The 69,381-nt window shown below is 49.6% G+C and overlaps 3 protein-coding genes and 1 long non-coding RNA gene across 5 annotated transcripts; 3 read left to right on the forward strand and 1 right to left on the reverse strand.

Moving 5' to 3' along the window:
- The first annotated feature begins 794 nt into the window (after positions 1-794).
- On the forward strand, positions 795-14,919 carry THEG (theg spermatid protein). 2 transcript variants are annotated; one of them, XM_028159324.2, is made up of 8 exons: positions 795-1,150; positions 2,207-2,323; positions 2,570-2,641; positions 3,023-3,084; positions 4,005-4,074; positions 9,008-9,125; positions 10,555-10,714; positions 14,518-14,919. In XM_028159324.2, exons 1-8 carry the CDS (start codon positions 843-845, stop codon positions 14,754-14,756), a joined length of 1,146 nt encoding a protein of 381 aa, XP_028015125.1. In that variant the 5' UTR covers positions 795-842; the 3' UTR covers positions 14,757-14,919. The 2 variants fall into 2 exon arrangements, with proteins under 2 accessions (XP_028015125.1, XP_028015126.1); XM_028159325.2 differs by lacking the exon at positions 2,570-2,641.
- Positions 14,920-16,159: 1,240 nt separating this feature from the next.
- MIER2 (MIER family member 2) lies at positions 16,160-43,049 on the forward strand. The gene is made up of 14 exons (XM_008150726.3): positions 16,160-16,189; positions 23,882-23,972; positions 25,248-25,390; positions 29,849-29,974; positions 30,597-30,720; positions 31,233-31,324; positions 31,770-31,839; positions 36,314-36,465; positions 37,063-37,144; positions 37,228-37,322; positions 39,410-39,534; positions 39,655-39,782; positions 41,223-41,652; positions 42,048-43,049. The coding sequence occupies exons 1-14, from the start codon at positions 16,181-16,183 to the stop codon at positions 42,067-42,069; spliced, it is 1,689 nt and encodes a 562-aa protein (XP_008148948.2). The 5' UTR covers positions 16,160-16,180; the 3' UTR covers positions 42,070-43,049.
- Positions 38,887-39,867, reverse strand: LOC129149437 (uncharacterized). Its single transcript, XR_008556331.1, has 2 exons — positions 39,808-39,867; positions 38,887-39,146 (listed from the first exon to the last, which is right to left on the reverse strand). It is a non-coding gene; the product is annotated as an uncharacterized LOC129149437 (long non-coding RNA).
- Positions 43,050-49,189: 6,140 nt separating the features above from the next.
- On the forward strand, positions 49,190-57,455 carry PLPP2 (phospholipid phosphatase 2). The gene is made up of 6 exons (XM_008150727.3): positions 49,190-49,340; positions 52,193-52,344; positions 52,572-52,849; positions 56,183-56,240; positions 56,486-56,662; positions 56,935-57,455. Exons 1-6 carry the CDS (start codon positions 49,289-49,291, stop codon positions 57,082-57,084), a joined length of 867 nt encoding a protein of 288 aa, XP_008148949.2. The 5' UTR covers positions 49,190-49,288; the 3' UTR covers positions 57,085-57,455.
- Positions 57,456-69,381: the final 11,926 nt, after the last annotated feature.

Here is a 69,381-nt window from a genome sequence, read left to right on the forward strand (position 1 = left end):
GGGCAGGGCACTTGCCCGGGTTGTGGGCTCAATCCCCAGGAGGGGGCTTGTGGGCTCAATCCCCAGGAGGGGGCTTGTGGGAGGGGCCCGGTCAATGTCTCTCTCTCTCACTCTCTCTCTCTCTCCCTCTCTCTTCCTTCCTCTCTCTCTAGAATCAATACAAACATTTTTTTTTTAAAAAAAAGAGAAGAAATGATGGTCACCTAACCCCACTCAGGTAGTGAAGGCACAGAAGGACCCAGCACTGAGCCGAGCTGCCAATCTAACCATTCATTCAACAGCCCTTTCTGAGAGCCTTCTGTGGGCGGTGCCATTCTAGGTGCCAGGATGTGCAGAATGAGACACTCTCAAGCCCTGATCTGAAGAGGTGACTTCTACAAAGCAGAGTAGAAAATAAATAAGTCAACAATGTCATTTTAGGTGACAAAAAATGCCTCGGAGAAATAAAACAAAATGTTGGGATGCAGAGGGACCCAGGATTGGGGCTGCCTTCCTGAGTAGGAGCTGGCCTGGGACTCGTGTGGGCAGAAGATTGCAGGCAGAGGGACCAGCAAGTGCAAAGGCCCTGAAGAGGGGTACACACCTGGCCTGCTCATGGAGAAGGAAGGCAGAGTGACAGGAGAGGACAAATGAGGGGCTGAGGTTGGAGGAGCGAGTGGGCCCCACACACGACCTTGTGGAGGGGCAATGGGCGGAGCTTCCGCAATACCCAGTGATGAGCACCTGCAGAGTGGAATGTGGATGCTGAGAATGTGGGCAGGCCATTCTCCTGTTGCCGGGTGACCATAGACACATTGGGTGTGTTGGGAGTAAGGTTGAAGGGCTGGCGGAGGGCCCCGTTCATGGGGGACCATCGGCAAAATTTGCTCAACCACTACCATACCTCGGAGGCTGAGGAAAGCTCGGAAAGGGGACAGGACGATGATCCTCTCGGCTTCCAGAACCCTGTGTATGAGAGCCTACGGCCCACGGACCTCAAATACCAAGACCTAGGTGATGGGGGACTGGGGTTCGAAGACCAAGAAGAGGACATTCCCCCTGAGGAGGTGACTGAGGAAGAACTTACAGATGCCCAGGAGCCAGGCAAGGCCCTCCCAGAGGTGGAGAAGGTCCGGGAGAAAGATGAAGAGGAGGGTGTGACTGCGATGAGGTGGGTGTGGGGCGTGGCGCCTACACAGGCTGGGGTGGGGCTCAGGCCCTGGGGAGAGAGCGGTATCCCTACGTCCACCCCGAGTCCCTGTGGCCTCTGTGTCATTGCTGTTAGTGTGGGTCCCCCCCCCCCCCCCCCCCCCCCGCCGGGCCCATGCAGTCATTCTAGGGTGAAGGTATCAGACAGGGCAGGCAATATCCTCACTGGCCTCTGAGGTGAAGTCAGCAAACACAATCTCTGTCAAGGTAGCAGGTGCGTTACAGTGGAAAACCCTACAAAAGCTCCAGTTTTGGAGTCAGACAGTGTCTAGATGCCAGAGTTGAGAGGTCGAGAGAGCTGGCCCTCCCTTAAGAAAGACACGGGGACAATCCTGGCTCAGAAGCCGCAACCATTCCGATCACTACAAAGTGCCAGCGAAGTTGAAGATGGCTGGGAGCACACGTGCTGGTGGAACTGAGAACTGGTGAAGCAAGCATTCGTGGGACTGGTTTTTGGCAATTGATGGTATCCTGGAAAGAGCCAGGTGTCCCCTCACCTGTGGACTTCGTGTGTGCATCCCTCCCTCCCTCCGCTGGGCCACGTTCGGGGCTCTTCCGGACGGTGGCTGTCTCGGCAGGAAGGAGGCCAGTGGGTCAGCAGGAGCTGGCCAGTGCCCTCCCCCGTCGGCTGCCCTTTTTGTGGGCGTCATCCCCCACAGCTGGACATTTGCTGCCACAAGCTGTGACACGTTGGGCGGTGCTGGGGGGGGGGGGGAAGGTGCAGGCGGTGACAGGGCCCGGGGAGGACATCGGAGCCCAAGATGTGAGATGAGGAAACGTCTTATGGAATAACTGCGCCATCCTGTGAGGTGGGGGCGGGTCTCTATTCCATTTCACAGAGAAGGGAACGAGGCCACCGGGCCAGGGTCACACATCTGGCTGCTGCTGGAGTGAAGGTGGCAGTCCACATCTTTGGATGCCAGAATTTGCCCCCAGAGAGGTCCCTTCGGAGGGCGAGGAGATTCAGGGGGGGCTGGAAAGCCAGGAACTCCGGCCTCACCATCCAACTCTCCCAAAGCCGGCTGTCCATCACCCAGCGGTTCCCCAGCACCTCCGTGGGAAGAGGGAAGAAGAAGAAGAGGAGGCTTCTTGATCTGGCAAAACCCAAGACCAACTTGCAGGCCTTGAAAGACAAGTGAGCGGTGCAGGTGGTCTTGCTGGAGGCAGGGGTGGGGGTCTGCGAGGAGGAGAGCAGCCCCTGGGGGTCCCCCCTGTCGCCTGCATGGTAAACTTGGGGTGAAAAGTCAGGGTGCCAACCATGGGGGCTTGGGGGGGTGGCGTGGTGGCCGGCAGTGGCCTCTGGGTGCTGGCCCAGGAGAGTGAGGCGTGTGAGCACGTGGGAGCTGCAGAGCAAGGCAGGGGCTGGGCTGTCTCATCGCAGGATGGGGTGCCGCTGTAAGGGCTTTGTCTGGATCTCCCCATGCATGAAGAACTTGCAGTTCTGTGTCTACTGGTAAGTCCCAGGGTGTCTCCTCTCTCCATCTCCTGCCCGTGTTGGGGGGAACAGCCAGGCCCCAGGCCCCTTTTCCCCAGCTCCCCACTTCTCTGAACACCAGCCTTGCTCACAGTAGTCTACATTGCCCCATGCCGCTAAGATTTCTCTCCCCCTGTCCCCCTCCGACCTGTGCCTCTCTTGTGCCTCCACATTCTCTCCTTCCTTCCCACTGGTCACGCCACCAGGTCTTCCTCCAGCCACCCTGCCTCTGCCTCGCTGTCTCCCCGTCTGCACGTGTGTCTGTGTTTATGGGGAGCCTTGAGTTTTGTTTCAGAGCAGGGCTTAGGAAGCCTCTGCCCCGGCTTCCCTCACCCTGAGCCACGACTGGGTGCATTCCAGGCCATCCGTGTATTGGACAGAGAGATTTCTGGAAGACACCACCCTCACCATCACGGTGCCTGGTAGGTTGAGCCCACCCACCACCTCCACTTCTCCATTAGTGGCCACTTGGCTCAGGGGTGAGAGGTCAAGAAAGCTGGCGGCCCTTGTCCCAGCCATGGCTCTCGGCCATGCTGTCTGACATGCTGCTCCTGGCCTCCTGGGGCTGGGTTGCCCCCATCTCACCCCAACCTGTGCCCTGTTCAGACTGGGGAGACCTTGGGGACCAGCCTAGCCCTAAGGCCCCTGGGACTCCCTTTGGCCCCTCCCCTCTCCTCCATATATCTCCCAGGAGTATCTGTCCTCCACAGTGTTCCAGAGGCTCATCTCTGGACACTAAACCTCAGGAAGCCAGAGCCAGATGGAAGCTGGTCCCTGGGGTGAGGGGTGTGGGGGAAATCCCAGTTTGCACCATAGCCAAAATGGGGGTTAGCATTCACTTTGAAAAAAGGCTTTCTTCTTCCCTCTCACAGTGGTTTCTATCCTCTTTGAGAGCAATGGATCCCTTCAAATAAAACATGTCAAGAAAGCTCATTATTGGAGAGGAGAAAAGGGCAGGTTCTCTCTTGGGGTTTAGAATCTACCTCACAGTGAACACTAACCCCCTGGAAGCCCTAGGCCTGGGCAAACTTCAGACCAAAATCCATTTCCAAACCAGGGCGTTGTTGGAGCCACAAGAGTCCCGTTGAGGAACTGACCCAGCCCTGACACTCCCATCTTGTGTGCTCGAGTAGGAGACTTCAGGCTTCTGAGCCTGTTGTCCCTAGAATGGGGACAGCAAAAGTCACCTCTCTGTAAGGTGTCTAGTACTAGCTGAACTGTTTGGGCCCATAGTTCCTCACATTTTGCCTCTTGCTCTAACCCATGGAAAGCTGAATTCGGTAGGAAGAAAACCCCAGGGGGTGGGCAGGTTTCAAGCTGGGGCTGTTTCCCATTTGTGTAGCAGTGTCCCGCCGAATGGAGGAACTTGCTCGACCCAAAAAGTTCTACACGGATTATTGCAACAGCAATAGGTAAGGACAGGAGGGTTGGGTAGGCATTCTGAGGGCAGAGTTTGGCAGAAAACCTTTCTCTTCCCTTGACAGGCTGTAGCATGGGGCGGGGCTCGAGGGGGCGGGGCGGGGAGGGGGGAGGGATTCAGGTTCTAGGCTAGATAACCCAAATCTAAATTGGATGCCTGCAGGCAGGCACATGACCCTTGGATCTCAGTGGCAGTAGAGATCACACACAAAAACTACTTAGCACAGTTCCTGTCTCAGTAAGTGCTCAGTAATGTTACTTACCACTATAATGGATTTTGTTGGCTCTGAAAAGCTAGCAATTGTAAGACATTTTTATTTTATATACAACTAATGACCCAATTCTTTGTTATCACTTAGAACTTTTATGCTTGTCAAAAGTTATCTTTAGAGTTATTTAGACACACATTTTAATTACCTATATTAATGTATTCACAGAAAGGAAAATACAATGGAACTAAATTAACTGAAGTGTGTTCAAATGTTTGAATCACTTTTTAAAAACCATTTTTTATTTTTCAATTACACTTGGCATACATTATTATATTAGTTTCAGGTGTACACCCCAGTGATTGGACATTATATAACTAGGTGTTCATCCTGATAAGTCTTGTACCTATTTGACACCATACATAATTATTAGAATACTAGAAGCCTGATGCACGAAGATTCGTGCCAGAATGGGCCTTCCTTTCCCTGGCTGCTGGCACAGCCCTCGCTCTGGCTGGAGCCACCTTTCCACCTTCCTACACTTCTCAGAGACCCGCCCACAGCTGCTCAGTGCCCATGTATGCAAATTAACCTTCCATCTTTGTTGGGTTAATTTGCATACTCACTTCTGATTGACTGGTGGGCATCGAGAAGGTATGGTCAATTAGCATGTTACTCTTTTATTAGGTAGATTATTGACTATATTCTCTATGCTGTATTTTACATCTCCATGACTAATTTGTAACAGCCAATTTGTACTTCTTAATCCCTTCACCCTTTTCACCCATTCCCCAACCTCCTCCCATCTGGCAACCATCAAAATGTTCTCTGTATCTGTGAGTCTGTTTCTGTTCTGCTTGTTTGTTTATTTTGTTTTTTTGGATTCAATTGTTGGTAGATATATATTTATTGCCATTCCATTGTTCATGTTTTTTATCACTTCTTTTCTTCTTTTTCTTAAAGAAGACCTTTTAACATTTCACATAATACTGGTTTGGTGGTGATGAACTCCTTTAGCTTTTTCTTGTCTGGGAAGCTCTTTATCTGTCCTTCAATTCTAAATGACAACTTTGCTGGGTAGAATAATCTTGGTTGTAGGTCCTTGTTTTTCATCACTTTGAATATTTCTTGCCAATCCCTTCTGACCTGCAAAGTTCCTGTTAAGAAATTGTTGAGTCTTATGGGAGCTCCCTTTAGGTAACCAACTGCTACTTTTAAGATTCTCTCTTTGTTTTTAAACTTTTGCATTTTAATATATTTTATTGATTTTTTACAGAGAGGAACAGAGAGCTAGAAACATCGATGAGAGAGAAACATCGATCAGCTGCCTCCTGCACACCCCCCCCCAACTGGGGATGTGCCCGCAACCAAGGTACATGCCCTTGACTGGAATCGAACCCAGGACCCCTCAGTCTGCAGGCCGATGCTCTATCCACTGAGCCAAACCGGTTTTGGCAAACTTTTGCATTTTAATTACGATGGGTCTTGGTGTATGCCTCTTGGGGCTCACCTTGTTTGGATTCTCTGTGCTTCCTGGACTTGTATGTCTATTTTCTTCAGCAGGTTAGGGAAGTTTTCTGTCATTTTTTTCAAATAGGTTTTCAATTTCTTGCTCCCTCTCTTCTCCTGATGCAAATGTTGGTACATTTGAAGTTACCCCAGAGGCTCCTGACACTCTCATTTTTTTGAAAATTTTTTCTTTTTGCTGTTCCGATTGGGTGTTTTGCTTCCTTATATTTCAAATTACTGATTTGATTCTCAGCTTCATCTACTCTACTATTGATTCCCTGTTAATTATTCTTCATTTCAGTTAGTGTATGCTTCATTTCTGACTGGTCCTTTTTTTATGCTGTTGAAGATCTAAGTTCATTGAGCATCCTTATAACCAGTGTTTTGAACTCAGCATCTAGTAGATTGCTTGCCTCCATTTTGTTTTGTTCTTTTACTAGAATTTTATTCTATTCTCTCATTTGGAACATGTTTCTTTGTCTCCTCATTCTGGCTGCCTCCCTGTGTTTGTTTCAATGTATTAGGTAGAGCTGCTATGTCTCCTGGGCTTGGTACAGTGCCCTAATGTAGTAGGTATTCTGTATGGTCCAGTGGCACAGTCTCCATGATCACCCAGGCTGAACACTTGAGGTGTGTCTCCCCACCATGTGGGCTGTTTTCACCCTCCTGTTGTAGTTGAGCCTTGACTGCTGTCGGCATGTCAATGGGAGGGATTTAAGCTCAGGCTGATCAGCTGCAAGGACTGGCTTTGACCAAAGACCTTTGACCACCCATGGAAGATGAGCTGTGCAGGGGCCCACCCCACAGAGCAGGACTTAATTCAGCAGAGCACTGATGCCCACTGAGTCCACCCCTTGAGTGTGTCACTTGTGGAAGTGGTTGGGTGATGATGCTTTGATGTGGTCTGAAACTATCCACTTGGTGTGTTGGATCTGGGACCTCCCAGAGAGCGCAGGCCAAGGTCAGCCACCACCTGTGTTCTGCCTGGGGCCACCCTGCATGAGCTACAAAGCGATCTGAAGATGGCTGCTACTTGTGCTGGGCTTGGAGGTGGCCAGGTGAGGCAAAGCTTTGAACCAAGGCCGGCTGCTGCTAGTGCCGGGTCTTGAGCCATTTAATAAAAGGTATGGGTTTGCTGAGGCCAAATGCTGCTTTTTTGAGATATTTTAGGAAAATGTGAAGCATGAGCCAAGACAGGACATACATATGGAAAAGCCACTGGAAACAGCTTGGATGGGCTCGAAAGTTGGGTGGGTGAGACCTCAGGGCATCATGAGAGTGGGGCAACACAGAGTGGGGAGGTTGATGGTCTCAGGTATGGTACCTGCATGCTGTCTCTGTGTGGGGAGAGCTCATCAAAGGAACATGGCCTCTGCCAGCACATCTTTCTGGGAAAAAGCAGCCACTGCAGCTCTTGTGCTGATGCTGGACAATTCAGTTTCTTCCTATATGTCTCTGATGCCTTTCAAGCTGCTGTCCCAGTGCTGGAGCTCTGAGGGAGTGAGCCCGAGTAAGTCTGTATGTGACTTACAGACTTGTTTTAAAATTCTCACCTGAGAATATGTTTCCATTGATTTTGGAGAGAGAGGAAGGGAGAGGGGAGAGAGAGAGAGAGAGAGAGAGAGAGAGAAACATCAATGTGAGAGAGAAACATCAATTGGTTGCCTACTGTATGCACCCTAACCAGGGATCAAACCTGCAACCTGTTATGTGCCCCAAATAGAAATTGAACCACAACTTTTTCATGTAAGGGACAATGCTCCAACCAACTGAGTCACACCAGCCAGGGCCATGTGTGGGCCCTTTAAGAGGAACTGCCTGGGACTCAAGCAGCCCTCTGTCTCCCTTAGTCTCAATCCCCATTCGTTTTTACATCCAGAAGTTATAGGGAATTCTCTTCTTGGCACTGGAACCCTGGGCTGAGGGGCCTGGTGTGAGGCTGGGGCCTCTTGCTCCTCAGGGGAGACCTCTGCAGCCAAGATATCCTTCACAATTTTGTTGTTGTTGTTGTTGTTGTTGTTAATCCCCATCTGAGGATATTTTTCCATTGATTTTTAGAGAGGGTAGAAGGGAGGGAGAGAGACAGAGAGAGAGAAACATCCATGTGTGAGAGACACATCAATTGGTTGCCTCCTGCATGTGCCTTGATCAGGGCCAGGGATCAAGTCTGCAACTGAGGTATGTGCCCTTGACTGGAATCGAATCTGGGACCCTCCATGCCAAGGGCCAACACTCTATACACTGATACAAACCAGCTAGGGCTCCCTCCCAGTTTTTATCTGCCACATGTGGGTGTGTGACCAGCCTGTTTTGTGTCTTTACCCCTCCTACCATTCTTGATGTGGCTCCTCCTTGAATTCCCAAGTTGTAGGACTTCCATTCAACTAGATTTCAGGTGGTTCTGAATGATGGTTGTTCTGCAGTTTAGTTGTAATTTTGATGTGGTTGTGGGAGGAGGCCAGAGTTGCATTTACTTATGCTGCCATCTTGACAGGAAGTCTGAATCATTTTTTGATTCAGAGATGTTAACATGTTCCACACACTGTTTTAAGCCGGTTTTGTGAAAATAACTTTTTTATTTTTATGCTGAATGATAATATAATCTGAAGATAATTTAAACTGCAATTAGACAACATCTGTAGAACCAAGAACACATATAGCTCGACTTAGGTTATTTCACTGAGAACAGCTACATCCACACACCAGCGAGGATAACTATGGAGTTCCTGACGTCCGGCTGGCAGCATTTACAAGCTGCATCCCGACCTCAGAGATGTGAAAATATAAAAAGTCTGCCTTAGATCAATGAAACATGGTTTTATTTCTAGAGCAGAGGCATAGCTGAGGCCTGATTTTAGGAGGTGTGGGCTCAGCAAACCCAGTGGAAATTCACTTTCCCAGCTTTCTGTGACAACTGCTGGACACACACAGAAGGCCCTGGGGTGGGGGAATGACCTCAGGACAGCATATCTCCAGCCTTGAGAATACATAGGGGCTCCTGTTAGGGATTCTTTTATGAATCCCTTCTTGGAGGTGTTTTCCAAACCCTCCACTTTGCCTCCCTTATCCCAGGGAAGAGAGAAGAGCTGAGAAAGAGATCTCACACACACACACACACACACACACACACACACACACACGCACGCACGCACACACAGATATCTCCCCCTTTGGCTGAGCTAGTGTCTCAAATGTTGATGTTCCCTAGGATTCCCCACATCCTGCCCATTTCTCCATGCACCTTGGACTACCGATCATCTAATCGCCTGAGGGAACTGGCTACCCCGAAGATCCGGAATAACATTTGGAACATAGACATGTCTGAGGTAGGTGACGGTTCTCCCGAGAACCCCACCTCAATGGTAGGGGCACTGCCTGCCCTCAGTGGGCTGGGATCAGGGACCTAGATAGACAAGTGGGAACAGACTCCAGAGCAATAAATGAGTGACTTTGGCCAGCTGTCTTATTTTCATCAATCTATACTTTATTACATACACAGACCCATAAACCATAATCATCGTGTTTTTAATATACATATACTAGAGGCCTGGTGCACAAAATTCATGCACTGGGGGGGGGCGGGTCCCTCAGCCTAGCCTGCGCCCTCTCACAGTCTGGGAGCCGTCAGTCAGACATCCTTAGTGCTGCCACCACCGCTGCGCTCACCAGCCATGAGCCCAGCTTCTGGCTGAGTGGCGCTCCCCGCTGTGGAGTGCACTGACCACCAGGGGGCAGCTCCTGCATTGAGTGTCTGCCCCTGGTGGTCAATGTGCATCATAGTGACCGATCTTTCCACCGTTCAGTAGATTTGCATATTAGCCTTTTATTATATAGGATGGCATCTTACTTCTTGCTTTTCCCCTCAATATTTGTTTTCTAGAACACATCATGCTGATTTATATAGAAGCAACATTTTAACTGCTTGGTCATGTCCTATCCTATGAATATACCAGAGCTAGTTTATTCAGTCCCCTATCAATGGACAACTAGGTTGTTTCCAGCTGCAGTGAATACCACTGCACTCAAATCATTGTATCCCCACTAGATGTTTCTCTATATGGTGGTTATCAACTGTGCACATGCTCAGCTTTGCCTGAGATGGACAAACGGTTCCTCAAAGTGCTTCTACTAATTTACTCTCCCACCAGCAATGCATGAGGATATCTCTCCTCCCACATTCTGTTTTTAAAAATTGATTTCAGAGAGAAAGGGAGAGGGAGAGAGAGATAGAAACATCAATGAGAGAGAATCACTGATGGGCTGCCTCCTGCATTACCCACACTGCGGATAGAGCCTGCAACCTGGCATGTGCTGACTGAATCAAACCATGAACTCCCGATTCATAGGTTGACATGCAAACACCAAGCCATGCCAGCTGGGTTCCTCCCACACTTTGCCGGGGCTTGACAATGTCCGACATTTTCATTTTTGCCTCATTTGTTTGCATTCAGTGATATTTTGTTGTTTTAATTTACATTTCCCTGGTCAACAGAGCGCATTACTGACCATTTAGGTTTACTATCCTAAATGACTAGCCTAGTCCCCTATGGATTCTTTTGGGTTATTGACTTAGAGGAGCTCTTTACATATGATAGCTACTAAGCCACATTGCAAACTAACTTATTTTCAGCCAGTCATCTGTATCTCTGCATTGCTTATGGTTTGTTTGTTTGTTTGTGTTTGTTTGTTTTTTATCCAGGGGCCTCTGAGGCATTATGGACTGTTTCACTCTTTCCCCTCTCCTTCTGTTTCCAGGTGTCCAAGGTGTCCAGGGCAGCCCAGATGGCCATCCCCAGTTCAAGGATCGTGCAGTTGGCAAAGCCCAGGCCTCCGGCCACCCTTTTGGAAGAATGGGACCCTGTGCCAAAACCTAAGCCACATGCATTAAACTATAACCGGCTCCTTCACTTGGCCAGTAAGTAGGTCCTTGTGTCCGAACCCAGTGGACATAGGCAGGGGCGGGGAACAGTCAGAAGATTTGGACTTCAGGCCTGCTTCTGCCAGATTTGTGCTTCCCTCTTCATCTCCTCCCTTAGCTGGAGACCAGTTGTCGATTCCTGTGGATAAGTCGTACTGTGCAGGCTCCCAGGGGAAGAGAGGAAACTGTTAGAGGGGACCAGGGTTCTGAAGCTGAGTGCTGTCTGAGTGGGTCTCCTAGCAGGACAAATGGGTGCAGAAGAGAAAGTTGGGGAGACAGGGCCAAGAATGAGGGAGGCAAGCTGAGGCGATGGGCAGCATTGGGTTTTAAGCCTTAACTGAGGACATGCTGATGAGAGAGAGAGAGAGAGAGAGAGAGAGAGAGAGAGAGAGAGAGAGAGAGAGAGAGATTAGAGAGAAACATAATTTGGTTGCCTCTAGGATGAGCCCCGACTGGGGATTGAACCTGCAACTTAAGTGTGTGCCCTGACCAGGAATCAGACCAGCAACCCTTTGGTGCATGGGACGGTACTCAACCAACTGAGCCACTCTGGCCAGGCATGAAGGGCCGCTTTGAAGTGGTGTTGGCCTGATTCTCTTCTGTCCTTTAAAACGAACAAAATACCCAGTCCCACCATGACAACAGTAATGTGTACTAGCTGTAGAGAATTGGAAAAATGCAGGATAGCCTAACGAGGAAAGGAACCCACCCAAACATAATGCCGTTTCGTGTTTCCTTCTGGGTGTGACACTGGGCTACTTGCAGAACCACAAATGCATGCCGCTGAGTGTGTGCCTGTGAACGTGCACACTACACTCATCTCCTGCCAGTCCCCTCCCGTCACACACCACATCCAGTGCACGGACCCCTCCTGTGGACTTGGTCTTCTGAGCACATCAAGAACCCGCCCACAGCTCCCCCTGCCCTCCGCATGGCCCCCTAAGGTGTCCCTGGACCAGAGCAGTCGCCTCCACCCTTATCCCTGGTGCCACCCTTGCCCACTTCCCATGTGGCAGCCACGGAGGTCTTGCTAAATTTAAGCTGGATTCCACCCTTCTCTGCTCATGGCCCTCCCAGGGCTCCTGTCTCACTCTGTGTGGCCCACAGGTCCTTGTGATCTGTTTTGCCCTTGCCCACCCCCTCTACGTGGTTCCTCTCCCGCTGCCTGGAACACTGACCTCAGATACCTGCCTGGCTCACTCCTCTGCCTCCCATGGGGCAGAGCTCCCATGTGTCCTCTAGGTGAGACTCCTCTGAACGCCCTGCTTAACCCAGGAGCTCTGCCCACCTCTGGACACTTATGTGCACCTTGACTGCTCTGAGCTTTTTCTGTAGCATCTGTTGCATTCTAACATACATATTTACAATATATGTTTGTGTCTGTTTATTCTCTGTGGTCTGTTATATGCCAGGCCTGCAATGTCAGAGGCTTTGGAGATGCTGTGTGTCCCTTACTCCTGACAGATAATCATCAGGGAGTGTGACTGGCCATTCTGGTTTACTCTGCTCTGTCATCTCCCCAGTTTTCTATTTCCTGTGTTTTCGGTTACTGATTTAGAGCAGCTTTTTATATAAGGTGATCACTAATCCTTTGTTGAGCCCATTGCAACATCCCTTCTCCCCAGTCCATCTCTTTTAACTCTGCTTACAGGATATTTTGTTTGTTTAACTCCATTCATTCATTCATTCATTTATCCTTTCCCTTAATACTTATTAAGTGATTGGCTAAATGAACAAAAACATATGAGTACATATGCACTGATTCATAAGACCATTTTGTTTCTCTCTCACATACACCTGGAATATAAATATATACACATTCGTACATACACATTCATCTATATATTGATCCATATTTCAGATGTACCTGTAAATACACATCCGTGTGTGTGTGTATAAGAATGTGTCGGGTTGTGCTTTTCGAACAGCAAACTTCCACCCAGTAATGGGTGTGACCAGCATTTAAAAAATTGAAATGATGACCAACGAAGAGCGTGAACTATGTGGATATGAGTCCATTATTCTCTGTGTGTCCACATGTGTGCTGTGTGGTTGGTGGATTTCATCAACAGAGTTTAATAGTCCAGAGATTACAACAGTGGAAATACTCCAGAATTCTCACACAGGAGTTCAGAGAAGTCTGGGTTCTGGCCATGGTCTTCCCAGCCCCCCAAGGGGCCACTGAGGCCCAACTGCTGGGGTCTCTTCCCTTTGGAAGGAATGGTCCTCTGCCCGGCAAAGCCCTGGTACAGCCTTGATGGCCTTGCCCAGCAGTGGGCCTGTGTGGGCTTGTGACTGCCTGGGGGAAGGAACCCCACTCTCTTTCATCAAGGGCCCCTCCACTGAGCCAGGGCCTGTCTGCTGAGAGAAGGGAGGGAGATGGCCTTTTCCATCTGCACATTGGCTCTAAACAAAGGGGTTAGAAAGGAAACTGCAGTACCCCTCAAAGACAAGGATCCTGAGGCTTTCAGACACTGAAGGCTAAGTGACCAGTGGTGATCACCTCCCTTCTAGTCCCTAAAGGAGGGGGTGGCAGAGAGGTGGTGAGGAGAGACCCTGGCCGAGACACAGGTCTCTGCACCTGAGAGCTGTCTGTCATGACAGCAGCCACTGGCCACGTGTGGCTACTTCCATGCAATTAAAATCAATCAATCAGTTGATCTAAATGAAGTAATTGCTTTCATTAAAACTAAATAGAAGAAAACTCCAGCCCATATGAGGTGCTGCCACATGTGGTTTATAGGAGCCACGTTGCCAGCACTCCTGAGAGGGTCCGGCTGAGGCTGCAGTCGTGTTGCACGGTGAGGACAGGAACCCAGAAGGAGGGGGGAGACTGAATCCTGAAAGGGCCTGTGCACCCAGGAGCTGCCCTGGATCCACGCAGCAGGCCTGCAGGGCCAGTCAGGGAGAGATGCCTCCCGTAGCCATTACTTACCACTTACCACCATGACATCAGAGGAGGGAGGAGAGAGTGTGAGAGGGCCCACTGAGCCCACAGCACACTTTCGGCTGGCCCCTTGGAGTCCTCTGTCCAGGATGTGACCGTTTGAAATATTTATTTCCTTATAATTTATCCTTTTTATTTTTTAAATACAGTTTTATTGATTTCAGAGAGGAAGAGAGAAGGGGAGAGAGATAGAAACATCAGTGGCGAGAGAGAATCACTGATCAGCTGCCTCCTGCATGCCCCCTTCTGGGGATTGAGCCTGCAACCCTGGCCTGTGCCCTGACCGGGAATCGAACCTGGGTTCCTTCAGTCCACAGGCCGATGCTTTATCCACTGAGCGAAACCAGCTAGGGCCAGTTTATCCTTTTAAAGTGTAATTCATTATACATCCATAAAAAAGCAAGTGTACCTTTCAATGATTTTTAGTATACTCAGAGTTGTGTACTCATCACCACAATACATTTTAGAACATTTTCATCATCCCAAAGAGAAACCCCCTAATAGCATCAGTTTCCACTCATCCCCAGCCCCTGGCACCCACTAACCCACTTCCTGTCTTTATGGATGTGCCTGTTCTGGGCATTTCACATTGATGGAATCACACATTGTGTGGCCTTTTGTGTCTGGCTTCTCTCACTGAGCATCATGTGTTCAAGGTCCATCCAGGTTGTAGTGAGTGTCAGTGCTTCGCTCTTTTTCATGGCTGAGTAATATTCCCGTGTGTGGATGGGACATGTTGTGTTTTTCCATTCCTTCATCACTGGAGAGGCCATTGAACTTGGGAACTTTGACCTTGCAGGTTGCTCTTCCTAGGGGGAGTGCCTGATGTTGTCACTCTCTCCTGCTCCTCTAGTGCCCAAGGCCCAGTCAGAGAAGTGTGTTCCTGACCGAGATCCACGCTGGGAAGTGCTGGACGTCACCAAGAAGGCAGTGGCCAGTCCCCGGACCCTCTTGCTGGCCAAGCCCAAAGTGCGAAAGGAGCTCAATGAGGGCTACGACCCCTACTACATTTCCCGGGCTACCCTGGTGGCTCGGGCATCCCCTCGCCTATATGAGCTCGCCACCCCCAAAAGCATCACCAAAAAAGTGTGACTGACCCAGGCCATGCCTCAGGCCTCATTCCCAGTAAACACCCAAGTGCATCCTAACCTTGTATGTGTGGCTGGCTCTGAGAATTTTGGCCTGGAGGGGGGAGGGCAAGCTGGAAGGCCAAAAGGATGAGAAGAGGAAAATAATAATATTTATGTTCACATCACCTGTGATTTGTACAGTCCTTTATTTCCAAAATCACCTTTCCCCGCTGTCTTGAGTTTCTCAGATGTCACACATCAGCTTCCCACAACTTCACAATTTCCCCCTGAATCTATGTTCAGACTTGCTTATTCAGCTACGTCCTGGCGTGTCCACCAGCACCTCGGACTCAGCGTGAACTCCATAATAAAACCAGCCTACGCCCCCTCCGCCTCTCCCTAGGCTGGTCGAAGAGGAGCATCCTGTCACCATGACCCCAGCAGTGTTCTGCTGGCAAAAAGCTGGGAAACCAATGGGGCTCTTGAGTCCCCCATCGTCCCAATTCCATTCTTCCCAGTCTCAGTAGGAACTACCAACCACTCATTTGTGCAACTTCATGCCCTTTCCACCCGCATTCCATCAGGGATTTGTGGGGTGCACCTTCCCAGCTCTCTCCACTTTTCTGCTTCCGGCCACCACTTGAGTCCTGCTGGACGTCTCTGCCTACTCACTGCCTCCGTCCGCCCAACTTCCTCTCTCGCTCTCCATAAACCTTCTGCCCGATGCTCACAGCACTGAAATTTAAAATGCAGCGAACCCAGGACTGTCCTGTTCAAACTCTCCCCCAGCGCCTACCACAGGTTCCGAAGGTGCAAACGGTCCATAATGAATCCAAACGGCTGGCCCTGGGTTTGAATCCACCTCGCTACCCTCACCGTCAGCACTCCCGCTCCTCGGTATCGGGTCGCAGTGCCCCTTAAAACTCGCCCTACGGTGCATCTCGCAAGCTCCCCAGTCGGTTCTTTGCAACACTGGACGGATCATCACTGATGAAAAACTGAAGAAAGTTCCAGAACCACGCTACCGACTTCAGTCCTGGCACCACCACGTATGCATCGGGTGCCCCATCATTCTAGGCCTCAGTTTCCTCACCTGTAGCACCAGGGTACTTACAGTATTTAGCGAAGCTATTGGAAGGAGGAAATGCGACCAAAGCTCCCTACACAGGTGTTGTTATCAAGAATCAATGTTTTTATTAATAGCATCCTCCACGTCCCAAGCCAAGGCCGAGGCAGAGACCCCAAACCCAGGCTTCGCGAGCCCGCCCCGCCCCCGCACACATACCGCGCAACCCCGTCCGCGCACCTACTACGCCCCGCCCGCGCCCCGCCCTCACAGGCCACGCCCACACCAGACCCCGCCTTCCAAGGCGCCGCAGCCAATGAGCCCGCGGCTCCGTATCCGGGGATCCCGGTGCGGCCACCGCCTCCCGCGCACACACGGCCATGGCGGAGGTGAGTGAGCGGGCCGGGGGAGCCGGCCCCCCACCTCCGCGCGCCCGCGCTCCCCGCCGCCGGACCTCTGCCACGTCGGGGCCCTGGGCTCAGAGACTCGCCCCTCCCCCGGCTCCGAGGATGCGAGGCGTCACCCAGGACGCTGCGTCCATTGGGACCCGAGGGGCGCGGGGCTCCGTCGATAGCCGCCCCCGGCCCTTGCCCCCCCCTTCCCCGGCTGCCACATCGCGGGCTGCAGTGCGCATGTGCAGGAGCAGTGGCGCTGGCGGGGGCTGCGGAGTGGGGAGGGGGTTGAGGAGGGGGCGTTGGAGATGCGCCGGGGTTTCCCCTCCCTCCTCTGGCCCGGCGGTGCGCGTGCCGTCCCTCCCCTGCCTTGACCAACTTTGCAGAGCACTCTCTGGTCGCGCGGTCGCGCGCCACGCTCTCCCCGCCCAGACCCTGCTTGGGACCCAGCGCCGCATCCCGCTCTCGAGCCCCCAGGTGCGGGGCGCCGCTGATCCGCCCTCCCGCCAGATGCCGGGCGGGATTCGAACTCGGCACGGGGAGTGAGGTGGGATGCATAGGTTTCTTCAGGGCGGGTAGAGTTAGACCAGCCTTTACTGGGGACTCGAAGTTACTTCTAGGAGCCTCTTCTCTCGGTCCGGGAAAGCAGGCCCAAGACCCTTACCCCAGATCCTCGAGGCCTGATATATTTTGAGGATTTCCGAGTTTTTCCGATTTATGGATCTATCTGTGGAGTTTGGAACTGTGATGCTTGACCAAACTCACCTAGGCCGTCTGGGATAAAGAGCGACACCTAAGAGCTTCTTGTCAGGTCAAAGCAGGGACGAACAACTTTCACTTTTGGGGTTTCTTGACTTTGGAATATTGAGTAAGACAGTGTGGACCTGCTCTCGCCTTCTAGGACCCTAGTGAGGATGAAATGAGGTAATGCACCTGCTAGGGGCTCAGTAAATGGGACTTTTAGTGCATGATGATTCCTTCTGGGGACGCAGAAATTAAGGCCCCTGCCAAACAGGTCCACAGACTCTGCAAGTGGTCCTCACCGAATGGGTGGGTGGTGCCACTGAGGCCAACAGGGAGGAAGGTACTCACTCAATGAGGTGCAGCAGTTTGTGGGATATTCGGCCTGGTCATGGCATCACGTTGAGTGTTTGTCTTAGCAGAACATGGGCAGGTGTTGTGGAGGGCAGGGCTGGCCATTCTTTCCCACCAGGGACTTTCTCAGGGGCAGCAAGAGGCTCTGCATTTGTGCCAAAGAGGGTGTGGGCAATTGGGTGCAAGGCTAGACTTCTCCAGCCAGTTCTGGCCTTGTGCTGGGTGCCTGAGTCCAAAGGGGTCTCAGAGAGTTCATCCTCCTTTCTTCAGGGGCATTTAGGGAAACAGGCCTCATGGGGGCAGTGGCTGGCCTTACGGGTTGGAGGGAGGCGGGGTGGTTGAGTGAGTGTGTGTGTGTGCTCTTGGCTCAGGGGCATGGGTGGTGGTCTTCCTGGGCACCAGCTGTCATTTGGGCAGCAGTCTTGGCCTGGAAGATAGCTGTGTGTCGGGGATGGAAGGACCAGATTCCCCAGCCAGCCTGCCTTGATTGCTGCTGGGTTGGGCTGTTGACTTTGCCTTGCTCAATGCTGAAGCTCTGGAACCCTCACAGCAGCCAGTTGCCCTGGGTGCTCCTGTTACCCCTGTTGACAGTTTGGGGTGGTGCCCTTTTGAGTGAATTCGAGTTGGTTTCCTTGGAGGAAGCCTACATGTGGGGTCCCCTCTGTGCCTGGCTTTGTGGGAGGGCCTGGCTGTGAGTAGAAACCCAACAGTGATGGTCCTAAAGGGCTTTGGAGGCTGCTGGTCAATAAAGGAACAAGTGTGCAAATGTCAGACATGATGAGCCATGGCCAGCCTCTGCCTAGGAGCCTTGTGGAGCCTCTTATTCTTTTGTGACTTGGGGCAGGTTACTGAACGTCTCAGCCACAATTTCCTAATCTCTGAAATGGGAAGAGCCAAGAGCAAGAGGTTGCATGAGGTCTGGCCACAGGGGCTTGCACAGAGAAGCTGAACCTCATAAAATCACTGATAACCAGCTGTCTAACTGATGAAAATGGTGATGTGTTCCCTAGCAGTGAGCACTTGATCGGGATGAACTGCTTTTTGTCATCTCCAGAGTAGCCATCAGTACCCTGTCAGCACTGTGAGAGGGGAGGCGGTGCTTGAGAGTAGACAGGGTGCTTCATACTGCTTTCCTCATACCTAAGTACATGGTCATTTTCTTGTGCTTAACGCCCCACCCCCCACCCCCTCATGGCTTTCGTTATCCTTTGGATGCAGTGCATCCCCTTCCTGGGGTCCCCGCCTGGTGGTGTGGTCCCCACAGATCTCTGTCACCCACGCCGACCCCCTGGCTCCTTCCTTTTTCTTGTGTACTCTGCACCCTGGAGGGACTCAGCTACCACGATGCTGTTCCAGTGCTCCACAGGCCCTGCCTAGAGATGCCCTCAGAGGCTTTCCCTGACCCCAGTTGTGCAGGCCCCCACCCTGTTTTCTCCTTTAATACTGTGCATATCCACTTGTTTGTATCTGTGTCACCAACTAGACTAGTAACTCATGTGGGTGGAGATGGGCAGAACCTGTTTCTGATTGACCTCCATGCACCCAGTGCCTACTGCCTTTCCTGGCCCAGAGGAAGCACTCTGTAAATGCTGGTCTAATGGAGCAATGCAGTGGGACCGACCACCTTTGCTGGTGTGGGTGAAGGATGTCTCATTTAACTATTGCTGTGAAATGAGTCACCTGGAAACTCAGTTTTTCTTTTTTAAAATATTTTTTATTGATATTTTTACAGAGAGGAAGGGAGAGGGATAGAGAATTAGAAACATCGATGAGAGAGAAACATCGATCAGCTGCCTCCTGCACATTCCCCACTGGGGATGGGCCGCAACCAAGGTACATGCCCTTGACCGGAATCGAACCTGGGACCCTTGAGTCCGCAGGCCGACGCTCTATCCACTGAGCCAAATCGGCCAGGGTGAAACTCAGTTTTTTCTAACTATCATTTTATTATTATGTTTCATAGTTCTGAGGGTTGACTGGGCTCAGCTAGGCAGTTTTCATTCGGAGTTAGTCATGTGATTGGAGTCAGGTGATGGCTGGGGCTGGAAGGAAAGCTTTCCTACTTGTGGCCTGTGTGGCTTGGGCTTCCTCACAGCATGGCAGCTGGGTTCCAACAGTGACTGTCTCAGAAGGTACCAGGTGGAATCTGAGTTGCATTTTACCGCCTAACCTAAAAAGTCACATAGCACCCCTCCCACCAAAGTCACAGGCCCACCCCTGCGGACAGCGAGGGACTGCAGAACCCCACCTCTTGAAGGGAGGCCAGCATATTAGCATCACATGGGAAGAGCGTGTGGGGTGCACACTAGCTTGGAGAATTGGATCTGTCACAATGTCACGGGGGGTTAAACCTGGAGGGGCTAAGTAGCAGTTAGATGCAGACCTGGAAGAAGGGCTGTTCTGAGCCTGAGGAGTCAAGGCTGTCCCCCTCCAGACAGGCAGTCTTCCTGCTGATCAGCTTGTACCTCCTTTGTACCTCCTTCGTGCACAAAGACCTGGCCTGGCCACCAGGTTATGCGGCCCCGTCTTGTTTGGGACTAAGTCTCTGGAATGCTGTCTTTCTTCCTTCTCTCCCCCTTCCCGCCCCCCCCCCCCCGTTTTTTACCCAGAATGCCCTTAGCTAGCTACCCATCCTCTTTCTTTTTCCATCTTGGCAAAAGGAGCAGTGACTGCTGGAATTGTGATGGTTGTGAACAGGGAAAGTGCAGCCTGTGGGAATCCCACCATTGAGGGTGGGCTTGCACTGGAAGTCAGGGTAGGGAGAGGGAAGAAAGTTTGGAAATTCTTTCTAAAGTTTTTTTCTAAATTTTAAAACTTTATTTTAGTAAATATTCTAATCTTTTTCCTTTTTCCTTTTCTTTGCAAACTGCTTTATTGATGTATGATTCACCTGTTTTAATGTGTACAATCCAGTGAGTTGTGCAACTATCATTAATTGATTTTAAAACATTTTCATTACCCAAAAAGAAACTTGTATTCCTTGGTTGTCACTCCCCATCCTCCTCCCCCTGTCCCTGGCACCCATGAACCCACTCTCTGTCTCTGTGGATGCCTCTGCTGGACATTTCACATAAATGGAATAACATACTTTGTGGCCTTCTGTGTCGGCTTCTCTCCCTGACCATCATGTGTTTAAGGCCCATATGTGGTAGCAAGTGTCAGGGCCTCGTTCCTTTTCATGGCTGAGTAATATTTCATTGTTTTGTTTGCTATTTCTGTTCATCAGCAGATGGACGTTAGGGTTCTTTCCACCTTTGGCTATTGTGAGAAGTCCTGCTATGAATGTTTATATGCAGGTTTCAGGGTAGATGTACAGTTTTCTTTTCTCTTGGATATCACAGGGGAGGAGCCTAACTTTGTCCCTTTACTCTCCTAGGTTCTCCTTGGGGTTCCTGTGATTTTTAAAAATAATTTAAAAAATTTTTTTTCTTTATTAAGGTATTACGTATGTGTCCTTATCGCCCCATTGCTCCCCCCCCCCGCCCCCCCACTCATGCCCTCACCCCTCTGTTTTTCTGTGTCCATTGGTTAGGCTTATATGCATGCATACAAGTCCTTTGGTTGATCTCGGGGTTCCTGTGATTTAAACTGACGAAAGGCAGCCTAACTAACAAGAGTGAAACAAGTAGTGCCCGTCACATGGGAGAACCGAGGTGACCAGTAACTGGGGTGGTGAGGATTTGGGCTTCAGTAGCATCTGAACAAAAGAACAGTAAATCTTAGAGGAGTGACGACAAAGGAAAAGGACTGAGTTCCTAAGGGCATCAAGTTGTGGGAAGGTAAACATGGGGGAACTATTGGAAATTCAGGCGCGTTAGTAAGGTCTGTGTGTGCAGGTTCTCTCTTGATGCCATCTTGTCCCCAGTGATAAGGGGGCTCTCTTCATGGTTTTGGGGGGCACCCTCACAGGAGTTTATGTTTTGCTTTCAGCTCATCTTGTGTCTGGTTTTCTCAGTTGTCTTCTGCTTGAAATAATCCTTATGCCAGAGTGGTGTATTTTGGGGTGACATACTCTGAACCCCTAGGAGTGAAATTGCTGGTTAACACTAGTAACTTTTGGAGGAACTGTTGACTGTTTCCCAAAGTGGCTGCTCCATTTTACATTCCCTCCTGGATGGTCTGCATTCTTCCTGACACAACTTGTTCTGTCTTTTTAGTCATAGTTATTCTGTGGTTTTGAAGTGGTATCTTACTGTGTTTTTTATTTGATTTCCCCTGATGTTGAATATTTTTTCACATGCTTATTGGCTGGCCATTTGTGTATCTCTGGAGAAATTTCTTTTCAGACCCTTAACCCATTTTAAAATAGGTTATCTTGTTATTAATGCATTGTAAGAATTCTTTATATATTCTAGATGCAAGTCCTTTTCAGCTATATGATTTGCAAGTATCTTTTCCCATTCTGAGTTGTCTTTTCACTTTCTTGATAATGTCCTTTGAAGCACAAAAGTCTTTTATTTTTATGAAGTCCAGTTTATCAATTTTTCTTTTGTTGCTTGTGCTTTTGGTGTCTTATCTCAGAAACCATTGCCTAGTCCAATGTAACAAAGATTTATCCCTATGTTTCCTTCTAAGAGTTTGATAGCTTTAGCTCTCATCTTTAAGGTCTTTGACCTATTTTGAGTTAATTTTTGTATATGGTGTAAGATAGGTGTTCAATTCTGTTCTTTTTCATGTGAATATCCTAGTTGTCCTAGCATCATTGTTGAAAAGGCTGTTCATTCCCCATTGAATTGTTTTGTCACCTTTGTAAAAATTCAATTGATTGTAAATATGTGGGTTTATTTTTGGATTCTCATTTTTATTCCTTTGATTTAAATGCCCATCCTTATGCCAGTGCCACATTGTTCTGATTGCTGTAGCTTTGTAGTAATTTTGAAAACAGGAGTGTTCTCTTTCAAGATTGCTTTGGCTCCTCTGGGCCCCTTGAGTTTGCATGCTATTTTTGGAATCTGTTTGGCAGTAGACATGTAAAAGCCAGATGAGATTCTGATAGGCACCACACTGAATCTGTAGATCAGCTGGGGAATATTGACATCTTAACCGTATTAAGTCTTCTGAGCCATGAATATAGGTTGTCTTTCCACTTACTTAGCTCTTTAATTTCTTTCAACATGTTTTGCACTTTTTAGATTATAAGTTTCTAACTTCTTTTGCTAAATTTATTACTAAGTATTTTATTCTTGTCGAGGCTGTTGTAAATGGAATTGTTTCCTTAATTTTCTTTTTGGCTTGTTAATTGTTAATATATGAAAATAAAATTTATTTTTATATGTTGGTCTTGTAATTTGCTACCTTGCTGAACTTATTTATTAGTTCAGATAAGTTTTTAGTGGATTCTGTAGTACCATCTATGCAAGATTATTTTGTCTGCAAAAAGAAATAGCTTTCCTTTTCCCTTTCCATTTTGGATTCCTTCTATTCCATTTTCTTGCCCTGACTAGAACCTCCAGTGCTACTTTGAACAGACATGGTGTAGGCGGGCATTCCTGTCTTGTGCCTTTCACCACTAAGGGGTGTTATTGGACTTCCTCAGGGGGTTCTTTATGAGTAGTTTCCATTCTTTTCCTAGTTTGTTGACCTTTTAAAAAAATTTGAGGTTTTTATTATACCACAAAATATACCCATTTAAAATGTGGAATTCGGTGGTTTATAATATTCTCATAAAGTTTTAAAACTGTCACCTCTATCTAGTTCTAGGACATTTTCATCACCCCAAAAGTAGTCATCCTACCCCCCTCTCCAGTCCCGGGCAACCATGAGTCCACTTTCTGTCTCTGGGTTTGCCTGTTCTGGACATTTCACATAAATGGAATCACATACTGTGTGGCCTTTTGTGTTTTCAAGGTTTATCCATCTATCAGTGTTTCACTTCTTTTCATGGCTGAGTCATATTCCAGTGTGTGTATAGACAGCATCTTGTTTATCCATTCATCTGCTGTAGGACTTTTGGGTTGCTTTTTCTTTTGGCCTTTGTGAATCATGCTAATGTGTGAACATGCGTGTTTAGTATGGATGTATGTTTTCAGTCCTCTTGGGTATGTACCTGGGAGTGGAATTAAATGCTGGGTCATTTGATAACTCTATGCTTACTTTTAGAGGAATTTCTAGGTGTCTCAAGAGTGGCTATTTTGCCTTTTGAATGCTGGGACCCTTGTGTAATGGGCCACGTGTCAGGCATGGCGGTCAGTGAATGCCTGTTGGGTGTGTGCAATAGGACTGTGTGTGAGCCTAGGTTATCTGGTTCTTGTGTCCTGGGTGGGTGATAACCACTCTTAGGCACTGGCTGCCAGGCTCCTCACAGTCCCCTGTGGGTGCTGTTTTCCCACTTGGAGATGAGGGCATTGAAGTTCTGATGTTTAGAGCTACTGTATAAGCCTGCTTCAGTGCATCCTCATGTGCTTGACTTAGGAGCAGGGGAGTAACTTCTAGCAGCTGCATGCCCAGTTCCACTATCAGTGTTCCCTCCTCAGCTCTTGGAAGCAGCTCGCATGCGTTATCCCACAGAGTCTAGATGAGGCCACTCAGAGAGCCAGGCTTGCTTTCAGTGGGTTCTAGGCTGGTTGAACTAACCCTGTTTCTCTTTCTTTGCAGGCCTCCTCGCTGGAGAGGCAGAGCCCTCAAGTGGTCTCCTGCCTTACTCACAGTTTGTGCCCAAGGGAGCCCGGATTACCGACAACAGCAGGTGCCTCCTTTGCCCCTACCTTCCTCCTGCCCGGGGCTGTCAGGTCCACTGTCATTGTAAGAGACAGAACCTTGCTCAGCCTGGCAAGACAGAGGCGTTGTGCAGATGGAGTCCAGGGACAGGGGTACAGACAGAGTGGCCAGGACTCTGTTTCCCATTCTATATTGGGGGCCAGGCTACCCGGGGGAGGATCAGAGTGCCTGTGTCATGGCTGAAGGAAAACGGAAGGGCTGAGGGAGGTAGAATGGGTGCTGAGTGGGCACCATCCTTGGGTGCCCTGCACCTTCCCTGAGCTAGCTATTTGCCCCCACTCGCCTGGCCCTATACTCCTCCTACTGCTGCTGTGTGCTTTGGACTCACTTGGAGGACCAGCCTTGGCCTTCATGGCTCCATGACTTGGGTTGATTGAGACTTCGTTATTTTGTTTGTAAAATTCAACTTACTGAAGACCAATCATGGAGAGATAGCAGTGGACACATCTTGGCTCTTTTGGGAAAACTCAAAATCTGGTAACATCTACCACCCATTGGGCCGTGCATGGGACACTGCTGTGGTGAAGAGGGAGAAGAAGGGACTGGCATTTGTTGGGCCTGTTGCATGCTGTTCATTGGCATTCTCCCTGTACTGTGTCTACAATGACTCCCAGAAGTGGGTGTATAGCATCACCCTTGTGTTTTCTGAGCTGAAGGCCTTGCCCAAGCCATGCAGGCACCAGGAACCAGGTGTGGAGCCAGCTTTGTTGGGTCCCTGTGCTCTGTTCATGCTGACTCATTTGGGGCTTGTCTCTTCCTTGTTCACTTGTTCTCTCCCCAGACCCTCGCAAGCATCTGTGGTCAGGAAAACACATCCCTAAAATGCCTAGAATTTGTGTGCAGTTAGCCAGATGTGCTCTTGTCAGAAGTCCTTCTGTTGGGAGTTCCCACATTGTAGACTGACATTGCTGACTACATGCATGTACACACACAGCCTCACATATGCACACAGCCTCATAATGCACACAAAAGTAAATGTACTTGTGCACACACATTCAGATGAACACATGTCATGCATGTAGGTATACAATGCATGCATACATGCATACCGCCTCATGTGCACATGGCCCCACCACAAGCACACATGCAGGCACATGTGCCCACACACGTGTGCATGTGTATAAATGCACATGTACAGCCTAACACAGCTGCATTGATGCACATGTATGCACATACACGCCTTTCATATATGCATGGAGATGGATGGGGTGAGGAGCTGATGCAGGTGGTGTCCCCTCTGTAGGTGTGTCAATGGGCTCTGCAGACCAGCAGTTCAACCTCGCAGAGATCCTTTCGCAGAACTACGGCATCCGGGAGGAGTGTGAAGGGACCACAAGACGCCCAGCACAGCCTGAGGAGGAGCTGGACAAGGACTTCATTTCCCAGGTACTTGGCTCAGCTGAGCCCTGTACCCCATGTGGGTGGAGCCCTGCTGGGCAAACTCCACAGTTTCTTTTGGCTGAATTGGTCTGCATGCTGCTCAGATCCTGCAATGACAAGTTCTACTTGCACATCTGTTTGCAAAAGCTCCAGGCCCTGTGCTAAAAGCTGAGGTCACAAGGGACAGGCCAGCTTGTCTTGCCTTCAAGGGGCTCTAGGGTTATAGAGTAGTGGGGTAGCTGGACATTAAACCTATCATTCTCAAACTCTTTGAACTCAGAACTCCACATCCTCTTAAAAGTTACTGAGGATCTCAAGCAGCTTTGATGATGCAGTAAGCCCATTGTTAATAGAAATAACAGATTTTTATGAAAATGAAAAAATAACTGTTTTCCAAAACAAAAATAAAATTTAGGAAGAGTGGAATAGTTTTACATTTGTGTAAATCTCTGAATGTAGGAACAGTGTAAGAGAATCCAGCTGCTGTCCTGGCAGATGTGTCTGTTGTGATGTGTTGTTCTGGTTGAAGTGTGAATCTGATCTCATGCAGATGATCATGAAAAAAGGGTGGAGATTTTAACAACCTTTTAGATAGTTAAGGTTATTTTTTGATGCTGGACCAAAATTCAGCAACTAGTCATTTTGTAAAGGGCGATTGCAAAGTAGATTCTGTAGCCATATCTAGATGATGTCCGTTTTGTCTTTTAGCTATAGTTTTGAAATTGTTGTGCGAGGCAGCAGTTTAGGTGTTTACCTATGCCGCCATCTTGGTTTCTCCCCTGTAGCCATATCTAGTGAGCTTCCTGTACTTGGTTATGTCACAATCCAATAATCTTGAACTTGGTGTGGATCTTAACCCAGGTGTGACCTTGTCATCTCTGCACTGGTGACATGTTTGTAAAACCCTGGTTTTCTAACAAGTAGATCTTCCACACGTCGACAGTTTACAATATAAAATCTAAAAACACACATTTGTTAATACCAGAGACCTGGGGGCTTAAACACCAGACATTTATTTTCTCACAGTTCTGGAGGCCAGAAGTCCCAGATGAAGGTCTTACAGGACTGTTTGTGGGGAGGCCCCTTCCTGGTGCGCAGACACTGCATTCTTACCAGGTCCTCACATGGAGGGGAGAGAGTTTTCCTATCAGATCAGAAGTCAGGGCCCCACACTCATGATCCCATTTAACTTTAAGTATTCCCATAAAGGCCCATCTCTAAATATAGTCAGTCAGGTTGGGGATTAGGCACCCAACATATGAATTTGGGGTGGGGAAACACAAACATTTAGTCCATAACAGTACCTACACTGATTTTATGAGACGTCTTTAAGTACTGGGTGTTTTTTTTTTTTAAGGACTAACCATCGGGCATTTGTTTAGCTTGGTGTCATGGATCACTTGGTGCCAATTTGCTCTTATAACCAAAACAAGTGTCTTCTCTTCAAAAAAGAAAAAATTTTTTTTAAAGTTCTACATGAATTTAAAATTTCTCAGAACTTTCACACCTAAATCAGCTTATTTATTAGCAGAATACCTAGGTCTAGATTTTCTTAAAAACTAAGTTAAAAGCAGAAACCCTTTCATTTCGTATTACTTATTACCAGAGGCTGTGGGAATTATCAAGTTCACATTGTCAGATCTATGTTTTCCAAAATTGGAATTTTTTGCTTAAAAGCTCATTTTACTCTCACAGCAATCACAGCAGTCATTTCTTTGGAAGTAGCTTCCCACTTAGTTTGTGTCTGAGATGATGTCTGCCTGGTACCAGCTGACAGACTGTTGTTGTCTGCCTGCCATTTTTTTTTTGTTAATCCTAACCCGAGGATATTTTTCCATTGATTTTTTTAGAGAAAGTGCAAGGGAGGGAGGGAGGAAGGGAAAGAGAGAGAGACAGAGAGAGAAAAACATTGATGTGAGAGAGACATCAATTGATTGCCTCCTGCATGTGACCCAACCGGGACCGGGACCGGGGATTGAACCTGCAACCCAGGTACATGCCCTTGATCAGGAATCAAACCTGTGACCCTTTGGTGCTCTGACCAACGCTCTAACCACTGAACTACAGGATATTTGTAATTGAAACTAGCATCTTTTTAAAACTGAGTGGGTGGCGGTAAGCAACACGCATTGGCAACTCACACACTTTGTGCTCCTGCCTTCACTGCAGGACGCTGTCCAGGAACCATTGACTGCTGCATCAGCGCAAGTGACGGAAGTAATGGCACTATAGTGGTATGAAGATCCCAGGGAACCTGGGCATCTTTGGGCCACTGTGTGAACCCCTCCAACCAATGCATAATTAGAAACTGTGATGGGCAAAATGATCCTTCGTCATATAAGCACTTGGTTTAGAGGAAGGGCTGGGAGGAAGCCGGGTGGTCTTTCACAGCAATGGAAGTACCAGCACAAGGGCAGGGCAGAAGTTGACTCCAGAAAGAATGAGAAGGAATGCTCAGGAGGTTGGAGGCTGACAGTGACCCCTGGGGTCAGAATAGAGTGTGGTCAGAAGGAGTAGAGGTTTACAGGAGGGTGAGAAACCGATTTAAAAGCAATACTGGAGAGGAAGGTAGTAATAGTTTTTCTTTCTTTCTCTCTATTAATTAAATGTCTTATTTCCAGCTCTAGCTGGTTTGGCTCAGTGGATAGAGCATCAGCCTTCAGACCGAAGGTTCCCTGGTTTGATTCCAGTCAAGGGCACATACTTCGGCTGCAGGCTCCTCCCCTGCCCAGGCCCTGGTCAGGGCTTGTTCAGGAGGCAACCAATTGATGTGTTTCTCTCAGAACAATGTTTCTTTCTGTCTTTCCCTCTCTCTTCCACTCTCATAAAATCAATGGAAAACTATCCTTGGGTGAGGATTAAAAAAACAAAAATCCTGGACAGGGATTATATATGCTCTAATAATATGCTCTAATAAAGAGGGAATATGCTAATCGACTGCCCCACCCTCAAAGATGGTGGCACCCACAGCCAATAAGGAGGGAATATGCTAATTGTCCCGCCCTCAAAGATGGTAACGCCCACAGCCAATAAGGAGGCGATATGCTAATTGCCCCACCCTCAAAGATGAAGGCGCCCACAGCCACAAGATGGTGGTGCCCAGTCCCCCTCCCCGGGGCAGCAGGCATGCAGCAAGGCTGGGCCTGCTTCCAGGCAGGCCCGGCTGCTCCATGCACCTGCCTCCAGAGTCCCCCAGTCCCCTCAGCCCCCCAGCCGCCCAGGGCTGGCCCGAAGTGCAGGCAAGCCTCAGATGGTGGCTGCCCAGCCGCCCATGGCTGCCCGAGGCTCAGGTAACCAGGGCTCGCCGAGGCTTGCGCTGCTGGCAGTAGCAGCAGCAGAGGTGTGATGGGGGCGTCGCCTTCCCCTGAGCTCAGGTAACCAGGGCTCTCTGAGGCTTGCGCTGCTGGCAGTAGCAGCAGAGGTGTGATGGGGACTCCTACCCCTGAGGGCTCCTGGACTGTGAGAGGGGGCAGGCCAGGCTGAGGGACCACCCCCTCCAGTGCATGAATTTTCATGCACCGGGCCTCTAGTAAATAAATAAATGTCTTATTTCCCTTTTATTCTATCGGATGAGCTCGAAGTATCAAAACAGTGTGAGTATGCCTTGGCTGATGAGCTCAGTGGTTAGAATGCCAGCCCATGGACCAACGGGTTGCAGGTTCAATTCCTGGTCATGTACCTGAGTTGTAGGTTTGATCCCCGGCCCCAGTTGGGGCTTGTGTGGAGGCAACCAGTCGTGTCTCTCTCTCATCACTGTCTCTCCCCACCTCCCTCTCTTTCCTTCCCTCTCTTCCACTCTCTTTGAAAAAGCAATGAAAAATATATTCTTAGCTGAGGATTAAAAAAAAAAGAAAACAGTGTGAGTAGTTCTGGTGTTCCCAATCTTGCCTTCCTGTTCTGACTTTGCTGGGGTTGTTCTGGCTGTGCATTGTTGCTCCGTGAGGGCTGACAGCATCTCTGTCATACTGATTGGGCATCTATCTCTTTACTTAGTGTACTGAGTGCTTTATAAAATCAGGTGCATGTTGGATTTTACCAGATGCATTTTCCACCTTTGTCCAGACATTTATATGTCTTTGCCCTCCTGATTTATTGATGTCATGAGTTCTGATAGATTTCCAGATACCATGCCATCCTTGCCTTCCTGGAATCAAGTCTGAACGCTTTTGAGCAGGGAAGCGTTTCTGGGCAGTGCAGTGTGGACTGAGGCCAGTCCTGGCTCCACCCTTTAAGGCTGGTGACCTGGAGCACTAGCTGACCTCTCTGGGCTCTGGTGTCTTATCTGTGCTATCCTGGGGTTGTAAGGGAGTCCTTGGGTAAAGGGCTGGACCTGGTGTCTGGCTGGGGTGAGTTTCCAGAATGTGACAAATTGGCCCTGGTTGTGGTGGCTGACGGGGCTCAGACAGGAGGAGGGGAAGCAGAACGCCTAGAACAGCCCCTCCTGACAGCCCTCTTCCCCCTCAGAGCAGTGACATGCCCCTTGACGAGCTGCTTGCCCTCTATGGCTATGAGACATCAGACCCCATCTCGGAGCGGGAGAGTGAGGGCAGCGATGCCACAGCCACCCTCCCAGATATGACCCTGGACAAGGTGAGTGGGGTCTCTCCCTGGAACTCGTGGGAAGATTTAGGGAGGGCAGGCATGAAGGCCTCAGAAAAGCAGAAGTGCGAGGCCTCGATTACTTCTTAGAGGGGACTCTCTTGCTCCCCAGAGTCATAGCTGATGCATTCAGGTTTAGAGTGGCCACAGAGAGGGAGCTGGGATGAAAAGACTGACCACTGGCCAAAAGCGGGGCAGAGTGGAGACTGGGCTGGAGAAACGCAGCTGGGAAGGAAGAGAATGAGTGAGGTCCTGAGTCCAGTCCTGACAGGTCAGGGGTGGTGCCAGGAGGAGGGCTTTATTACCAAAGTTGAAAACCAAATGCACAAGGAGAGAGCAGTGGCTGGGCGCTCTAACCGTCCCAAGCCAGGCATAGATGATATCCCTTTCTAGACTGCAGGGTGTGGGCTCAGGGACCACAAGCATCCATGCTGGCACCCTGGCTGCCCTGCCCTGGCCCCTAGTCTCATCTGCAAAGTGGGAAGAGCAGCCCCATGTGAGCCCTTGCTGTTCCCAGGGGGAGGGCCATCAAATTAGTGTCACTGTTGTTATTAGTATTATCTGAAGATTGTTAAAACAAACTGCAAAAATGTTCTTTACTTTTTGTTAAAAGGAACAAATAGCGAAGGATTTGCTTTCAGGGGAAGAAGAGGAAGAGACACAGTCCTCGGCCGATGATCTCACCCCATCTGTTACCTCCCACGAGGCTTCTGACCTTTTCCCTAGCCAGAGTGGACGTAGGTGTCCTGCCTGCTCCTCCGCTTGGGCTGGGTCGAGCAAGGCTCTAGTGATGCAGATGGGGGGCCCTGGGCTACTCGGGGCAAATGACTCAGACTCAGATGGATGGTGCCTCTGGGGTGCCCTGTTTTCTATCTGAGCCTCTCTGGGGTTTTCGTCTCCCTGGCCAGTGAGCTGAGACTGGCTGGCTTTAGTTTACAGGAGGAGGGAATATGTTGATTCCTATAGCTTTTGGAACCAAAAGGCCTGTCAGATGCGGGGGCAGTGTCCCAGCAGCATGAGGTGTTGGGGGCTCACAGCTGGCAGTTAGCAAATCCCCACACCTTTGCCCATTGGGCACCTGTCATCTGGCCAGGTCTTGGGACATGCCTCTTCTCAGGAGTGGCATGGTGTGGGGGACAAGTGGATGGAGAGTGGGGTGGAGGCTGCAGCAGTGAAGACCTGGGGATCCACTAGCTGGGGAGCTACCCAGTGCCACAGATGTGTCTCACCTGCATCCCCTTTCCCAAAGCCCGCTTCCTGACTGGCACAGAAAAAGAGCTAGGCTCTTCCACCTCGTCTGACACTGAGGAGGACCCTCTTCCTGCCAACAAATGTAAGAAGGTATGTGGCCCTGACCCTGCAGTACCTTCAGCGTGGGTCTCTGCTTGGTCCTTGGGCGGAGACAAATGCACAGCCTCTGAGAAGTGGGCTGCTTTTGGACTTGATCGTGGTGTTGGGACCTTGAGCCCGTGCTGCTGTGGCATTGGCTGGCCCGGGGATGTGGCCCCAAGGTCCTGTCCTGAGTGCTCTGAGCTGGGCATCAGGACACCTGGGTCCTCGGGTCTCATCCCCTTGACACATGACTGGCTATACTGAACAGATGGATAAGTAGATGGAGACAAACGGTCACTCACACCCCCACACACACCCAGGTCTCTGCCTCCCATTCTCAGACCATAGGACTTGGCATCTGTGGAAAGATTGCAAAGACCAACACAGCCCTGGGCTCTGAAAAGTGGCTGGGCCTCCCACCTGCCCTGACTTTCCTGGGCCTTTGCCTTTGCAGGAGATTATGGTTGGGCCTCAGTTCCAAGCCGACCTCAGCAATCTGCACTTGAACCGACATGGTGAGAAGAGTAAGTGGGGCCTGGATCATGGTGGGGACAGGGAAAAGAAGATGAAAACCCCACTCCAGTCAAGAAGGAACTTGCTGCACATCCAGTCAGACCTAGTTCCCAAATCTTCTGAGGGGCTCAGGCTGGCTCAGGTGCCTGCCCTGTGCCAGCTATGGGTAGCAGGTTTGCAGAGTGCTCAGTGGGCAGGAGGAAGTAAGGGAGACTTGCCTCCTGCCCAGGGCTTTGCACTTTTCCTCTGGGCACCCATGCTCTTCCCCACTTATCCCACAGGCCTCTCCTTTACCTTGTCTGTGTCCTGTCTCAGTATCCTCCAGAAACCAGTGTCCCTCTGTCCTGCTTTGTCTTTCAGGGTACTCCCTAACCTGGACTTGATATTTGTATGTCTGTCTGTAGAGGCTTTTGTTCTTTAAGGTAGGAATTGTTGCCTCCATTTACAGGTGAAGAAAACAGGATGTGAAGTCATTTACCTATTGAGTCTTGTTTTTCTTGCCCCAGGCTCGGGGCTGGCACTCTTTTCTCAGGAGGCTTTTCCCAGATGATTCAGCACCCAGGATTGGGGGTGGGGTTGGGGGTAGGGGGTAAGGTGGGACAGATAAGGGAGACAGAGACCCTTAGTAAAGGGTATGGCCTCCCAGGGCAGAGGCTGGGACATGGGTGTGATGGGATGTGCTTGCTTTGTTGTAGGCAGTTTGGGTAAAGGATTAGATCCATGTGTGTGGCATGTGCATCTTGTGTGTCATGTTCCCTGTATTGTTGCATGTTCATGTAAGTTTGTAAATTAGCTTGTCTGTTGCCGTGACACTGCCTGTCATTTTATTTTGTGTTTGTCCTTGGTAGGCTTTGGGGTCAGGTATGCTGGGAAGTGCCTTTTACTAACATCACGGAGAATTTGTGTGAGATTGTTACTATTTCTTCTTTATATGTTTGGAAGAATTCCTCAGTGAAGCTGTCTGGGCCTGGGTTTTACTTTAGTTTCATGTTTGTGGAAGAAGATTTTTAGTTACAAATTCAGTATATTTAATAATATAGCTCTATCTAGAGTTTCTGTTTGTTTTGATATGTTGCATTTTTGAGGCATTTATCCCACTAGTAAGTTGTTAACTTTATTGTAAAAAATATCACAATATCCTATCTTCTTAATGTCTGTAGGATCTATAGTGATGTACCCTTTTTGAGTCCTGATATTGGTAATTTGCATTTTCTCCTTTTCAGTCCCTTTTGATCAGACTTATTAGGAGTTTGTTACTTTTATTGCCCTTTATCAGGATTTTTCTCTGTTGTCTGATGGCTACTTAATTCATTTTTATTTTTATCTGTATTTCTTTCCTCATAGTTTATTTCATTTTAGTTTGTTATTCTGTAGTTCACATTGTGATAACTTCTCCCACTCAGGGGTGTTTTAGAAGCATTCTGTTTAATTTCCAAACATTGGGGAATTCCTAGTTATCCTACTGTTACTGATTTCTAGTTGAAGTCCAGTGAACATACTCTGTGATTTCAGTCCTTTGAAACGAGTTGAGCCTTGTTTTATGGCCAGTATTTAGTCTATTTTGTAAATGCTGCTTTCTGTGTTTTTATATTTGAAGTGTATTTTCTGTGTATGGCATATTTTTGGATCTAATTTTTTTTTTTATCCAGTGTGATTCTCTTTTGCCTTTTAATACAGAATATGTAGTCCAGTTACATTTTGGACTATTTTCATGCAATTGTGAAAATAGTTGGGATAAGTTACCATCTTCTATGTGTTTTTTCCTTATTCATCTGTTTCCTCCCCCTTTATTTTTTCTTGTCTTCTTTTTGATTAGTCAAGTAGTTTTATTCTATTTTTTCTTCTTCTTTGATATGATAAGTTTTAATTTTTATATTACCTTTTCAGTGATTATCCTACCGTATGCCACAAGAATTTTTAAAACATCAATACTTGGATATTTAGTTGGGGGCACTGATCTCATTTCCCTTAGATTGTCAAATAAAAAAATGGCAACAGCCAACACAAATAATAGCTGTCGGGTGTGAATAAGTCAAAGTTATACAGTATACTTTATTTTAGTCACATTGGCAAAACATATATTTTTTGGTATGCTGCAGAATTTTAGCAATTAGTTTATGTGTGCCATGAGAGGAAAAAGGCTGAAAATTGCTGCTTTAGATAAGTGCATTCTAATCACCTCATCTGTCCTGCCCATTGTGCTACTGCTGCTTCTGCAGGAACTGCATGTGCCACAGTGACAACATTGTGGTTTTCATGCCAGATATTCCTTATGCTTTTTTACAACTGCCGGGATAGTACTGTTCACTCCCTCCAGCTTCCATTTGCGATAATTTCCTCCTACCTAAAGAACTGGCTGTTTAATATTTATTGTGATGTTGATGAATTCTTTCAGCTTTTGTTTTTCTGGAAAGTCTTAATCTTGATTTCACATTTTAAAAAATACGTTTTTATTGATTTTAAAGAGAAAGGAAGGGAGAGGGATATAGTGATAGAAACATCGATGAGAGAGAACCATCAATTGGCTGCTTCCTGCACGCCCCCTACTGGGGATAGAGCCCGCAAGTTGGGCATGTACTCTGACTGGGAATCGAACCAGTGACCTCCTGGTTCATGGGTCAGTGCTCAACCACTGAGCCACACTGGTGGGCTCATTTCACTTTTTTAAAAAATATATTTTTTATTGTTTTTTTTTTACAGAGAGGAAGGGAGAGGGATAGAGAGTTAGAAACATTGATGAGAGAAACATCGATCAGGTGCCTCCTGCACACCCCCCACTGGGGATGTGCCCGCAACCAAGGTACATGCCCTTGACCTGAATCGATCCCGGGACCCTTGAGTCCGCAGGCCGAGGCTCCATCCACTGAGCCAAACCGGTTAGGGCTCATTTCACTTTTGAAGAGTATTGTCATGGGTCTAGTTTTCTAGATTTGCCAGCTTTTTCTTCTCACATGTGAACCATTTCGTTCCATTGTCTTTGGTATCTGTTGTTTCTGTGTAAAAGTCAGATACCTGTCTTACTGTTTGTGTTGGAAATCTTGTTCATTATTTCCTTGTAGGTTGATTACATTTTTCTTTTGTCTTCTAGCATTTTTACCAGATGAGTCCAGATGTGGTTTTCTTTGGCTTTGTCCCAACTTTTTGTGATCTGGCGTTTGGTGTCATGCATCAGTTTTGAAGAATTCTTGGCCATTGTCTCTTCAGATTTTCTTCTGTCCCATTTTTTGTCCATTTCTTCCATGACTCAGTTATACATATGACTGTCTTCTTCATCCCCTAACTATGTTCTCTTTAAATTCAGTTTAATTCCTTCTCTTTAATTTTTATTAAATTCTTTTCGATTTAATTGATCATGTCTTCTGCTATATCCAAGCTGCTATTAGAGCTGTTCAGTGAGTTCATAAACTCACAGGTTGTATTTTCTAGTCCTGGAAAGTCCATGTAATTCTTTAAAGTCCTGTCTCCTAACTCTGATTTCCAGCCATTTGTGGATTAACTTCTGTTCCACAGATTTTCTCTCACATTCACATGCTGGGCAGGTGGAGGGCTATGGTTGCAGGATGATGCTTTTTTTTTTTTTTTTCCAGCGAGTGGCCTGTGGTCCTCTTGGACCACCCACCCTGGTCCAGGCTGGGACTTGCATCAGTATGGAGGGGCTCTTGCATTGGGAGAGGTCACTGCTTCTGTAGTTCTCAGGAGTTGTTGGTTCCCAGTCAATTTCCCAACCAGAGACATTCCAACAGGAGCCATTTTTCTTAGTGTGTTTTTCACTTTCTGGCCACTGAACTGGGCTGTTTGGTTTGTGGTCCCTGTGACTCTTCCCTAGTTAAGAGGTGCTGGCTCTGGGGTCTTTAGGCTGAGCCCTGAGATCTCCCTTCTGTCTCTTCCCCATTGGGTCCTTCCCCAGCTAGAGGTTGCCAACCCACTGCCTGCATGGGGCAGGACTCCCCTTCCCTGGGCAAAGTACACTCATATGTGGCTTGTAGGATGCGGTGGTTAGAGTGGTTGTTGCCTAAACAAGACCACTGGGACCCAGGTACTCACTGCCATTGAGTCCAGGCTCTTCACTCAGCTTCCTTTGGACTCTGTTGTTCAAGACTTGCAAACTGTGTAAATGGCTTTACCCTTCTGAATCCATTACCTACAACTCCCTCCCCTAAGGCCATGCTCAGAAGTCCCCCTTTCCTCAACCCAAACTACTTGCTGCCTCCTCCAGGAGGCTGCCTTGGATTTCCCAGCTGGGAAGCACCCACGTGGCCTCCCACAGCTTCCACCTTTTGTTGTTATCCTGACCACCTCTGGCCTAGAGGGGTGTGTAAGGGATGGGCCCAGGTCACAAGAGCCGGACATACAAATTAGCAGTTGTCCTTTGGAGGTGCTGTGACAGCCAACCTGGTGGATGCTTGTGGAGAGGGAGTGTGCACTTTTCGAGGTGTGTGTATGGACTTTGTGCCCACTGCTGACCCTGGCACTCCCTCTAAACAGTTTATGAGAATGAAGACCAGCTGTTGTGGGACCCCAACATCCTCCCTGAGAGGGAGGTGGAGGAGTTCCTGTATCGGGCAGTCAAGCGGAGATGGCACGAGACGACCGGGTCTCAGCTCCCAGAGGGAGAAATGGTGAAAGATAGTGAGCAGGTAGGCAGCATGCTGGGTGGTGTGAACACCCCCATATCCTTGCCCCGATGGTGGTGTAAATGGCCCCCGCATGCTTCCACCTTGATGGTGAGGTAAATGTGGCTCTGATAGCCCCACCCCAATAGTGGTGTGAATGCCCTCATTATCCCTACCCTAATGGTGTGAACACCCTGGATATCCCTGCCCTGATGATAATGTATATATATGCCTCAAACATCCCTGCCCTGATGGGGTAAATGCCCCCAGTATATCCATCTTGATTGTCATTTGAACACCCCATATCACTTCCCTGATGGTGTTGTAAACACTCCCCATATCCACAGCTTATGGTGGGGTGAACACCCCCATAACACTTACTGGATGATGAATTAAATGCCCCCCAATATCCCTGTCCAAATGGTGTGTGCACCCCTATATGCCTTCCCTGGTGGTGGTATGATTGCCCCTATTTCCCCTCTCCGATGGTAGGGTAAACACCCCCAATATCCTCACCCTGAAGGTGGTGTGAATGCCCCCATATGCCTGCCCCAATGGTGGGGTAAACGCTCCTGCTATTGCTGCTGGTGAGCAGGTGGGAAGAGGCTTTCACTCCCCCAGGCGCTGTATGAGCTGGTGAAATGCAGTTTCAATGTGGAGGAGGCTCTGCGGAGACTGCGGTTTAATGTGAAGGTGATTCGAGGTGAGCACCCTGCCTGCCCACCCCACTCTTACTAGCTATCCTGGTCTGGGCACTGCTGACACACTGCCTCCTCCTGGTTGTAGATGGGCTCTGTGCTTGGAGTGAGGAGGAGTGTAGGAACTTTGAGCATGGCTTCCGAGTGCACGGGAAAAACTTCCACCTAATCCAGGCCAACAAGGTGAGGACACAGCCCATCCTGCTCCCATTGGGCTGCACCATAGCCTCCTTGGGGCTGGAAAGAACCTAGGAGCCTGGGCTCATGGCCCCTACACCCTACAGTACGAGATTGTGACTCCCCTTACCAGGCTCTTGAGGCTCCTCTGAGCTGAGGGCTAAAGCCCTGGTTTCCGCCTCTCACGCCTACGTGCCTGTTATCATATTATTCTAGTCTCCTCTGTCAAACCACTTCCTTCCCCCAAAGAAGGCTCCAGGATGGGAAATGAACATGGTGGCATCTCAGTCTCAGAGAGTTCCACCACCGGTGCCCAGAGCCTATGCTGCAGTGCGGACTCCCAGCCTGGACCCCACTCTCAGCCTCTAGCCATGGGGGAACAAGGGTCTCTTAGTTCGATCGAACCAAAGGAATAGGTCTCTCCTGCCACCTGTGACAAATGCTCATGACCAGAGGGGCTGCTGAGTACCAAGGCCCTGCCCTGCCCTCCCCTGGACCTGAGTCCACCTGCTTTTCTTAGACCTGAGTCTACTTTCCTTCCCCTGGACCTGAGTCCCCATGTCCTTCCTAGACTTAGGTCCCTCTCCCTGGATCTCTGGCAGGATATGCTCCTATGACTCTGTCTCAGAGTCTGAATTTCCCTTTGTCTCGCCATGGCTCTCTCTCCTCACCCTGTCTCCTAGTGGTTTTTTGCCCTTCTAGGGAAGCAGCCCTGGCCCCTTCCTGCTATTCATGGTGACACAGCTTGTGGAGAAGCAGGGCCTGGCTGAAACCTAGCTTACATTCGGGGCCTCTGTCCTCTCTTGGGAGGTTGGAGTAAGTGAGCCATCTGTGCTGGGCCACTATGGGGACAGGAGGATGCTCAGCTGACCTGCCCAGTACCGTTTCAGGTGGCACTAGATCCTCTAGGCCAGTGGTCGTCAAACTCATTAGTCAGCAGAGCCAAATATCAACAGTACAACGATTGAAATTTCTTTTGAGAGCCAAATTTTTTAAACTTAAACTTCTAACGCCACTTCTTCAAAATAGACTCGCCCAGGCCGTGGTATTTTGAGGAAGAGCCACACTCAAGGGGCCAAAGAGCCGCATGTGGCTTGTGAGCCGCAGTTTGCCGACCACAGCTCTAGGCAGATCAGCTCCTGGTGGCCTGATGCAGTGCACTATTTCCTGCATTCCCACTGCAGCCGAGGCTTCAAATGCGTTACCTTCTACATGCCTGCCCATGATTACCACACATATTTTAAGTTTGCACCTACCCTGGCCCCATGGAGGCTGTGACGCTCTCACTATCAGACAGACCTCTGATGCAGAAGGGTGTCATTGGGAAGAGGGGACAGCTCGTGTATGTCCTGCCTGCCCCCCTGGTTCCCAGGCTTCCCTGGGCTCTGTTGTCTGTCCCTCATCCTGGGGACCAGCAGGTTTCTCACATGTACCTGTAACAGCCCTGGCCTTGCTGTGGGGCTCATCCAAAGTGAAGATGCCCCAAGAGGTTTTGCCAGGTGGCATCCAGCTCCATGCTGCACTGTCCCTTATCTTTCTAGGGTGCTGTGTATGTGACCTGAGTCTGGGGTTCATGAAGCCCCAATGTGTCCTTTAATGGCATTTCATGTGCTCATAGACAGCTCTCCCTTGGGATGTTAGTGATGTTCCATGGAAAAAGCAGGCTTGGCCAGGTTTCATGTCCTCTCTAGGTGGGGTCTCTGTCCCTGGTGTCTGCACAAGGGCTCATTATTCCCCCTCTGCTGGGCCTGCGATGAGCAGGGGATGAGGTGGACACTTTAGTCCTTGGCGATGTCTGGAGAAAGGGAAGTGGACACTGGACACATGGACCTAGAGTGAAGAAGAATGGGGTCCCATGACAGCAGGTAGTGGAGCTCTCTGAGATTGAGGTGCCATGTTCAGGGCAAAAGGATGAGCCCCGGACATGGGGGTGGCCTGTGAGCCTTAGATGGGGGCTGGAGGTGGGTGGAGAGGACACTGGGGGTGTAGGCAGGGTCTTTGAGAGCGCTGGTTGCTGTAACCTGTTCCTGCTGCCCTGGGAAGTGGAGGGAGCTGGGCGTGTGGGGCCCAGATGACACCACACTGTCCCTCAGGTGCGTACAAGGTCTGTGGGCGAGTGTGTGGAATACTACTACCTGTGGAAGAAGTCTGAGCGCTATGACTACTTCTCCCAGCAGACGCGGCTGGGCCGGAGGAAGTACGGCCCATCAGGAACCACGTATGTGTGGCGGGCTTCCAGCAGGACCTGGGGTCAGGGGACGACTGGGAGTCCTAGGGAGCACCTCCCGCCTGAGGCAGCTGTCTCTCTGCAGCCCCCCATGGTGCCATCTTTCCACAGGGATACAGACCAGGACCTAGATGGCAGTGACCCCGATGGCCTCGCCCGTCCCCGCTCCTCACCGCCCCTGCCCCCTGCCGCTGATGGCCTAAGCCTTGAGCAGGACCCTCTGGCACGGATGCATATAGGTAAGAATATGGGGAGAGCCCCTACCTTTGGGGGAGCACCCTTGTAACGCACCCTGACCGGTGCCAGTGAACACTAAGGAGCAGGTGTCTGGGACCCATTGTCACTTCACCCCATGAGGTCACACATGTGAGTTGTCATAGGAGCTTGCTGGCTTTCCATATGGAGAACTGAGTGCCCTGCAGCCCAAAGTGGGGCCTCCTCTCTGGGCCCCAGGTGGTTGGCTCCTCTCTCAGGCCGGGGTGTGGTACTCCTCTCTGGACCCCAGGTAGGTGCAGGGGCTCCTCTCTGGTCTGGGTGGTTGGGGCTCTCCTTTCTGGGCCCCACGTTCGAGGACTTCTCTCTGTGTCCCTGATGGTTGAGGGGGCTCCTTTCTGACTCCAGGTCAGAGGGCTCCTCTCGGCCTCTGGTGGTTGGGTGGGCTCCCTCCTGGCCTCATGTTGGGGGGCTTCTCTCCGGGCCCTGGGTGGTTGAGGAGGCTAATTTCTGGTCCTAGGTCGGGGGCTCTTCTCTGTGCACTGAGTGGTTAGGGGGGCTCTTCTCTGGGCCCCTGGTTAGGGGGCTCCTTTCCGGGTCCCAGGTTGGGGGTGGTTCTCTCTGGGCCCTCTGTGGAGGTGGCTCCTCGCTGGGTGCTGGGTGGTTGGGGGCTTCTCTCTGAGCCCCAGGTTGAGGGGACTCCTTTCTGGGTTCCAGGTTGGAGATTCCTCCCTGAGTCCCAGGTCAGGGGGCTTCTCCCCAGGCCTAGGTTGGGGGACTTCTTTCTGGCCCTCAGGTGAGGGTGGCTTAGCCTCAGCCGCATGTGGGAGGTTTGGGGTATCTGAGCCCTCCCCAGCATCCTGGGCCCAGGGCTACACCAGAGCAAGACAAGGCTCAGTTCATTACTTCAGTTTCTGAAAGTGAACACAGAGGGAAGGACAAGGACCTTTGCTCTCTAAGTCTCCTGGACTCGGGTTTAGATTGGCCCCTGGTTCCAGAATCTGGTTGGTTCCATGATTTGTCTGGGAGGGCATCCACCTCTACCCATCCCGGCGTTGCCTGTGATGCCCCTGTGTACAGAACTCCACAAATCACATTTACCTTGACTTGGCAAGTGCACTCAAGCATTTTGTTGTTGTTTTGAATCTCTTGTGTTCTGTTCTGTTTGAAAAACAGGAGTCACAACCTCCCAAGGCAGGGCTTAGCCTGGGTGCACAGTTTAGTATAACTGGTTTCTTTTGTGTTCATGTGTATTTTATGTATTTGTGTGAAAACATCAGTGATGAGGGGTCATAGGCTTTGCTTTCCCTGACAGAGATTTGGCTGGAGCCTGCATATATTGCATCCTGAAGGCAAAAAGTATGATTTTTAAGCTAATGCACCTTAGTCAGGATGGTTGTGGATCCTGGGAGGGCTGGGCGTGGCTGCTGCTGGGGCCTGGCCTCAGCTGTGTTCTCCCCCTCTAGAGCCGCTGAGCATGGACGGCATGACTGGCAGTGTTGGTGAACCTGAGGAAGGCTCCAACAGCCTCCCATCCTTGGAGCCAGGGCCCTGTCTGTTCCAGCAACTGGACACCCCGCCAACTGTGCCCGTGCCCCAGCAGCCCCCAGCCCTGGCCGAGCCGGCCTTCTGCCCCTCCGCTGCAGCTGCTCCAGAGCCCAGCACCAGCTCGAGACTGGCTGTGGACTTGGCCTTGCCAGGGGCCCTTCCTGAGGAGCTGCCCCCGGTCTCCAGCCATGTGGATATGGATGGAGAGCCCGAGGAAGCTGTGGCCCCTGCACAGGTGGCCTTGTCGGTCACTGAGTTTGGACTCATTGGCATTGGGGACGTGAATCCTTTCCTGGCTACCCACCCAGCGTGCCCGGGCCCTGGGCTGCACTCGGAGCCCCTGTCACAGTGAGTGCAGCCCCCACCCTAGGGGCCCCCAGCCTCAGGCTAAACTGAGGAGAGCGGGAGGGGTCTGCCCTGAGGGCCCAAGGGGGGTGTGGCCCATGGAGCAGGCTGTTTGTTTCTTTAGTTTTATTTTCTACTTTTAATTTGGCTTTATTTTTTTGATTAGGTAATACATTCATATGGTTCAAAACCCAAAAAGGTACAAATGGGGCCAGTGCTAGTCTCCTCCCACCCCTGCCCCAACCACCAGCTCTCCCCAGGCACACGTGAAAACACGGTCTGCTGGGGGAGGCAAGGTTGGGAGCCATGTGCTTGGCCCACAGCGCTCAAGCCGTGCAGTCTGTGGGACTGGACTGACCCTTTCTTGGTCTCTCTCTCGGTCTCTCCCCTCACTGCAGCTGTAACGTGATGACCTGTTGATTCCTGGCCACAAGCGGGTGTGTGTGGCCTAGACTGGACTTGGGGCCACTGTGGGGCCTGCCTCTGTCAGTCTTCCCGACCCTTTTCCTCGTGGGCCTCGGGTAACGCCATCTCTGCTTCAGAACACTTCAAGGACTAGGGTGAGCAGTGGCAGGGCTATCAGCCCTGCCCCTCCCCACACACAGCCCGGCACCCTCAGCGCCTGGCACCACTGCCTGGCTGCAGGCCGCCTCCGTGGGACCCATTGGGCAGCTGGGTGCAGAGGGACCAGCCCCCTCTAGCCAGCAGAGGCACAGAAAGGCATCCCTGCCCGTCAGGGGGATGGGGAGACAGGGCAGGACGCCGCCCCCCCCCACCAGCAGCCTCTGCCCAGGGAGCCCCCAGCACCTGCTTGGCTCTGTCTCGCCGCAATTGGCAGGGCCATGGGCTGCCCCAGCCCAGGGGTCGGTGGGCAGCTGCTACTCGGTGCCAAACCCCATGGGGCACAGAGCCATATACCTCGAAGTTGGCCCCGCCCCACCTTTGACCTCACCCACTCTGTCCACTTCAGGAAAAGCCGCACTTTATGCCCACCTGCCTCCTCTCTATCCACCCCAGGGCTTCTCAGCAGCCTCATGGGTTCCAAGAGACAGGTGACTGACACCCCTGTCACCTGCAATGCCGAGGGGCCAGGCTCCAGCCTGTTTCCCTGACCTGCGGGTCGTATTCTGTTGAAGCTCCCCAGCAAGATGGTTTGGGGTCCTGGTCCGTCTCTTCCTCCACCTCCCTCTTTTTATTTATGTTTCTGTTTACAAATTGGAGTGGGGTCCTCCGGGGGGGCAGGGCAGCACTCCCCAGCCCTTGGGTGTCACCAGGAGAGTTTTGGCTCGAGCCCATCTGCAGAGTTGGACTCAACCTTCCCTGTCACCCCACCAAGGACCACACTGTGAAGTGAAAACTGCCTTGAATCTCTTGCTGTTTTATTTATTAAACTTTATTTGAAGCCCCGTGGGTGCCTCGTGGTGGACTGGGCAGGGTGTGAGGAGGTGCCGGGGAACCACAGGTCATCCTCGTCCCTTAGTCACTTGGTGGGCTCTGTACCAGGCATCGTTCAAGGATGGGGCTGTGCCATGACCGAGAGGGCATTGGGCCATGGTCCATGTCATGGTGACCGATGTGAGGGAGATGGTCAGTTAAACGGAGGGGACATTTAATCTGGAACCTGAAGGAGAATCATCCTGTTTTGGTGAGGGCTGGTGTGAGCCAGGCTGAGGTCACCACCAACACAGAGGTAGGCAGCGGCCGGAGTCCCAGGAAAGAGGTGGAGGCCAGGAAGGAGGCAGAGCAGCTGAGGGGCTGGGTGGGCCAGCTAGCAGGTTTTGTCCTGAATCCCCTGAAGGGGTAGCAGGGGCTGGGTCAAGATGGGGTTTTCAGAGGTGATGCAAACAGGCTGGGCAAGGACAGGGAACCTGCTAGGAGGGTCGGCCTGGGCCCAGGGTATGAAGACCAAGGGCAGATGGGTCAGGGGCTGGTTGTGCCCAGGTGTGTGGGAAAGTGGTCTCCTGGAATTTGGGGCTTAGTCCTTCAGAGCTGGTGGTGCCAGCTGTGGGAGCAGGTGTACTTGCGGGGTGGGTGCCAGGGACTTGAGTGTGATTTTCACTGGAGTTTTTAGTCTGTTTTCATTTTCTTGAAGTAGTTTAGAGGTATTGCTCTACTACATTCTGGTTTGCTCTGCTTTCGAGAAAATTGCCCTTGTCCTTCCTTACCTTTGTGTGTGTATTTACGTTGACAGCTAAGATTTGTATCTTCCTCCTATTTTATTTATTTTTCAGTTACAGTTCACATTTACTATTATTTTGTGTTAGTTTTAGGTGTACAATATAGGTGTTTTTCTCCCTGGTATTGAGCAGTCTGAGGAATAGCCTTTTCAGACTGGTTTCTTTCACTTGGTGACGTGCACCTAAGGTTCCTCCATGTCTTCTCGTGGCTCCATGGCTCATTCTTTTTATTGCTGAGGAGCATTTCATTGTCAGAGGGACCACAGTTTATCATCCACTCACCAGCTGAAGGAAGTCTCGGTTGCTTTCAGGTTTGGGCACTTATGGATGAAGCTACTGTGAACACTTGTGTAGATATTTGTTAGGACACAAGTTTTCAACTCATTTGGGTAAATCCTGGGGAGCTGAATCTTATGGTAAGAGTGTTTAGTTTAGTCAGAAACCACCTAACGGTCTTCCAAAAGGGCTGCACCATTTGCATTTGCATCAGTGATAAAGGAGAGCTCCTGCAGCCAGCTCCCGGGCCTGGCGGTCTGTGCTGTCCTCAGTTTGGATTTCAGCTGTTCCGATAGTGTGGTGATAGCTCATCGTTTTCTGTAGCCTTTAGAGATGGGCTCTCATTTCTTCCCACAAATGCTCTTCACTACCTCTCACTGGCCAGAAAGATCCTTGAGGATTCCTCCTTCATTTTTGAAACTTTTCTTTTTTGGCAGGATCAGCATGTTAAAGACGTTCCCTTGACTCTTGGTTTCTAATGAGAAATAGGACATTCTTGTGTTTTCCTACATCTTTTTGCTTTGTGATTTCCTTTTTGTCTGGACTCCAGCATTTGAGTGTGATGGGCCAGGAGTAGATTTCCACACGGAACTTGTTGGGCCTAAGGGCTGCCTTGCATTGGTGTTGGGCATCTTGGCTATTTCTTCAGATATGTCTGCTGCTATGTTCTCTCTTCTCCATTTGGGCCTCTAGTTACCCAGGCGAGCACTGGGTATTGTCCCGCAGATTTCTGTGTGTTTTATTCTTTCTGTGTTTCTATTTGCATAGTTGCTATGGACCGGTCTTTGAGGTCCCCTGGTCCTCTTTTCTACAGTTTCATACTGCCATGCAGCCTATCCCATATCCCCACTGTTTGTTTTTGTTTTTCTATTTCTCTGCTGAAATTCTCCACGTTTTTCACCTTTCCCTCTACATTCTTTTTTTTAAAAAATATATTTTATTGATTTTTTACAGAGAGGAAGGGAGAGGGATAGAGAGAAACATCGATGAGAGAGAAATATCAACAGCTGCCTCCTGCACACTCCCTACTGGGTATGTGCCCAAAACCAAGGTACATGTCCTTGACCGGAATCGAACCTGGGACCCTTGAGTCCGCAGGCCGACGCTCTATCCACTGAGCCAAACCGGTCAGGGCTCCTCTATATTCTTTAACCTCTTATAATACCCTAAGGTAACGTTATTCCTGGGCTGCTATAAGGAGCACATTGAGGTAAGTGGGTGCCTAGCAGATTAGTGCCCTTGAGTGTCTGGAGGTCAGGGCCAGGCTGTGGCTTTGCCTCTGGCCCAGCAGAGGCGGCTCCTGCCGCACTCCCCTGTAGGTAGACTAGAGTCTACAGCCTCTCCTGATCTTGGGACCCAGTGGTGGGGGCTCAGAGTAAAATACCCCAAAATACTAACCCCCAACCCTGAGCAGTAGTCAGGGAAGGTGGGGGGGTTGGGTGGGTGGGGGGGTGGCTCAGGGGCTGGACGCTCCATGAAGATAGTTCTTGCAGAAGGAATAAGCTGCTGACGGCCTCATCCTGTGAAAGCCCAGCCCACACCGAGCCCCCGGAGTAGCAGTCACTCTGGTGATCTCCCGCCCCAGGACTAAGTCATTCGTTATTCACTAGGTCACTTTCATTCAGGAAGCTTTGATTGATCATCTACTCTGTGGGGGTCCCTGCCCTCCTGGAGCTGACTCTGGGAAGGATCCTGACTCTGATAAGCTGATAAACAGACACACAAGCTGAGATGGTGCCAGAGCTTAGAGGAAGGAGGTGGCAGACTAGGGTATAGGGCAGGGAGGAGTCATCTTCATGAAGTAACTTCATGCAGGACTGAGGGTTCCCAGGATGCTGACTCGATGCTGAAGCTGGGAAGGTTTCCTAGATTCAGGTTGTGTGGCACTAGGGGACAGTAAAGTGCTTATAGCAGGTCTGGGGTTCTGATTTACAGGTGACCCCAAGTACCTATTCAGTTCACCTTCCTTTTTAATAGTGCTTTTTAATGAGACTGAGGACCATCTGCCCACCTTGCCTTCACTGTCCAAACATACCATCACAGCCCCCCAGAGGTACGGTCTAGACTGCAGGACCTTTAGCAGGGCTTAGAGCCCCCAGTCTGGGAGCCAACTCCCAGTATGGTCTTTGAGCCCCAAGAGAAGTATAGAAAGAGGTGAGTGGTGGCTGCACTTCTACCCGCTTGCCAGGCTTTTCTCCCTTAATCTTCACAATACTTTTGAAAACAAACCTGGAGTCCCTCAGGTTGAACTGAGGCAACAGGGTGATGAGAACATAACCTTCTGAGCCCTGAGTATCACAGCTTGGGAGTGACCAGGCAGCACGGAGTTGGTGGGATCTATAGGGCAGATGGGCATGGTTCTGCCCGGTACATCAGTCTCCTTCCAGCTTGCCATCTGCAGGTAAGGGAGAAGCCATCCAGGCCTGGCTGCCAGCCCAAGCTCTGCACCCTGAGCAGGCCTCACTGGCTCCGTTTCTCTGTAAAGGGCCAGGTGTGAAAGCTTTTTTAAGTGGGGGACCCCAGCTAGCAGGTGTAGAACCCTGACCCCGATCTTAACACTAATCCCAATCCCTACTGCCCTGCTAGATTTTAATCCTGACCTTGCCCAGATATTTTAAGAACAGGATGAGATTGAGGTCAGTGGGGAGGGGCCGATAGCCACACCAGCTCCTCCAGCCTCATGCCCCTGCTCCAGCCACTTCTGCCTCACCAGGGATCAGGCCAGGCTCCTTCCTACCCACAGTGTCTGCCTGCCGGCGCCTCCCTGGAGACCCTCCTGGATCTGACCTTGTAGCACCCCCGCCCCAGCACGCAGTAGGTGCTCAATAAAGAACCCTCGATTTCCTTGATTCCAATACAATGCTGGAAGTGTTGACGGGCTATCGACAACGAGAGCGGTAGTCACTCGATTGAAGCGAGGTTCAAGTGAAAAGTGCAATAAAGCTAACATTTATGTAACATTTTTGCCAGGCTCTTCAGTATTTTATCAGGTAATTCTCACAACAACCCTAATTCAGTTTGTGCTGCATGAATGAACGAATGAATGACAGGAGTTAGAGCCCGGACTAGCCTTTCTCTGGGGCCCGCCCTACCCTGTGAGTGGCAGGAGTAGAAGCCAATGAGCAGAACCTGAGCCTGCGTGGGGCGGGAGTCACGCGGGGAGGGAAGGAGGACCCGCGGGATTCAGCTGAGCCTGAAACGGCCCTTGCGATAGCCTCACCCCTTACCCAGACTAGGAAAACCCTCCGGCAATTCTATCTGATTCTCCGAGCCGCCTTGGAGGAAGTCGCGGGCGACTTGGACTCCTCGGGGCTTGCGGTTGGAAAGGGGGGTTGGTTGCTGGTGACGTCCTTTCCACACTGTCTCCACCACACCGCAGACGGAAAATTCAGGTCCAGAAGTTTCCAGGCAGGACCTTGTCATGTCCTGGGGTGGGCTGAGTTGTTTTGAGTGTGTGTGTGTGGGGGGGTGGGGGTGGGAGGGGGGAGTGTCTCCCGCCGTCTGCTTAAGGAAAGTTGATTGGGGCGCAGGGGACTTGACTCAGACACTTATCCCCCAACCCCGCCGTCTGGACAATGGGGAACAATGGCCTCCAGGAAGCAGGGTCGAGGGGTCTCTGAATTTAAACCCCAGGTGGTTGACTTTGGGCCAGGGGCTGCCTCTCTCTGGACAGACTCCCTTCATCTCTGAAAGGGGCCCAGCACCTCCTCTGCAGGATCATTGGAGGTAGCGTGGGGTGAAGGTGGTTTAGAGGCCAAGGACATGGAACCTTGGGGCCAGGCGACCTGGGTTCCAATCCCAGCTCCTTTCTCACTGTGTGACCTTGAGGGTGACAGAACCTTTTGCCTATCAAGCGTTCTGCCAGATCAAGGCAGGTCTCTCCAGGTGGTCACACTCCCCTCGGCCTCAGGTGATTCCAGCCAAAAGGATCCAGTGTGGGTGCGTGGACACAGACTGGACGTAATGGCCCCCTTCAGTCTGTTTCCATGGCTTGGGTGATTTTGACCCCTAGGTGCCTCCCAACTCAGGCTCCCTGGGACCTGTGTGGTGCAGGGCACAGAGGTAACCTCTAGGTGTGAGCGACTTCCTACCTCCTGGCCCCTCTGCTCTTCGGTCAGATGGGGACAGTAAGTGCTACACAGCAAACGTGCCTGGCACGGTCTCCAGAGCGGGTGTTGAGGAATCTGAGCTTCTAAACTGCAGGGGTGGCAGAACTACAGAACCTCTGCAATTAAGCCTCAAGACACCATCAATTTAATGTTTAGGCACTTACTGATTCAGGATATTGAAATGTGCACGGAATGAGTGCCAGTCTCCAATGAGGAGGTTGGGGGACTTACCTTTGGAGCCAGAGCTCAGCTCCTCCACACCCCGCAGTTCTGCTGGGGCTGCCCTATCACCCCTCACTCACTCGTTTTCTTTCTTTTCTTTCCTTTCTTTTTCTTTCTTCCTTCCTTCCTTCCTTCCTTCCTTCCTTCCTTCCTTCCTTCCTTCCTTCCTTCCTCTCTCTCTCTCTCTCTTTCTTTCTTTCATACATTTTTATTGATTTCAGAGAGGGAGGGAGAAAGAGATAGAAATATCATTGATGAGAGAGAATCATCTACTGGCGGCCTTCTGCAGGCCCGCTACTGGGGATGGAGTCCACAACTCTGGCATGTGGCCTTGACCAGAATCAAACCCGGGACCCTCAGGTCCGCAGGTCCATGCTCTCTCCACTGAGCCAAACTGGCTAGGGCACTCGTCCTTTTCTTGTCACCTCACCCCACCCCGTCTCCCGTCCCCCGGACTCAACCGGCCCAATACGTGTGACCGGGGCACTGACGTTCTGGGTGACCTGGGCTCACTGTCCCTGAGCCTTAGCCTTCCTTGTGGGGGATTGGGGGGTAACTGGGCACTGACGACCCCTACCAGCTCAGAGACCCCTCCTCCTCCTCCAAACCCCGGGTCCCCAGCCGCGGCGCGCACGCACTCTCCACCCCGCTCCTTCCTGTGCGCCGCGGGCGGGGCGGGGGCAGAGTCCGCCCCCTCCCCTGGGGCTGCCCCGCCCCGCCTGTCGCTCCCCTCCCCTCCCCTCCCCTGCAGGGCCAGGCTCTGCGGCCATGTGACCCTGCGGCCGGCCCGGGACGGGACGGGACGCGCTGGGGCTGGCGTCGCGGGTCGTGGGCGCTGCCCGGGGCGGGGGTGGCATGGAGCGGAGGTGGGTCTTCGTGCTGCTCGACGTGCTGTGCGTGCTAGTCGGTAAGAGCCGCGGGAACCCGGGCGTGTGGGGGGGTCCTTCCCAGGTGGTGCTCGCCCCCGCCCCCGCGAAGGTTTGCTGGGCGCGGGACGGCCTGCGGCGCCTCCACTTCTCCGAGGCCGTCTCTAGAGGGGTGCCTCGGGGGAGGACCCTCGGCGCACCTTCTCGGGCATGCGCCCTCCCAGCCTCAGTTTACCCCGCTCGCGCCGGGTTCATGAGTAGGTCATGAACGGCACCGGGGTTGGCACCCCCGCCCGGGGCAGCAGGAAATCACCGCAGGGGCCGCAAGCGCCCCGCTCTCGCCGCGCCCCCCTTTCCCGCCGCGCCCGACCGGGGCGGTGATTCACCCGGGCGGCGGCCCGGGGAGGGGCGGGGCGGGGGGTGCGCTCGGGTGCCGGCCTGGAGGACCTTTACTCTCCGGCTCCGGACCGGCTTTCCCGTTGGGCCGGGGAGGGCAGAAGCCTGGCCCGGGACGCGCAGCGCGTTGGTGGGACTTGAACCTGCGCAGCCGGGGAGACAGCGGAGAGAAAGCTGCCCCCGGGCTGCGGATGAACCGCGGGCTTCGGGGAGGCGCGACCAAACCTGTTGGGCGGCTTTTCGGGCCAGGCTGGCGGAGGGGGCAGCCCGAGGCCCCCTCTCTTCCCCTCCCCGCCCCTTTCCCAGGGTCCCGGAAACAAAGGCTGAGTGTTTGCTCTGGGGCTGTGAGGGCAATGGTCCCGGAATTCTACCCGCGGCGGGGGGAGGGGCCCCTCCGGCAAAATTCTCCCCCTGCTCCCCAATCTGGTTCTTGCTCCTTAAACCTGCCCGGGGGGAGGACCGAGAGACCGAGAGATGGAGGATTCAGTCCTGATGAATGGCAGGGACCAGGCCCTCCTCCCATGCCCCAGATGAGACCCTCTAAGGGATGTGCCAGGTGGCAGCAGGAAGTCCCCTGGTCACCATATCCTGAGCATCTGTGTTATTATTTATTTAAATATTTGTGTGGAACTTACTGTATGCTGAGCGCTAAGCAACATGCAAACAATTAAACCTTTTTCTCCAAACAGCCTGTGGAGGATGAGCTCTTATAATCCCCAATTTCATTCCGGAGAGGTCACCGGGGAGGCAGAGCTAAGATTAGGTCGTGTGTTGCTGCTGTGTGCTAGAGGTTGGCTTAGGCAGACTGTACATCCCCATTCTAGAAGATTCAACACATAAACAGTTCAGTTTCAAATGCTTACAAAGGCCCTGACAAAACTGGAGGTCAGAGAAGCTGAGCGGAGGGTGGTCCTGAGTTCAGTGCACAGAACTCTGCGTCCCAAATCCCAGGAAAGCCCAGCTCTGGCTCTGATTGGGGGGGCCGGCATGTCCAGAGGAAGGGGCTGGGACAGTAGTTGGGAGGCGGACTTCTCCGCCCAGGCACCCTCGGTGACTTGACTTCTCAGCATCTTCTAGCGCGGCCCCTCACACCAACACACACACCACTTTGAGAGACTCCTTCCTGGCCTCTCTACCCACACCCTTGCCCTCACTCACAGCTGCCAGAGGGTGAAATGAAAACATGCTCCAATCCTCTGCTCCAAACCCTCCTGTGCCTCCCGCCTCACAGCAAGGTTCACATTCTTACAATGTCCTCCATCCTCCAACCCCCAACACAGTCCTTCTTCCCAACTCCCAGGCATGGTCGCACCTGCAGACCCTTGCGCTGGCTGTTCCCTGTGCCTGGCACTCTTCCCCAGATGTCCCCTGAACTTCCTCATCTCCTCGAGCCACCTCCTCTGGGACCTACTCTACAATCCCTGCTGAAACCTGCGGCCACCTCTCTGATTCCAGTCATCTTTTACTTACTCTTTATTTCTAACCCCTCCCACCTCTGTTTTCTTCACTGCGTCTTTCCCCAGACTCGGAAAGACTCGGCATCAGAGGTGCTCAGTACCATCACTGATGGGTCCCTGGGACCCTAGGATTTGGCCTGTTGGGAGGAGTTGGCTCTACTGTCCCCAGAAGGGACACACCCTTTTACACTTGTCACTTGCCCTGCCAGGGGCAAAGGACACCCTGCTGGAGTTTGTCTCCGTGCACCTGCTCCGTGGAGCAGGGAGCCCTGTATGGGGCGGGGGGAGGGTTCCGGCTCAGCAGGGCCCCAGTGCCCGGGTGACTTACCCTTTCACAATTTGGTTTTGTCTGTGGCTCCTGAAGGCGTCTTCGGACTGAGCTCCCAGGTCTGGTCCGTCTTGGTCACTGTGTGACCGGCTCAGGGACAAACGAGAAACGTGGGCATCTCAGATCCAAGAGCAGAAAGCCCTCTTATAACAGATGCTTATTAAATGCCTGGGACTCAGCCTTGAGCATGACAGCCTCCCGCTCAGGTGCTCACAGATGGGTGGGCGGGGGGGGGGGGGGGAGGGGCGGGTGAATCAAGTACCAATGAGTACATAATTATATACAAGGACAAGAAACAGGAAGAACTGAAATTTCCTTCTAGGAGAGTGATTATGGGACAGTCAGGAGCAGGGAATGGAACTGTGACCAGAGGGAAGTTATTTAAACATGTTTTGGGTAGAGAGAAGGACATGTGCAAAGGTCCTGGGGTGGGTGCTTTCTGGGTTTGTTCAAGGAGCAGGAAGGAGGATAGAGGGAAGTGGGGGGAGGATTGGGAGGGGTGGGGTGGGAATGGTCCTGGGGAGGACATTGGTGTTAGTATCTAAGGGTGATGGGGAACCCTGAGGGGGTTTTAATGGTGGGCATGAAGGTGAGGAAATCAGGAGGGGGGCTGAGGCAGGTGTGCAAACTCCAGAAGGCTGGTCTGTGTGGCCCTAGGGCTGGTGCTCGGGGAGAAACGTGTGGCTACATGCTTTCTCTCCTCCACTCCCAGCCTCTCTGCCTTTCGCCATCCTGACGCTCGTGAATGCCCCGTACAAGCGAGGGTTCTACTGTGGTGATGACTCCATCCGGTACCCCTACCGTCCAGACACCATCACTCATGGGCTCATGGCCGGGGTCACCATCACTACCACCGTCATCCTTGTAAGGCAGGAGGGGCTTTGTCGGGGGGGGGGGGGGCGTCATGTATCTGCCCTGGGTGGTATTTGTGGGGAAGAGGACCCCCTTCGTGTTCCCAGTTCCCTAGTGGCCTCAGGGAAGCCAGACATCCTAAGCCCCTTTCCGTGGGGAGGACCGAGTAAGTGCCTGGCGGAGCCCCACGGCTTTGGCTCTGGTCCTGCCCTGAGGCTTCTTGGCTGATCCCTCTGCAGGTCTCAGCCGGAGAAGCCTACCTGGTGTACACGGACCGGCTCTACTCCCGCTCCAACTTCAACAATTACCTGGCTGCTGTCTACAAGGTGCTGGGGACGTTCCTGTTTGGGGCTGCAGTGAGCCAGTCCCTAACAGACCTGGCCAAGTACATGATTGGCCGGCTGAGGCCCAACTTCCTGGCAGTGTGCGACCCCGATTGGAGCCGGGTCAACTGCTCCGTCTATGTCCAGGTGGAGAAGGTGTGCAGGGGGAGCCCTGCCAACGTCACCGAGTCCAGGTGGGTGCTGGATTAGCAGCCTTCACGCTGGGTGATGCTGGGGGAGCTCAAGCCATAGACACTCCCGCTCCCGGGGGACAATGGGGGCTGGAGAAGGGCCCTCGGAAGCTGGATATTGAAGACTGAATTGCCAAATGGAGAAGGATGAAGAGGTACCGCAGTGGGCCAAGGACAGGGTGGGAGCAGGCTGGGAGGTGCCTGTGGGCCTGGGTCCTGCAGACAGGGAGGGGAGGTGGGGCTGGGGTGTCAGGCCTGGAGCAGAGCAGCCAGTGTTAGGAGGGGTTACCCATTCCCCCCCCCCCCAAATTTCAGGTCCATTTTCATGCTTTTGCTCTGTCCTCTCATCATCTCTATTGATAAACTTTTCACGTAACTGACTTCCTTATTTTTCTTTTTAAAACTTGAAATAAAGTTCACACAGCATAAATTCACTAATTTAACCATTTCAATGTGTACAATTCATTGGTTTTTTTAGTGCATTCGCAATGTTGTGCAGCCATCTCCACTATCTTATTTCAAGATATGTTCGTCACACCAGAAAGAAACTCCATGTCCATTAGCTGTCCCCCCCCCCCCCCCCCCCCCCCAGCCCTTGTTAAGGACTAACCCATTTTCTGTCTCTGTGGGTTTACCTATTTTGGACATTTCATATACATGGAATCATGTACTGTGTGGCCTTTCTTGCCTGGCTTCTTTATTTTTATTATTATTTTTTTAATCCTCACCCAAGGATATTTTTTTCCATGGCATTTTAGAGAGAGTGGAAGGAAGGGATGGAGAGGGAGAAAGAGGAGAGAGAAACATTGATGTGAAAGAGACACACCAATTGGTTGCTTTCCAGTATGGGGCCTGACTGGGGCCGGGGATCAAACCTGCAACCCAGGTACATGCCTTTGACCAAGAATCGAGCCTGCAACCCTTTGGTGTATGGGCGGATGCTCTAATCACAGCCACACTGGCTAGCGCTTGCCTGGGCTCTTTAATGTTCTCAAGGTCGTCACCCATATTGTAGCTTCTGTCAGTTTTTGCTTCATGTATTTTGGGTTCTGTTGTCAGATGCATATATCTTTGCAATTATTATATTTCTTGATGGCTTGACCCTTTTATCACTCTAATGTCCTTTCTTTCTCCTAACATTTTTTTGTCTTAAAGTCTGTTTTGCCTGATAGTAATATAGCATAGCTGCTCTGGCAGTCTTTTGGTTACTGTTTGCATGGAATATTTTTTTCCATTCTTGTACTTTCAACCTACTTGTGTCTTTGAATCTAAAAGTGAGTCTCTTATGTACATCATAAAGTTAGATATTTTAAAAATCCATTCTCGCCCTAACCGGTTTGGCTCAGTGGATAGAGCGTCGGCCTGCGGACTGAAGGGTCCCAGGTTTGATTCCGTTCAAGGGCATGTACCTTGGTTGCGAGCACATCCCCAGTAGGGGGTGTGCAGGAGGCAGCTGATCGATGTTTCTAACTCTCTATCCCTCTCCCTTCCTCTCTGTAAAAAAAAGCAATAAAATATATTTAAAAATAAATAAATAAATAAAAATCCATTCTCTAATCTCTGCCTTTTAGATAATTTAATACATTCACATTAAGGCAATTACTGATAAGGAAAGACTTCTATTATTTGTTACCTATACATTATATATATATATATATATATATATATATATATCACTATATAGATATACTAGAGGCCCAGTGCATGATTGAATCATGCACGTGTAGGGTCCCCTACACACTTTTGCTTTCGATCGCGGGGGAGCTGGGTATTTGTCCGCTGGTGCACCAGGCATTTCAGAAGCCTCTGGCGCGGCGAAGGCTTCTGAAAGGCCTGGTGCCTGAGCAGACAGGCACCCAGCTCCCCGCTTTTGATGGTCCGCGGTGGGACGTGAGCTCGCTGCCCCAGAGGCCCCTTCTGTGCCGCAGCACAGCCATGGCGCAGACGCGAGCTCAGCGTCCCGCAGGCCCAATCGGCCACCCTGAGTCCCGCCCTCCCTGCGCCTCCTGGCCAATCGCGGGCATAGCGAATGTACGGTCAATTTGCATATTTGTCTATTATTAGGTAGGATAGGCACTATTGCACACCCCCTTTGAGGTTATTGTCGCAAATTAGATTTTTGTACATTGTGTCCTATCAACATAGGTTTACATATACTGTTTTATGCAGTTTTTTTTTTGTTTTGTTTTGTTTTTTTAAATATATTTTATTGATTTTTTACAGAGAGGAAGGGAGAGGGATAGAAAGCTAGAAACATCGATGAGAGAGAAACATCAACCAGCTGCCTCCTGCACACCCCCTACCGGGGATGTGCCCGCAACCAAGGTACATGCCCTTGACTGGAATCGAACCCGGGACCCTTCAGTCCGCAGGCCGACGCTCTATCCACTGAGCCAAACCGGTCTTGGCTATGCAGTTTTTAAAGTTGAGGTGTAATAACATTATATTTGTTCAGGTGTACAACATAATCATATGATAGTTTTATTTATTGTGACATGATCACAGTAGTCTCATTTACATTGTTAGCATATATTCTGTTTCTTTTTAATCACATAGGAAAAAAACCAGGAATTATAAACCAAAAATACATTAGTACTGACGTTTCTATTTTGTAACTGCCTTTACTGGTGTTTTTTATGTCTTTGTGTGGATTTGCGTTACTGTCTAGTAGTATCCTTCATTTCTCCCCGAGAGACTCCCTTTTAGCATTCCTTGTAGGGCAGGTGTTGAATTCAATCATTGAATTCTCTGGATCTTTGTTTATCTGGGAATGTCTTAATTTCTCCTTCATTTTTAGAGGATAATTTTGCTAGATATAGAATTCTTGGTTGACAGGTTTTTTTTCTGTTTTAAGTATTTGAATATGTAATCTAGCACCTTCTGACCAGCATGGTTTCTGATAAGACAGCTGCTAATCTTATTGAGGGTCCCATGTGCACAATGAGTCCTTTCTCTTGTCTGCTAGTTTGATTATAGTGTGTCTCTGTGTAGATGTCTTTGAATTTATCCTATTTAGAGTTTATTGAGCTTCCTGAGTGTGTAAATTAAAGTTTTTCATCATGTTTGGCGACTTTTCAACCGGTATTTCTTCAGATACTCTATCTGCCCCCTTCTCTCTCTCTTGTCTTCTTTTGGGACTCCCATTATGTCTAACACTGGCCATGTTTCCAAGGAGAATTCTCCCTTAAATTGTGGGAAGTTCAGTGGAAGAGGACAGGAGACCAGGAGGGATTGAAGGTAGAGATGATGAATAAGCTGTCTGGTCTCTGAGCATGGGCCCTTGGGCTCTGTGCTCTGCACAACCCTCCTCATGCCTGCTGCCCTCTCCTTTCTTAGATTGTCTTTCTACTCTGGACACTCCTCCTTTGGGATGTACTGCATGATGTTCTTGGCGGTGAGTTGGTTTTCCTGTGCCTTGCTTGGTATGGAACTGTGGCCAAGTCACTCCCCTTTGCTGGGCCTCAGTTTCTGCATCCATAAAATGTGGGTGGAGGAGGGGATTGATTGGGCTAAGTGGTTTGTTGATAAAAACTGGAGGCCCTGGGTCTTCTTTGCCCTTGGCCTTGGGCTACCATCTGTGCATTGGCCATGGGGTGAACCGGCAGGCTCTGAGCTCATGGCTGCCCTCTGCACCCCCAGCTCTATGTGCAGGCGCGGCTCTGCTGGAAGTGGGCACGGCTGCTGCGGCCCACGGTGCAGTTCTTCCTGGTGGCCTTTGCCCTCTATGTGGGCTACACCCGTGTATCTGACCACAAACACCACTGGAGTGATGTCCTCGTGGGCCTCCTGCAGGGGGCACTGGTGGCCGGCCTCACTGTGAGCTCCTGGGCCCCAACATTTTGCCCTGGGACCCGCTTACCCTCTTTTCTCCCTTTTATAGTCCCTAGTTCTCTGCTCCCATCTTTCCCCTAAGATCCCAGTCTTCCCATCCCAGGTTCTGCTTTTCTTATTGCCCCGAGCACAATCCTCATCCCCTCCTGGGTTCTACCACCCCTCACCCCCACTCCCTTCCCAGGGTCCCATTCCCCACCTCCCTCACCTGGGTCCCAGTCTTAGCCCAGCCCACTTGTGCCTCTTTCCTCACCCAGGTTCGCTACATTTCCGACTTCTTCAAAACCCGGCCCCCACAGCACTGCCTGGAAGAAGGGGAGCTGGAACGGAAGCCTAGCCTGTCACTGACGCTGACGCTGGGTGAGGCTGACCGCAACCACTATGGGTACCCAGTCTCCAACTCCTGAAGCAGGAAGCCGCCCAGGCGGGGCCTCCAGCTGGAACTCAGGCTGTGGGTCGGGATGTTGGTGGTGCTGGCAGGGCCCTCACCTGGGATGGCAATGAAGTGCTCCAGGCTCCAGGAGCTCCAGGCTGGTTCCCAGAGGGATTTCTATTAAACCCACCTCCTGTGCACTGGACAAGGGGCCCGGTGGTGCCCAGGGCTGCCCTAATGTCTGGATGGGAACCCTCCATTATGAATAGAGCTCCCCCAGTACCCCTTCTTTTGTTGGCTTAGGGAAGGGACCAAGAGATCTAGATAAATGCTGTTTTTGTAAAATGTAATGTATATGTGGATTTTTAGTAAATGAGGGCATTTGCTTGACGAGTGTTATCAGCACCTCTGTTCCTATGGTCATTCTGAGGACTGTTCCTACGGCCGGGGGCGGGACGGGGGGGAGTGGGGGGGGGGGGAAGCCCTCCCTCTTCAGCGGCTCTGCTGAGCTCAGCGTTGTGAAGTCAACAAGTGGTTGTGAAGTCAACAAGCCAAATGAAAGTCACAGCCAAGTCTTGAATCACTTATTTCTTCAGAGGGCCCTGCTTCCCGTTAGTACAGAATGGTATGAAAAACCTACATCGTGTGGGAGCTAAATGCTCAGGTGACCATGCAAGGAAATGTATGCCTGCATTCCCTCCTGTGTATACACACCTAATGACAAAGATTTCTGTGTGGAACTGTCTGTATCTGTATTGAGCTAAAGATGAATTTATACTGCTGTCTCCAGCCTGATCCATTATCACATGGACACTGTAACCTCCCCTTGACCGGGCTTCAAACCCGCAACCTTGGTCTATCAGGAAGACCCTCTAACCAACTGAGCTACCCAGCTAGGGCCATCTGCCATTTACTTAATTCATCACTCCATTCCAGATTATGTAGAGAGTGGTTTCCGAATTGTAAACTACCCCCAAGGGAAATAACTATAAAACAGAGCCCCCTGTGTACATACAGTACATTCTGCTTTAGTCTATAGATTCTGTTCCTTTTCGGAGTCATGTAGGTCAGCACCTTTTGCCCCACCACCTACAGTGACTTTCTTCTCGACATTTCTAATATAGTTACACTCTCTGGCACACTCTGTATTCCATCCTGTGACACTCCCACATCCTCAATAACTTCATTTGAATAGATTATGATTTAGTCTTTGGGCTGTAAAAAAACTACAGGTTTTCATAAATGCACAATGGCTGATAGCCGTCACTAAAATATTCTGTGGAACATTTCAACCCTCCACACCATGATCTACCATCTCTGTAGTTTTGCCTTTTCCAGAATGTTATAGAAATGGGGTCATACAGTGTGTAGCCTCTTCCTACAGGATTCTTTCACTTGGCGATATACATGTAAGATTCAGCCATATCTTTATATGGGTTTGTTTACATAGGAAACATTCAAGCCTGTAGAGAATTTTTGTAAGAGATTATTTGAACCAAAACTGGCTACAGTTGCCAGGAAGCAAGATCTCAGATGCACCCGAGAACCACAATTTTGCAGCGTCTCATTCCTTTGGAACTAAGGAGGGAATGGGAGGGAGATTAAATGAGCCAGGGGTGGGATGGAAAAGGGGGGGGTGGATTCAGGATATTTAATAAGATTACGTTCTCTCTGGAGGGTAGTTATTTCAAAGGCGTGTTTCAGCTTCAAAGGTGTGTTAACCAGGATGCACAAAAACAATGGCTAGGGCTTGCTTAAGGCAAAGAAAGATAAAACCTTTTACTAGAAAAGTTATATGCCTGGGGCGTGCCTACCCACCGTGACCTTCTGAGTTAGGAATTTGCGATCAGATCTCCCTGTGAGGTTCCTTTGGGTAGAACCAACCCCCTCTCCTTGCCCAGGTTGAGGTTCATTCCTTTCTGTTTTGAACTGTGTTCCGTTGCTTGTAATTTCCCTCTACCAGGTTGGCTGAGACTCCCCTGTAATAAAGACAGGTCAACAGGAGAAAACCAAGTTTATCTACCTTATACGTGAAAGATAGGGAAACTGAGTAGCTAAAAACACAAGAAAGATGTTGGGGTAGCAGGGAAGCGATTTAAGGCAGGTTGTCCAGCAGAACAGTAAACGAAAGTGTGGTGGTTAATGCAGATTTAAGTCAGGGCCTTCTCCACTGAAAACGTTGTAGGCGGCGGGAACGGCACCAGGTGTCTGGCCCGTGGGGTCAGCCCAAACCCAGGTTCAGCAACCTCGGTACTTGGGTTCTGGCTGGGAAAGAATTCAGAGCCGAGACCCCAAACTGTAAGAACATTTATTTGGGAATCACAGAGGTAGAAGAAGTGATTCCCAGGAGAAATGGGTTTAGGAAATAAGTTAAAGGAGGGGCCGTGGAGCTTGGGAGTGAGGAAGCTCATGGTAACGTGCCTGGGACAAAGGGGAAAGGGAAAGGCACGCGTGTGCTCCTGGGCGGGAGAGCGCACGGGGTCCTCTGCTAAGGGTTCCGCGGGTGTTTTCCAGGTAACAAACGTGGCCATTCTGGGCTGTGGTCTCCACCGGTCGATTGGCCCGCACCAGGACAGGAGGTCATTATTCCATGCAGCTGGGCCTGAGGGCAGCCTTGGCTGGGTTTGTTGCTTACCTGGGCCTGGAGCTGAAATACAACTGAGGCCTCTAGATGTTATCTCCAGGGAGGAAAGGATAGTGTTGAGTGCGTTTTGGTGTATGTTGTCAAGTTTGCGTCGACATTCATTTCATCCCATGAATTATACTTCATGTGTTTTTGGAGGTCATGAGATGTATGACTTTGTTTAGCTTGAGTTTCCCACATTTAATGGATTCAGCTGGATTGGCTCAAGGGGGCGTGGCCTCCACTGGCTTGCATCCTTGTGCTGCCCAACTGACCAGCTGAGCCCACGTTGGAGACCCCGCTGGCGCATGCGTGTCCTGACCGCTACGTGCCCTCCCCTGCAGCAAGCTGAGCTCCACGTCCTCAGGATGCACAGGAAACTCCTCAGACCTGCCGGACAGTGTGGGTGCACAGTGTGGATCCGTGTCTGTGCAGAGGACGCTTGTTTTACCTCAGCACCCGCCCTGGAGACTGCTACGAGGGGAGAGTTGTTTATGTTTTCTTTCTTTTTTCCCTCTTTATTTTGTTTTTATTTCGGTTATTTTTCTGTGGTGTAACCAGTGTGTTGATTTTTTGTTGTTGTTTTGTGTGTGGCTGCCCGTTGTTACCACCGCCGTGATGAAGGTTCAGTGCTCTGACCTGCTCCCATTCCCCCGTGTCTGTGTTTACGCCAGTACCAGCCTGTTTGGGTTGCAGCTTGTAATGTAGCTGGAAGTCAGGGGTCCTGATGCCTCCAGTGTTGTTCTTTTTCCAGATTGCTTTGGCTGTTCTTGGTTTCAAAAAATGTTAGGAATGTTGGTTCTATTTCTGTGAGAATGCCGTTGGAATTTTGGTCAGGATTGCCTTAAATCTGAGGGTCCCTGTGGGTAATATGGGCATTTTAACGATATTAGTTCTTCTAATCTATGAGCACGGGATAGCTTTTGATTCATTTGTGTCTTCCATTTCTTTCGTCAGTGTCTTGCAATTTTCAGTGTATGAGTCTTTTGCCTCCTTAGCTAAATTTATTTCTTTTTAATACAGTTGTAAGTGGGTTTGTTTTCTTATTCTCTTTCTGGTGGTCCATTATTAGTGTATAGAAACACAACTGATTTGGGTATGTTGGTTTTGTATTCTGCAAATGTACTGGATTTTGGATTCTGCAAACAAACAGCTTTTTGGATCTGGAGTGATGTGGAAAATGGGAATTAAAAAATTCTGCTGTGCCTACCACATCCCAGTGCATCTGTGATACCAAGGGCATCTGTGATACCCAAGGAATAGTGGCTACAAATATAATCTTCCCATAATGCCTCTTCCTGGCATGTGGACTGCTACATGGGCGATTAGCTTCACCACATTGGGTGAACTGGGTCTGCATAGGACTTGGCCTCTGTAACAAATTTGGCTCTTCTCTGTTTCTCTGGCTTGGTATTGACACAGGTGTTTTGAATATTGATTTACTTTCCATTAATTTATTTTTTTATTATTTTTAAAATATATTTTATTGATTTTTTTACAGAGAGGAAGGAAGAGAGATAGAGAGCTAGAAACATCGATGAGAGAGAAACATCGACCAGCTGCCTCCTGCACACCCCCCAGCTGGGGATGTGCCCGCAACCAATGCACATGCCCTTGATCGGAATTGAACCCGGGACCCTCCAGTCTGCAGACCGACGCTCTGTCCACTGAGCCAAACCGGTTTTGGCTCCAGTAATTTTAAAAGTCTAGAAAAGGCCCTGGCTAGGAGGCTCAATTAGTTGGAGCGTTGTCCTGTACACCAAAAGGTTGTGGGTTCAATTCTGGTCAGGAGGCAACCAATTGATATCTCTCTCTCTCTCTCTCTCTCTCTCTTTCTCTCTCTGACAGTTTTAAAAAACCCCACATATTCACGGGTGAGGATTAAAAAGAGAAGTTTCAATAGCAGTACAGATAAGTACTTTTCCTCTGCACTCAGATTCCACAGGCATCATTGCTTTACCACATTTGCCATTTCACATGAAGTACTGCAGTGTGTTTTATCCAGAATAAGTGTGCTGTCCCAGGAAGTCATTTTGGTTTCCACGTTATAATCTAACCCATAGTCCCACGTCAGCTTTCACTGTCCCAACGGTGTGAAATGTCTTTTTCCATTTGAGACTATCCTGTTTTTCTGGAACTGTTACCGAGACTTATACTCATTTTCACAACCTGATGGAGTTAAAGTTCACAGATGACTCTGACCTGGGTGCCTGTTTATGCCCAGCTTCCTTCACTTCGATGGAAGTGAAGTGTTCCTTGATGCTGTAACATGTATCAGTACTTCATTTTTTTCATTGTGATTTATTATGTGCAACATGACATTTACAGCTTAAACCATTTGAAGTATAGAGTTCTATGACAGTAACTGCATTTACATTGTGTGCAAATATCAACACCATCCGTCTTCAGAACTTTATTTTCCCCAAGTGGAATTGTACCCATTAAACACTAACTTCCCATTCTCCTTTCCCCCTAGTCCCTGGCTATGTTCTACTTTCTCTGAATTTGATTTCTGCAGGTACCTCCTGTAAGTGGAATCATTTAATGTTTGTCTTTCTGTGACTGTCTTATTTCACTTAGCATAATGACCTCAGGGTTGACCCATGCTGTAGCCTGAGTCAGAATTTCCTGAGTTTTTAGGCTGAGTAATATTTCAGTGTGTGTATACCACATTGTGTTTGTCCATTCATTCATTGATGGACATTGGGTTGCTTCCACCCCTGGCTACTGTGAATCGTGCTGCTATGACTATAGGTGTACAAATACCTGTTCAAGACCCTGCTTTCAGATCTTTGGGGTATGTACCCTGAAGTAGAATTGCTGGATTATACATTAATTCTGTGTTTAAGTTTTTGAGGAACTGCCAGTGGAGTTGTTGAACTATTTGGTAATTCTTTTGAGGAAACACCAAACTATTGTACACAAAGTAAAATGGCCGCACCATTTTACATTTGCACAGGCAATGTTTAGGGGTTCGAATTTCTCTATGTCGTTGTTAACATTTATTATTTGTAGTTTTCTTGATTATATCCATTCTAGTGAGTGTGAAGGGTTATTATTGTGGCTTTAATTTGCATTTCCATCACGACTAAGGATTGATAACATCGTTTCCTGTGCTTGTTGACCATTTGTATGTCTTCTCGGGAGAAGGGTCTATCCGAGTCCATTTTAAAGATTTAGTTGATGAGTTGTACAGGTCCTTGTATGTTCCAGATAACAGTTACCAGAGATACAGTGTGCAACTATTTTCTTCCATTCTGTGGGCTGTTGATTCACTCTCGAGATAGCTTCTTTTGATGCACAGAAGGTTTTGTGAGGAAATCTCATTTATCTATTTTTTTCTTTCAATGCCTGAGCTTTTTGTAAGATCCAAGGTCATGAAGATTCATGTTTTCTTTGAGAGTTTATTTTACCTACTACATTTAAATCTTTTATATATTTTGAGTTAATTTTTATATGTGCTGTGAGGTAAGCATCCAGTTTCATTGCTGTGCTGGTGAACCGTCAGTCACCTACCACCATTTGCTGAAAAGACCTTTCTTGACCCAATTTGATGATGTCTGCCCTCATCAAACATCATATGTCTGTGGACGGATGGGCTTATTTCTGGGCTCTCATTTCAGTTCTATTCATTTATATGTATAGTCAGTGTGTCACATAATCACATTTTGGTCAACAACAAACCACATGTACAATCATGATCCCATAAGATTATAATGAAAAATTCCTTTGGTCTAGTGATGATGTAGCTGTCCTAACGTCATAGCACAATGCATTACTCATGTATTTGTAGTGCTGCTGGCGTGAACACACCTACTGACAGTCATATAAAAGTGTAGCAGCACATAATACTTGATAATGATAATAAATGACCATGTTGCCCTAGCTAACTGGTTTGGCTCAGTGGATAGAGCGTCGGCCTGTGTACTGAAAGGTCCCAGGTTCGATTCTGGTCAAGGGCACATGCCTGGGTTGTGGGCTCGATCCCCAGTGGGGGACTTGTAGGAGGCAGCTGATCCATGATTCTCTCTCATCATGGATATTTCTATCTCTCTCTCCCTCTTCCTTCCTCTCTGAAATCAATAAAAATATTAAAATAAATAAATGATGATGTTACTGGTTAATTTACTATACAATACTTTCATTATTATTTTAGTGTCCTCTTTCTACTTATAGTTTCCTGTGAAACATGCTGTGTGACACCAATAGCAGCCTCATACATCTCATTTCTACTCTTTTTAAAATTTATATTTTTAAATTAAATTTATTTAAATATGTATACATTTTATTAAAATTAAAATGACTTTTGATAATTTCTAATTTACTGGTTTATGTTACAATGTAGTGTTGAACTTTAATTTTCCTTATGTAAATATTTAAATTGTAAATCTTATTATTATGGTAAGGTACATAACATGAAGTTTATCATTTTAATCATTTCTAAGTATACAGATAGTTCAGTAGCTTTGAGCACATACATATTTTTGTGCAACCATCACCATCATTCATCTCCAGAACTTTTTACCTTCCACACTGAAACTCTGTAGCCATTAAACAACTCCCCTTTCTCTCTCCTTCTACCTTCTGGCAACCACTATTCTACTTTCTATCTGTATGAATGTGATAATTCTCAGTACTCCATACAATATTTGTCCTTTGTAACTGTTTTCCCCCCACTTAGCGTAATGTCTTCAAAGTTCATTCATATTGTAGTGTATCGAATTTCCTTCCCTTTTTAAGGCTGAATAATATTCCATTGTGTGTTTATACCACATTTATAAATTTTAAGTCTTATGCTTTGTCTCTCAAATTAGATTGTAAACTTCATAAGAACAGACACTCCATATTGTTAATATTTTTTATAATATAATATTCAATGTTTTATAAATGTTTGGTGGTAGACAAACCAATTGGAAGTAATCTGATAAATTAGGAATACTGTTATTATTATTCTCTCATTATTCTTTTTTTACAGAGGAGAAAACTGAATCTTGGGCAGTCTAAGTTTTTTAAAAATCATTTTTTATTTTTCAGTTACAGTTGACATACAGTATTATATGAGTTTTAGTTATACACCCAGTGACTAGGCAATATATTACTAAGTGGTCATCCTGATAAATCTTGTACCCATCTGACACATACATACTTATTAGAATATTGACTATATTCTCAATGCTTTGCTTTACATCTATTCTGCAACCAATCTGTACTTCTTAATCCCTTCACCTTTTTCATCCTTTCCCCAAACCCCTCCCACCTGGCAACTGTCAAAATGTTCTCTGTATCTATTGGAGTCTGTTTCTGTTCTGCTAGTTTATTTTGTTTTTAGATTCAATAGTTGATAGGTATTTATTGCCATTTTATTCATCATTTTATAGTTTTTCCACTTTCTTCTTAAAGAATACCCTTCAGCATTTCATGTAATACTAATTTGGTGGTGATGAACTCCTTTAGCTTTTTCTTGTCTGGGAAGCTCTTTATCTATCCTTAGATTCTAAATGATAGCTTTGCTGGGTAGAGTAATCTTGGTTGTAGGTCCTAGCTATTCATCACTTTGAATATTTATTGCCACTTCTCTGGCCTGCAGAGTTTCTGTTGAGAAATCAGCTGACAGTCATATGGGCACTCCCTTCTAGGTAACAGCTTTTAAGATTCTTTGTTTTTAACCTTTTGCATTTTAATTATGATGTATCTTGGTGTGTGCCTCTTTGGGTTCATCTTGTTTGGGACTCTGAACTTCCTGGACTTGTATGTCTATTTGCCTCACCAGGTTAGGGAAGTTTTCTGTCATTTTTTCAAATAGGTTTTCAACTTCTTGCTCTCTTTCTTCTCCTTTCTGCAACCCCATGATACAAATGTTGGTTCACTTGCAGTTGTCCCAGAGACTGATACTCATTTTTTTTTTTTTTTTGGATTCTTTTTCTTTATGCTGTTCTGATTGGGTGTTTTTGCTTCCTTATATTCCAAATTACTGATTAGATTCTCAGCTTCATCTACTGTACTGTTGGTTTCCTATAAATTATTCTTCATTTCAGTTAGTGTATGTTTCACTTCTGACTGGTCCTTTTTTTATGCTGTTGAAGCTCTAAGTTCATTGAGCATCCTTATAACCAGCATTTTGAACTCAGCATCTAGTAGATTGCTTGTCTCCATTTTCTTTAGTTCTTTTTCTGGAGTTTTGTTTTTTTCTTTGGAACACGTTTCTTTGTCCCCTCATTTTGGCAGCCTCCCTGTGTTTGTTTTCTGTGTATTAGGTAGAGCTGCTATGTCTCCTGGGCTTGGTAGAATGGCCTAATGTAGTAGATGTTCTGTAGGGTCCAGTGGCACAGCCTCCATGATCACCCAGGCTGGACACTTGAGGTGTGTCTTCCCTTCTCTCTCCCAACCCCCATGTGGGCTGTGTACACCTTCCTGTTGTAGTTGAGCCTTGATTACTGTTGACACGTCAATGGGAGGGATTTACCCCCCAGGCTGATCAGCAGCAAGGACTGGCTACTACCACCAACCACCATGGGGGATCAGCTGTGCAGGGGCCCACCCCACAGAGTAGGACTGAATTCAGCAGGGCTCTGATGTCTGCTGAGTCCACCTCTTGAGTGTATCATTTGTGGAGGTGGTTGGATGTTGCTGCAATGTGGCCTGAAGCTGTCTATGAGGTGCCCTGGCTCTGGGGCTTCCCAGGAGGTGCAAGCCAAGATCAGCCACCACTAGTGTCCTGCCTGGGGCCACCTGGCACGAACTACAAAGTGATCTGAAGATGGCTGCTACTTGTGTTGGGCTTGGAGGTGCACAGGTGAGGCCAAGCTGCTAACCGAGGCTGGCTGCGGCTAGTGCCTGGTCTGGGGCCACATAGCAAGAGGTATGGCACGTGCTGAGGCCAGATGCTGCTTGAGAGATTTTAGCAATGTGTGAAGCATGAGCCAACATAGGCCATTTGTATGGAAAAACTACTGGGTGGGCCTGCAATTTGGTGGGGCAGGGTCTCAGGGAATCACCATGGCAGGGGCAAACAGGGTGAGCCAAGTTGATGGAAACTCAGATATGGTGCCCACCTGCTGGCTCTTTGGGGCAGTTGTCTCAGAAAAGGAACAATAGCCTCTGCCAGCACTTTTGTCTGGCAGAAAGTTGCCCCCCCACCCCCTCCCAAGCTCTCAACTTGATGCCAGACAGTTCTGTTTCTTCCTCTTTGTCCCTGGTTTCTTTCAAGCTGTTGCCCCAGTACGAGTTCAGAGGGAGTTTAAATAAATCCGTGCATGGGCTCTTTATGAGGAACTTCCTGGGATTCCAGCAGCTCTTTGTCTCCCTCAGCTGCAACCCTGCCGGTTCTTACAGCCAGAAGTTACGGGGACTTCTCTTCCTGGCACTGGAACCCTGGCTGGGGTGAGGTGAGGTGGGGCAGGGGGCGCAGTTTGTTCTGTCTTCGTCCTTCCTACCACTCTCAATGTGGCTGGTTTAGAAAGTCAGATTTAATGTTAGGGTTAGGTTGAGTTTAAGTATAAGGTTAAGGTTTATGTTAAGGTTAGGTTTATGGATATAGAGAGCATTAGGTATAGGGTTAGGGCTAGGATTGTGGTTAGGTATAGAGTTAGGGTTAGAATTAGTTTAGGATTAGGATTGGGTTTAAGATTAGGTATAGGGTAAGGTTTAAAGTTAGGGTCAGGTTTAGGGTTGAAGCGATATAGGGTTAAAGTTATGGGTGTGGTTTGGATTAGCATTAGGGTTAATCTTAGGGTTAGATTACATTTGGGATTGAGGTAAACCAGGTATGAGATGAGAGTTACTGTTAGGATTATGGAAAGTGTTAGGTATAAGGAAGAGTTGGGTTGAGGTTATGTAAGGTTTTAGGGGTAGAGTTGAAATTGAGGTTAGTGTTAGAGTTGGGGTTAAAGTTAGGATTAGGTTTGAGGTTAGGTATAAATTAGTGGTAGAGGTTATTTTAGGTATGACTAGGATTAGGTTTATGGATCAAAATTTTGTTTGGGAGACATTTTATAATATACTAGAGGCCCAGTGCATGAAATTCATGCATGGGGGGAGGGGTTGTCCCTCAGCCTGGCCTGCACCCTCTCGCAATCTGGGACTGCTGGCTCCTAACCACTCACCTGCCGGCCTGATCGCCCCTAACCACTCGCCTGCCTGCCTGATCGCCCTTAACGAACTCTGCTTCAGCCCCCGCTGTGGCGGCTTCATCCTGAAGGTCTTTGGCTGTCTGGTCTAATTAGCGTATTATGCTTTTATTATTATAGCTATATACTAGTGGCCCAGTGCTCGAATTCGTGCACCTTGAAAGGAACTGTGGGTCAAGAGGCTGCAGTGGGCATGGGCGGGACTTGGCCCATCCTTCATGCCTCCACCCGGCCCCTACCACTGCAGCCCCTGGTCTCGTCTGCTGGCAGCCCCGCTCCCGCTACCACTCCCACGTGCTGACAGCACTGGCCCTGCTTGCACCTGCTGACAGAGCAGAGCTATTGGGGCTGGTGCCAGCAGCGGCTGCTGCCCCAATAGCCCTTCGGGAGCAGGGGGAGGTGGAGAAGCCCTCAGGGGTGATCGGGGCTGGCAGCATTCGCACCTGCTGATGGCGCCGAGCAATCAGGACCAGCGCCGGGCGCTGGCAGTGGGTGCGAGTGGCAGCTCCAGCGCCGGCAGGGTTGCGAGAGGTGGCTGCCGGCCCCAATCACCCCTCAGGAGCAGGGGGAGGTGGAGAATCCCTGAGGGGTAATTGGGGCTGGCAGCCACCACTTGCACCCGCTGACAGCTCCCAAGTGATCAGGGCTGACACTGAGTATTTGGGGCCGGCGCTGGATGCCAGCAGCAGGTGTGAGCAGGGCCGGTGCTGGCAGCAGGTGCAAGCGTCGGGTGGGACTGCGGCGTGTGGGAGCAACAAATTTTCAGTAACCACCAGAGACACCCTGATGACAGCAACTCGCGCGCCACCATGGTCTGGCGCCCCCATTCACCTGCTCCACCATCCTGCTGCAGCCGACATCCGCCATGTTCCACGTGTGCCCCCAGGTGGTCAGCACACGTCATAGCGACCAGTTGTTCGATTGTTCCACTGTTCGGTCTATTTGCATATTAGGGTTTTTATATATATAGATATATGTCCTTGACAAGTCAAGTGCCAAATGACCTTCCCCCTTTTAAAATAAGAACAGCCATCCTATATAATAAAAGGCTAATATGCAAAATCGACGGAATGGCGAAATGACTGGTCGCTATGACGCACACTGACCACCAGGGGGCAGATGCTCAATGCAGGAGCTGCCCCCTGGTGGTCAGTGTGCTCCCACAGGGGGAGCACCGCTCAGCCAGAAGCAGGGCTCACAGCTGGCGAGTGCAATGGCAGTGGCGGGAGTCTCTCCCGCCATCGCAGCTGTCAGACATCCCTTGAAGGCTCCCAGACTGTAAGAGGGCACAGGGCCTCTAGTATTCAATAAAGAGGCAGTGGTTAGGTGCACAGACTGTCTGGGTTCAAATCTGGGCACTATCATTTACTAGCCAGTAACTCAGGCAAGTAACATTAAGTGTACCATACCAGTTTTCTCATCTGTAAAATGGGAATATTAATAGCCTGTACTTTTGAAGCTCACATTGAGTACTCAATAAGTGAATCTTCATAAGGCATTTAAAAGAGTGTCCAGTATACAGAAAGAGCTATATAAGTGACTGATCATTTATCAATGTATTGAAGTACTTAGCTATAAAAAT

Source organism: Eptesicus fuscus, chromosome 6 (genome assembly GCF_027574615.1).
Source record: "Eptesicus fuscus isolate TK198812 chromosome 6, DD_ASM_mEF_20220401, whole genome shotgun sequence".
NCBI lineage: Eukaryota > Metazoa > Chordata > Mammalia > Chiroptera > Vespertilionidae > Eptesicus > Eptesicus fuscus.

Bases quoted from the DNA above. Each gene is read 5' to 3' on its own strand.
- THEG (XM_028159324.2), top strand. From the start codon at position 843: ATGGGGGACCATCGGCAAAATTTGCTCAACCACTACCATACCTCGGAG. The intron at 2,642-3,022 runs GTAAGTCCCAGG...GGTGCATTCCAG, and splicing joins TTGCAGTTCTGTGTCTACTG to GCCATCCGTGTATTGGACAG. The intron at 4,075-9,007 runs GTAAGGACAGGA...GATGTTCCCTAG, and splicing joins GATTATTGCAACAGCAATAG to GATTCCCCACATCCTGCCCA.
- MIER2 (XM_008150726.3), top strand. The intron at 31,840-36,313 runs GTAAGTGGGGCC...CCCTCTAAACAG, and splicing joins GAACCGACATGGTGAGAAGA to TTTATGAGAATGAAGACCAG. The intron at 37,323-39,409 runs GTGAGGACACAG...ACTGTCCCTCAG, and splicing joins ACCTAATCCAGGCCAACAAG to GTGCGTACAAGGTCTGTGGG.
- PLPP2 (XM_008150727.3), top strand. From the start codon at position 49,289: ATGGAGCGGAGGTGGGTCTTCGTGCTGCTCGACGTGCTGTGCGTGCTA. The intron at 52,850-56,182 runs GTGGGTGCTGGA...CTCCTTTCTTAG, and splicing joins GCCAACGTCACCGAGTCCAG to ATTGTCTTTCTACTCTGGAC. The intron at 56,241-56,485 runs GTGAGTTGGTTT...CTGCACCCCCAG, and splicing joins ACTGCATGATGTTCTTGGCG to CTCTATGTGCAGGCGCGGCT.